Source organism: Pagrus pagrus, assembly GCF_965226575.1.
Source record: "Pagrus pagrus genome assembly, chromosome: 22".
Lineage (NCBI taxonomy): Eukaryota > Metazoa > Chordata > Actinopteri > Spariformes > Sparidae > Pagrus > Pagrus pagrus.
In genome coordinates, this window is record NC_140204.1 from 21,001,877 (window position 1) to 21,073,603 (window position 71,727).

Sequence of the window (71,727 nt, forward strand, 5' to 3'; positions counted from 1 at the left end):
TATTAGTGTATGAATCTGGACTGTGTGTTTAAGCTTCTGATGTGTATAAGAACACAACTGTCGGCGAGTCGGGAGTTTAAAGTAATAACTTAAGATTATCAGCTGTTCCTCATGCACAAATGTGCATGTTAATGTAGAGACACTACATTTCTGCTGCTGGAGGATCGCTGCAGGTAATGTCATTAATATTTTCCTCGTGTTTCAGTCCTCTGATCCCACCCGTTATTGATCAGGATGATACTTTTTATGTCCCAATCCGCCTGATCCACAGAGTGAGATCAGCACACCCACACAGGGATGCGTAGCAGCGCTCCTCCTCCTCCTTTCTGGAGGTTCACAGCAAAACTGTGTAGCATCATTCTCCTAAACAACTGAAGTAGATGGGGACTTGTTTTAAAAAGTAAAAAGAAATAACAGAAAATAAACATGTGCTAAACGCTTTAGCATGTACCCCATCTGAAGTGGGTGCACAAGCTTGACTGCGAAGTCAAGCTTGTGCACAATTTTCCATCGGCATGAGGGTGAAAAGATGACTGAATGTTATTTTTGGGTGAACTTATCCTTTAAAGTTCTCTATTCGTAAGGTCACTTTTGCTTCTTGTTCATCTGTGACTTTGCCATTTAACTTCCTAGTTACTTCTTAACACTCTCCCTCCCTCCATCTTTTGCTCCGTCACTCGCACACACACACACACACACACACACACACACACACACTCTCTCTCCTTCTCCTTACCCATCTCAGAGCTGTGTCCCTGTTGTTTCATCTCCCTGCTGACCTTTGCCAGTCTGCACCTCATTAGGAACCACAGGCACAGTGGAGTGAGGTTCAGACAGGCACACACTCTATGTGTGTGTATGCAGTTGTTTGTGTTGACGAGTGAATCCTCATTAATTCGAACAGCTGTGCCCCCGTCCTCAGATGACACCTCGAAAAACATTCAGGGCAGTAAACATGAATACACATGCAAATATGTTTTCTCACTTATACACACACACACACACACACACACACGCTAGCACATCATCCAGATCTCATTATCGCAGTGTGGCTCTGACCTAAAGGGGGGATTATTTCCTCTTTTTCTTCTTCTCCTTTTTTAAATTTTTAATAATTAACATGTGAGCTAAAACACAGATCATAACTAACCTTAATCAGTTAGATTTTTTTTTTTTCTTAAGTTAACTTTTCAACCTAACCCTCTCCTTACCCTGTGGTAATACTGCTGGCGCTGCTGTTGCAAAAAGACAGCGTTAGCAACATGGCTACCGCTAACGGCCTGTCCAAAGCGAAACACAACTTTACGAATCTGACCTAGAAACCCCGCTCTCACTGATATGAAAAAGCACAGTAAACACTTGGTTGTATTTATAAGTGGCCAGGTTTTGTTTCTTACTAACATTGTAGAGAGAATGCCATGGACCGTCTCCAGCTGGTATCAGCAGGGTAGCAGATTTTGACATGTGACCGCTGATCTCCACTGAGTGAATGCCCATCCGGAGCCAATCTATACATGGATGGCGTAATTTTTTTTGCAGCCATTATACTATGCAATCAGTGCGTACTTCAGAATGATAAGTTAAAGCAACAAAGTTGTCCACTGCCAGTTTAACCATCCAGGCATGACTTCCTGCTACAACCACGCGTTTATGGCGTCAGGAATCAACAGGTGTTCCCTTTCTTGGCAGCACCTAGAATGGCTGACTCAGACTTAAAATAAGATGACTTGATATTGGGTGAGGGATGACTTCAGAGTTCTCTGAAGACCTGTATTTACAGACGCTGAGTACATTTCTGTTACCACATCTTCCTAGCATTTATATGTAATTCTGTCTTTTCTTAGAAGTTTGACCTCAGGCTATAATGTCTAACTCCAAAACAATTATAGTCATGAGCCCCTTTCACGCTGCCTTTTCAGGGTGGGAATCTTGCGCTGACATTTTGCCTCGCTGTCTGTGTAAAAGTTAAAGAGGCAGAATGGGCAGTGACATTACAAAAAAAGAGGAGACAGATAGGAGAAATAACCAGAGAATCATGCAGGTTTATAAACAAACACTTACTGTCGTTAAGTCAAACCTACTATATGTGGAAGTCAAATGAGAGCAAACAATTGTTGCTGTCTGCTCAAAATGTTCATTAAAGATTACAGACAGAGTTGCGATCAAAAATGATTCCAACATTCCAGTTTGACCTCCAAGTAAAGTGGTTGAGACAATCGAGCTAAACTGTTGGTTTGTTTACAACCTGTCTGATGTTCTGACTGCCAGTGGTTATAGTGATGTCAGCACATTCCCAAATCTCCACAATTATTATTGGAATATTAGTAATTACCAAAATTCAATTATTACCAGAATTCTGATGTTGTGGTCTCAATCTCAAGTCTCTCGATGCTGACTTGATGCAGGTAGCCTTAAATGACCAGTGATCCCCACAGTTATACTAGCTTGACCACACTCATCATGAAAGTTATGTCTTCAGTTTTCACACGCGTCCTCCAAGATAAACAGTTTGGAATGCGATCATAAATCCAGCAGTCTAATGAGGCAGTCCCTGACCACTGGAGCTAACTTGCTCTGCTATGCAGACAAAAAAAACATTGGTATTTTAACTGACATGAGGTTAAGTCAATAAAGACAAAGTTACTTAGCCTCACCTGGTAACATTTGCCTCATGCTCAGTGTTGGTTTTAGTCAGCTATAACAAGCTGTTCTCTCTGCCGCTCTGTAGAACTGAGCCTTGATTACAGTCAATCAGTGAGCTGCAGATGGCGTTAACACACATACACACTGAGTGATGCTGATTGGAGCCCCAGGCTGCAGTCAGATCTCATTTACCTCTCTGTAAACAGATGGAGTCCATTAACTTGTGACTACTACTCTTTTGCCATACCTCTCCCTATTTCAAACTTAATTTTACTTTGTTCTCCTCTTGGCTTGCCTCCACACACACCTTCCTCTCACTTACTCGTCTTTCTAGCTGTTTCTTGCATGCTTTTGTTTTTCCTTGTTTCTTCAAGCTGTCACAAGTGTTGTTCCTTCCTTGCCTTATTGTGTGTATGCTTAGTCTATTTCTTTTCCAGTCATTCCTCCTCCTCCATGGAAGAATGTCCCAGCCTTGTTAAAATGTCACGACTGAAATACAAACTGACGCAGGTATAAACCAGAGAGGTTAAGTAGAGCAACAGAGAAGCATTGTGATTTCACATACACCCATCTGAGATGGAGTCGTGTCAAAATAAGGGAAGTCCAAAGGGGATTTGACAGTTTCGCTGACAAAGAAAATGTGAAATCTTGATTTGCAAATAGCATTCTGTGCAACAATGTGTTCTCCCTGCTGTGATAACTTCATAGAAAATGACTTTCCAATTTTTGATTCCAATGAAATATGTTTCGAATTAAAAGTGTTAATATTTTAGAAGTCTTTGATACGCTGTCTTTATGTCATGTTCGCAGTTTTTCAAAGTTCATTGAATTTTCTGCTGTAGCTTACTTGTGTGAATTCTCTCTGATGCAGATTGCAGAGCTGGTAGCAACTGAGTTCTTCGAGCAGGGGGATAAGGAGAGACGCGAGCTGAACATTGAGCCCAGTGTAAGTGCTGTGTGTTATTGGAATGTGTTCCTCAGGGACCCGTTTTGTGTCCTATTTTCTAATCTCATGTGCTGTCACTGTGTCTTCAAATGTGTTTTGACTTAAACCAGGACACAAGTCAGTTGTTTGTACTTGGTTACTTGGCCAGAATTTGGACTTTTCCAGCCTCCCTAACTCTGTATTTTTTCATTCTGAATGATATAATGAATCATGTCTCAGACACAGTCACAGAGCAACTAACCAATTATCATGGTTTTATCTGGCTTCATTTCTTTAATGGGCCCTTGTGTGGTCTCCTCAGAAAACAATAAATCTTCTGCCCCACTTTCTAGTAGGATCTTTTTTTAATTGCTGCAGTGAGTGCAGCTTTATGTGCTACATGTTTTCTAAAATTATTTTCTTAGTTATTAAATAATCATTTGGGCTTGCTACAAGATATGTCTCTGTTTAGGGCTAAAACAAGCAACTGATTTATCACTGTTTGATTGAAAGAAAATTAAATTACCAAGCAAAAATGTCAGTGGTACCAGACGACATTTGCTAGTTCCACCTTCTCTAATTTGCTGCTTTTGCTGAAAAGTCTTTAGAGTTTGGCCTTTTGGTCGGACAAATCAAGCAGTTTGAATAAGTCACTATGTGATGTGACATTTCATGGACTAGACAGTTGATTGAGAAAATAATCAGCAAATTATTTGATGATGAAAACATTTGTCAGTTGGACCCTCTATCTCCAATCTTGTTTAAGTAATGAATCTGATGCCCCCGAGATCATGTGGTAGTGTCCTTTTTATCATTTAGTAGCTTTGAGAGGCTGCTGTCAATAGCTGTGGCTCCCTGCAAGGAACTTTATATTCTGTAAAAGAAACTGAAGACAATGAGAACATTTGTAATTTGGCAGCATTGGAATACACTTTGAGTACACTTTTGCACCTTTTTCATTTGGCTTACGTGTCATTTTTTTCTTCAGGACCTGATGAATCGTGAGAAAAGAGATAAGATTCCCAGCATGCAGGTGTCCTTCATTGATGCCATCTGCACACAGTTATATGAGGTAATGCAACCAACTTAACACAGCTGTTTCTGTCCCTAGAAACAACTATGCCAAATGAAAATCTGTAAGAAAGCATCTTGCCACTGATGAACATGTATCCTATTATTTCTCACTTGCTGGAAAGATGCTGCCAGCCTGTCTCACATTGTGAATAAATGTGTGGAAATATCAAACAATATGTTAGATGCAGGAAAATTGCGTTTAAGAACAACGTTCACTGAATTGTCCTTGTTAAATAAACCTTTTCTTTGTCACTGTCGCAGACCTTGGCTGGCATGTCGGAGCATTGCTCTCCGTTGTTGGAAGGATGTCAGACAAACCGGCAGCATTGGAAGCGTTTGGCAGAGGAGTGTGAGAAGGGACTGGTTAACGGCTTGGTGTGATCCCATCACCAGCTTTGTTTTCCACCAACACAATTTTCCGGGGATAACCCCGTGCAACCTGGGCTCACAAAATATAATGAAATTGGCATGATACCGTAAAGGACAGAAAACATGTTTTATGCACAGAAAGTGTGTATAAAATTCCTTCCTGGCAAGAAAAGAGTATGTTGCAAAAAGAAAGAAAAAAATAAAACTCTGTCTTTCAACACTTAAATAATAATAACAACTGACAACATCAGTCTTCTTGCAACTCCATCCTATCTGTAATAACAAGGTTGTACTCACCAAGTTAATTGCTCAGATCCTGGAACGTGGCAGCATCACTGAACAGGACTAACCTTCTGGCTACTTTGAACGCGTAACATGGGTGGACAGTTTGCGAATTGGCTGCTGCAACGCTTGCAGGATAATTAGTTAGACTAACTACACCAGGCGTGAGGCAGTGCATAAGCCACGGAGAGACACTCTACAAACATAAAAAGTCTACCTGTTTGTATTTTACATGATGTGTGCCCAACCTTTTACACAGAAATGGGTCATTTCTTTTTTTAAATTTAAACTCCTGTTGTACAGGTAATGCTGAATGGCAGAGTTTGTATTATTATATACTTCCTGTCACCTGCTTTCTTTGACAATAGCTGATCAGAGAGATTGAAATAGCAGACAGAATGCAGGGAAATTATAAAAGTAAATAATAAAAGAAATGTTGAGCAATAACCAATGACCTAACATGCATATTGGCTACATGGCTTCCAACTTGGGGTCTTGATCCACTTGATCCAGTTATTTTTCCAGTGTCGGCTGGCAGTTGGTCAGTAACTTAACTCATTACAAACTCTGTGAATAAGTCGAAGTGTTACAACACAGTCCAAATCTAAAGACACGAACGCTCAATGTCTTGTTTTGGTTGTGACTCGCACCAACACTGTATGCACGTTTAGCCAGTGGAAAGATTCGTTCCGTCAACGGTCCGAATATGTTAGGCTATCTGTTCAATGTACAAAGCTTAAGAGTAAGGGTAGCAGTCAGGCTTTAGACTACTTAGACACAGCGCTGGTTTGAACTTAATGCTAACATAAGTATGCTAACAGGTTCACAATGACAATGCTAGCATGCTGATGTTTAGGGTATAGTGGTGAGGTACTACATGTTCCGGTATTCACCATTTTAGTTTTGTGTTGTGCTCTAAACACAAAGTAATACATTTTGAATAGTGCGCCAACAATATGTTCGTAAAAACAAACAGCCAGTGTAGTTACTAAATTTTGGTTTATAGTTTAATGCCTTGTTTCATCTTTTGTATTGTCCTTTTGAACCAGCAGTGGTCGCCGTGTTCCCAGATCTCAGCAACACCTTTAGTGAGTACACAACAGATAGAAATGATGGCCAAATTGTTACATTATCTGTCATGTGCAGTTTCACGTTCATAACACCTAATCCTTGTTTCAGAGGTCGTGCTCAATCCGCCACGCTTTCTGAAACTTGTCTTCCTGTCGCCACCGTTCTTTCATGGCTTTCACTCACCAGAGATAACAACAGTCACCACTAAGCTATATTTATTACCATAGCCATTTTTTATTTTTTCACAGAGTGACTTTCATCTTGAAGTGTCACCTACACTATCTCTCTCACACACACTGAATGGTAAGACATAGATCTCTGAGGATCAGCACCATTACAGTGGGATACAGATATTGTACTTGCACTGTCTTTACAGTGACAAAATAATCTGATAGTCTTAAATATGTGTTTGTTCACAGCACACATGCTACAAGGGTTTGAGTATTTTGTGAGTCATTTTTTTCACTCATTGTCTTAACTATTGCATATTTATTTTTGTTTTGTATATTTATTAGAGTTTCTATATTATAAGGTCATCGTTTCATCAAGAGCACACAATTCTTTATATTGGAAATGTAGTTTTCATACTTAATAAATAATCCCATCTCTGCTTTTTGAAGGAGCTCTCTTAGTTACAACTCTTCAGATGACATTTGAAATGTACTGTATTGTGTTTGATTTCTTCTTTTTTTTTTTATGTATAAGAGCCAAAGACTAGGCCGGCAATTTCAAATGGAAATGGGTCTAGATTTTTCCACTGCCTTGTTGTGATAAATAGGACCAATTCACTACTAAAAGAAAAATCTTTATTTGTCCGTATGCTTTTCCCCTACAAGAGGTTGTTTTTTACATCCCATTTTTATAACTGAATGGAGTAAAGTTTGTGTTGAATTGAAAAAGACCGTGTCATGATTCATTTTTTTGGTGTCACTTGTATTTCAGCCAACAAAAAACCTAATGGTGCTTTCATATTAAGGACATGGGCCTAAACCTGAGTGCACTTGACCCTGAGGTCCAGTGTGAAAGTCACTGCACCAGAACACGGAAGTGGACTACCATGACTGTTATACATTATTATGAATCCCATGCCAGGCTGCCCTGCCGCTGCTCCACCACTAGGCCTGTCCGTACTACCTAATGAGCCCAGAGACACTGCAGCTGTGACAGACAGTCGTGGTGCTGTGTTCAGCTGAGCAACTACAGCTACAGTCCGCTGCTTGTGTCTGTTTTAAGCAATCACAAGAAAATCAACCCATTAACATCAGACAGCCACTGAACATACAATAATAATAATAATAATAATAATACAATTAAAAAAATAATAACATCAGCATCAGTTTTGCTGACATAGATTTTTACAGTCCTGGTAGTCCACTGGACAAGAGGGGGGGAACTTGGTGGGACCCACACCCACGGCTGAGTGCCTGTCCTCCTGTGTCCACACCTTCCTGGATGACCTGGTAGTTAGCTGTACAATCAGCGAGAGGGAGGGTGCTCAGTGGGCCACAATTAATTTAATGTTTAATCAAACTACGAAAGACACAAGAATAGCTACCTAGTGTGCTTTTTCATATTCAGTGGCTGTCTGGGTTGCGCTTGTGTTTTTCTCACGGTTGTTTAAAACAAACAGCCAGTGGCAGAGCTGATGTAGCGGACAGTGTGCCGAAGTTGTCCCTTTAAACACACCATCATGACTGCCTGTCACAGCTGCAGTGTCTCTGGGCTTATTAGGTAGAGTGGACAGGCAGAGTGGCGTAGCAGCAGCAGGGCAGCCCGCCAGCAGCCTGCCTGTCTGCAATCTTTAAAGATCAAATCTATCAATCACGCAGAGCAGAAAGCACTGTACTTCTGTGAAAGCTGTACTTCTGTGTAATGGTTAAAACGTACTAGTGTATTACAATTCCACTGACACACTGCCAAACATTTCAGGCCACAGAGCAGTGGTTTCCAACCTACTGGTCAGGACCCGAGAAGAGGTCCCTTGATAAATCTGAGGGGTCACCACCACCTCCAGATGATTAAAGAGATACGAAAGAAAAACATATCTGTAATACAAAGTTATTATTGTTTTATCAGATGAATGAAACTATTGGAGAAACAAAATTACTGCAGGGTTGAACTGATCTCAACACATTAGTGATTGGTAATTGGTACATTTTGATGCTAGTTCTAATACCATATGTGAGTTTCAGACCAGCAAACTCAAACAGTGGGATGAAAAAGGTAACAGTGCTGAGAAAGGGTCAATGTTGAAAAAAAATAGTGTAAGATAATAGATTCTTGTTGGCACATGATGATGTGTTGTCAATTTTTGATTCACAAATAGCTGCTGGATGCATTAGCTTTAGAAAAACTGAACAAATGAGCTCACCAATAACTGTACTGTGTACACACATACACACACACACAACCCACAGTCTCTCATAGTAGAGCTGCTAGCTGAGCTACAACACAAGTACCCACGCAGTGACTCTCCCAAACTGTCAGATTGACAGTAGCCTCCCGTGGCCGGTTAGTTCTGACTACCAGCTCTACATTTCTATCCATGCTACACTGAGCACTGGTCCGTCTCCCACGTGTCCCCTGACCCTCTGGACAAGGTTATCTTACTGAAGCATGTGAAGTTACAGCAACTGAGAACAGCTTCATCAGAAACACACTTAGAGTTTCTATGCCCAAACTTTTTCCCTTGGAGGGCCAAAACTGAAACTAAACAGTGGACGACATGCCAAAAGTAAAAGCTTTTGTATTATACAGTATTATTCAAATTCAAAATGGTACTATTCACCTTAGAGTTAACCAAATAGAGTTGAGTAGTTATGAGTCCTAAAACAGTTTTTTGAATGAGTTTTTGGTTATAAGCCTGAAATAAGGTCTGTGGTCACTATAGATATTCACACGTTTTGTTCTATGACATAAAATACATCATTAAATGTCCCTCAACTGAATTATAAAGCTCTTACTTGTCTTAAAAACAGCCGATGCTAACAAGTGATTAAATGAGACTTCAGAAGTTGTCGGGGAGATTAAACGTCATCAAGCAGAACACAGAGACTGATCTACTCACTAGTCCGTCTTTACAGGCCGACTTCAGTTGCAAATTATTCTAACTCTAACTTTACAACTTGTAGATTAATCAATTTATAGAAAACATGTATAGTAATTGTGTAGTAAGATGCTTAGTGGTGGTGATGTTTCAGTCATGCAACCGCAATGTAATCTGTTTATAGCCTAACATTAGCTTTTAACTTCTGACGATTTGATTTATGCTTTGAAAATCACAAAAGTGGTGTTCATCTGTGAAGATTATCCAAAATCCAATTCAAAAAACCCTTGGCTTTTGTCGAGGGAGCCAGGGCAATGCTAACTTACGGGTTAGCCTACAAAAAATCCGTACACCACTCTATATGGAGCCAGAGACGAGCACAGCCACTTTTTGTGCAAGTCTTCCTGTCAAGCACTTCTGCCTACTGACTAGCTATTAGCTATCTCACTTTTCACCACCACAACTGTGCGAAATCACATGCTAACCTACTGCCTATTACATACTCAATCATTATGTACTGCATACTGCCAACTGAATAAACAATTAAACATTTTATTACCAGCAGACCATTCACACTTAAGTATAATAAAGCATATGTCTTCTCTGCATCACAGGACTGTTGCTACAAATGAAAAACCAACATTATCTCAGTCACTAAATGTCATATTTCCCAGTATACTTTTAAGGCAAACAAGAGAAAAGGTGGGACCCTGTGAAGGCTATTGTTTGTGGTTCACTTTTGATTTAAAGTGAATTACGGTGCCTTGGAGGCAACTCCTAGTGAGAAGAGCCAGATGGAGGTGGAGGATGAGGGATGAGCCAAGTACTCGGCCGAAACATGTCATACGAGTAAAATGAGTCGATATCCTCACTCGTGATGAAAGACAATCATCAGCTATGTCTACATCATTCTGTGCAAACTACATGCTCCACAGGGATTAACAACAGCCCCACTCTGCTCTCCTCTTGCTTCTACAGCTGGTAACTTCTCCTTCCCCTGCTTGTTACTTTAGCTCAGTAACTTGGAGAACTTGGCTCGCCCCTTTTCAGACTTTATTCTTTTTGTTTATCAGGTAACAAGGCTGATGGGTTGCCATATTTTTGCAGGTGCTTGGTCGCTGGGTGGAGGTTTCACTTTCTTTTGCATGCTATTTTGCTGTGTCTACCTAACCACTGTGGAGCACTGTGGACTCACTCTCCTGCCTCCTGTCCCCCTCCCCTGTACCAATAATGTTTTCTGTCTAATTACAATTTAAATAGATATATTTTGTAATAAAATTAGTATTTTTTTTACCTGGTTCATTGGAATTTTTAACAAATTCTGGCTCTTAAAATTTTAATTAATATTCTGCTTTTGGAACTGGAAACTCACGTCTCTGCTCCCATTTTTGCTGAATTTGTGTTCTGATGGATTTTTTATTCTCTGGATCCCAGAGTGGCATTGTCAGGTCTTCACGGGCTGAGGTTTCTCTCTATATACGCCAGTGGCATAACTATAGCAACTTAAGACCAATCCATATCTATTTCAGGCTTTAATCAACCAACCAAATCAAACCACTTCCAGCTTCAGCCCTGCTCATTTTGAGTACGAATACAGATTATTTGGTTGGCTGAACAGATACAGATAATGGTGTACTCACTTATCTCTACTATTTACGCTATCTTATAAAGTTAACTTTAATAATGGAAAATAAACAGAATAAATGTCATACAGTAGGCAGAAATATTGCTGAAGTTGTCCACTGCATTGGCTGCAGTGGTCTGTGTGACTGAGGGGAAAGAGGGATCTGTAAACTAAGGGGGCCCAAGAGGGTCAAACCAAATGCGAAAGCTACAAAAAAAGATTAGCAGAGAGGCGGTTTTCAGATTCAATTAGATTGGTAAAATAATAGAATAGAAGCCTCATTTTTCAGTGCGATGTAAAATTTACAGATGTAGTGTGTGGCAGAACGTCTTGCTCTACATTTTGGCGTCCACGTTAACAGGTTAGAGCAGCCACACTGGCTGCGAGTCATGCTCCTCATGCTGTGTCAAGAGAGGCTGCAGCGACGCTCAAACGAAAGATTTGGAGTCTGGCCTGTTTTTACAGAGACACGTGCGTGGTTCTTTGCAAGAATAGACCTGTAAACAGTCATATTGGCATCATTCCAGCGTTTCACTACAGATTTAATGTCTGTCTCTGTAGAAAATGTAGCAGACAGAAAGGAAATACACTCAACAGGTGAAGAGCAATTTTTTTCCTGTACACTCTTTTTCTTTCCCTCTTGCACCTTCTCACTCTTTCAGCAGGGGTAAAGGAAAATCCCATCATCATTTATTGATAATTATCAAAGGCAAACTATGTGCAGTGATAGGGCAGGCAGGAGCCATGCTGCATCAGGGACACACGTGAGTGAGCAGCAACAGAAGCTGACCCTTCTGGGCCACCGTAGTAAGCCGACCAAGCAAAGCAGTTAGTCAGCTGGCTAGTTAGCTACACCCACAGATACTTATGGAGCTACTCAACTCCAAAAAGTATTTATGAGATGAAACAATACATTGTAAATAAAACTCCAGTATGGTGCCTTAACAGCCTGCAAGGCATCGAAGTGCCACCCACAAATCTCAGATAATTGCTTATTGGTCAAATGAAAAACCACTTGGAGACAGAAAGCTCACTATATAGTCCTCTATATAGAACTCCCTAGGTTGGGGGTAGGCAGCCTTCGGCTCTGGAGCCACATGTGGCAGCTCCCTCTGACTTTGACATGAAAATGGATGATTATTTCTATACACACTGTAGGCATTCATCGATTGTGAAAACACGTATCTTACACACAGAATAGTATCTGTTCTCATAAGTTGTGATTTTGTCAGTGAATTGAATAAGGGTGTGTTTTATGCTCAAGCTGAGGAAAGAAAAAAAACAAGAGCATTACCTCACATTGAGATAGACTTTAGTCAAAATGACATTGAAACTAGCCAGATATTTTTCTTTTAATTATTTATTATTCCTTTACTGTTTTTAATGGTAGGCTGCAGATTTATGTTTTATTCATACTTCATTCATTTTCACAAACACAGAGGACTCAAGTCGCCTGCACAGTTCTGTATTGATAATCCATTTCACATAGGCCTTCACACGTCAGTGGATACTTTCGTCACCTCACAAGTGTTGCAAGTGTTCAGTTTTGTGTTTTGTTGGTCATAACCTATTCCAATAAAAAATAGCATTTAATAACTTTTGCACCAACACATCATTTTATTGTACTGGAAATGCCAAGTACATTATGAGAGAAGATAGCTCACAGCAGAGTAACCACATGTGAAAATATTAATTAACGCTCATTAGGGACGATTGATAATCTTGTAAGCTAAACCGTCAGCTAAGTAAATGATGTGTCCCATTTGAGTGTGATGCATATTATTTATGTCTTCTGTATAAAATGTCAGTGTGTACACTGTAAACCCAAACAGAATCGCCCCGAACCAACCAGTGACTTATGTTGCACTGCCACCAACTGGTCAACGGTCATAAAAATCACCTAAAGAAAGATTTGTGAAAGACATTTATTTGACATTTCATAAAAGTTTAACATATAAAGCACTAGCTACTAAAACAGAGACTGACAGTTTGAGACAAAGGGGGACAATAAGAAAGAATAGAAAGAATAGAAAAAGACACACTTCCTAGTAGACAAATCACTGCTTATGAGAAATATTTACACCAGTATAGCCCAAACAGGCTGCTGCCACATCCTTCTGAAAGAGACTGGAAAACAAAAGCAGGGGAACACTGAATACTCAGTGTACATAACAAAGGACAGAGATAGTGAGGTAGGACCGAGCAGCGTAAAATTTCTCTAAGGGGCAGCTGTTGGTGCCATGTAGAGCTCCCAGGGTGGTGGGTTTAGAGGTTTACACCGAGTCGGTCCTCTTGTACGCCACCATGCTGTTCACCTTGTGGATAGAGGTGGTGAAGGAGCGTAGACGAACCTCCTCTGATTGGTCGATGATCTGCGGCCCAGACTCTTCCCACTTTTCAGGAACCACCATGTCTTTGTCTGTGTAGACGAGGAGGTCAAATGCACCTGCAGAGGAGTGGGCAACTAATTGGTCAATGAAAACTATACATGTACATGACCCATAACTGAAACTGAGTGAAAAACCAGATTGCTGGTAGAAAGAAAGAGAAAACTGTGTGGTTACTCACATGGTGTCTCGAGAAGCGGCAGGAAAGTAACTGTGGCTGTTATCTGTCTGATAACAGAGCGGATCTCATCCTGAATGGTCTTAATAGACTTGTCTCTGGGAGCACTGGGGAAACACATGAGAACCCAGTTAACATGCAACATCTAAACTACTGTGGGAGGTAATGTCCAAGGGAGATTCGTCAGGTCATAATGGCCATGAACATGTGTTCCTAATCAGCTGTACATGAATAAAATGGCAGATGAACCGATGCAAGGGTTCCTTCAGAGCTCCATCTGAACTAGTGTGGTGCTCTCTTTTTGCAAGACTCTACCCGAGGACAACATAAACTCTGTGTTATAATCAGCTGAGTGATGACTTGGTAAATGTTACCACAATGTGGTGGTGTTGCAATAATTTGATCTAACTTTAATACTGCATAAATCACAGACAAAACAGGAATTGTTCAACTACTGGTTTTAACTTTTTATAATGAAAAAGCCAAATCACCGCAATCAAGTGAACTTGGTTCTGTGGCAACAAGTCTAGAGCTGAAACGATAAGTCGATTAGTTGTATAGTAATACATTTGTTCCCAACGATTTCGGTAATCGATAAATCGGTCTGAGTAATTTTAAGAAGTGAAAGTCTAAATTATCTGAATCCAGCTTCTTAAATTTGAATATTTTCTGTTTCTTAACTTAAATATCTATGGGTTGTATAGGTTGTATATATTCTCTGTTTCTTTCTAGTCAACAAACTCAATAAAAGACCAAAATCAACAATGTGTTAGTCTGTCTCTCACTCACTTCCTTTTTCTGTATGCATCTCTCTGCTCTGAACCCATCGGTTTCATCTAAACATGTAAATCTTTAGGGTCACAAATTTATAGTTTTCAATCAACATTACTCAAACGTGAGTGTGTGTTCATGTAATTAAGAACAGAACAGTGGAGCTCTAAGGCTTTAAAACCTCACAAAATATTTGTTCAACTAGACTATACTAACCAACTATACTAGATCAATTCATTGTTGGTTTGACTCTGCACACAGGAATGAGGAGTAGATAATTAAATATCACCAGACTTAAACAGTGTGTGTGACCCTGGCAGATGGCTCATTGCTGCCACCTGCAGTTTTCTGATTGGACTGAGGCTTCATTAACACATCAAGATTGCTTTAGAAATTGTTACAAACCCATAAAAATTCATTATCAGTCATCACCTAAACTTAAAGCAAAGTAGTCTCAGACGTGTCAAGTAGACGGTAGAGTATCTGACCTGCTCTCCTTGGCCGACTTGTCGCACTCGATGTCAAACTGCCATCTCTCCAGCACCTCATTAGTTTCCAGACATGTGATCACCAACACCAGCTTCTGTACCGTGCACTCAAACAGCCACTCTGCACCACAAAGAACAAACACATTCACTGACTTGGACCCTGGCACGTAATAGTCTGAATGGGTTCCAATACAGTACCAGTCTTCTTCAGACAGTACAATACAGAATTATGACAACTATAAATACGTAGATTTATTTGTTAAGTCAACTTGGGTCAGTTAAGAGCTAGGGACTCCTGTTCTTCTAACTACATTTGCTCATGAAAAGATACAATAAAATGTGGCCAATATTACAGTTATACTGGTATGCACCTGGTCACACATGCATTTTCACAATGTTAAAGTAATAACAAATTCAAGCATGCCTTTATTACAAGATGAAGATAGTTACAATTTCAAGTAGGGCTGAAACAGCTGTTTAATTGATTAGCAGGGGGACAGAAAATTGGCAACTACTTTGATGATTAATGTGAGAATTTGTTCCTTTACCTGGTCTTAAATTATAATGAACTGAATATATCTTTGGCTTTTGGACAGCTGGTTGGACAACTCAAGCTATCTGAAGTATGGTTGCACGTTACGGACCTGTTGCTCATGGCCAATTACATTTAGAAACTGATAATTTCACATTTTTGTATTTTAAAAAGAAGTCCCTAACCTGTAGTTTATGCACACCTGAGGGTAACAAAGGATTTAATAAGCAAAGGCGCATGATTTAATATTCCATTGCTCTAAAAAGATTTGCATTGTTAAAACTGGTACTTTTTTTCCTCCTCACCGAACCCTTGTCTCTCTTTCTTCTGTTTATTGGGGGATTGCAAATGAAAGTTTTTGGATGCTTTATAATCAAAAAAATATCTTCATAGTGTCAGGTGTGGTTATTTACAAATGTAATGTAGCAAGAGATTTCTCTCCTTTACTGTGCCAATACTCTGTCAACTTGTGCCATGTTTCGCAAGTAGACATCCAATTTCAAATGGGAGCAGCGAGCGAGACTAGAGCGTAACCCGTGCGTTGCATTAGCATGTCGAGCTAAGTGTAAGTAATGAATGATATAAAGCAATAATATGGCTTTCGGTGTCACGTTTGGCAGGACAGGTCAGATTCAGTTAGTTTGGGTCTTGAAGACACAGATATGAACAAGGCTCAATTAAGATTCTCTGTTGTTGTCTCCACAAAGTCAAACAAGACTTGCAGTGAAAATTATTGTGGAAAGCACAAATGGGAGTCATTCGAGGGAAAAGGAAACAATTAATCGGAGTTACCTTTGAGTTGAGACACGACGTTGGTGAGGTAGTTCTTCAGTTTGGGATCAGTGGAAAGCTGAAGGCTCATGTCATAGTGGGTGACTCTGCTGAATGTCTCTGGAGGATAGATGCCGCGCTGGTACAGGATGCTGTTGATGCCAAATGCTGCGGTGGAGAGAGTGAATCGAATGGTTCAGCCAAGATGAAAATTTAGTTATCAGAATGAGTGTGTGTGTACATATATAAATAAAATATACATATAAAATGTGCAATTTAAAAACCAAAATGTAATGGAAGTAATGAAAATATACTTTACTACTCATTTACAAATAACCAAAGGCAAATTTAGGTACGGTCTAACTAGATGAGTGAAGACAAACCTACAGATATATATGTTTTACAGATAAATATACATATCTACGGCTAAACATGTAAGTTCCATTAAGTTACCAGTTTTCTGTTTATTGTATTGTTTTCAGTTTTAAAGTGTCGGCCGCCTTAGCTTTTGGATTTAAAATAATGGAGCATCGTCACAGCTGCTGTACATCTGCTTTAAATTTAGTTAAGTTTAGTTTAGCTACCGAATCTCACCCACAAACCGACTACGTAGAAAATCTGCCAACCTTACCAGCAAAAGGTACGACTGATAGATGGCGACTAACATCTTTCCCAAAACGTTACAGTCTTGTGCTAAATTCGGCATATATAAAAACACACCCAAGAACACAAGCCATGTACAATATTAACTGACAACTGAAAGCTCTTTCCTGTTAGTTTGTTACGCTCGACGTCTTCCCTATGGTGGGTGAGTGACGGGCGTTATACCCGACTGTGAACACGTTCTACCTTAAAACTTCAAATTTTAACAAAACAAAATGACTTTGGTTGGTTTTGTGCTCAAATGAAGAGCGGACTGTAAGTATTTCCGACCCAAATGCTTCATTTCCATCATTATTTCGCTACTTGTGTCACATTGAGCGTAGTTGCGTAGCACCACACAGGGCCTGTAGCATGTTAGCCGTGCGTGTCGACAGCGCTCAACACGACCTGCTGAAAAAACACACACCATAAATTAAGATACTCACAGAAGAACTCGGCCACCAGCTCCGCGCTTCCCTTCAGAGTAATTCCTTTCAGTGTGCTGGTCATTTTCAGACAGCTTTGATTAAATTCTCTACGATGAACCTCAGCTGTGTCTCGACTTCCCGCTTGAAGTTTGAATTCGGCTTCCGTCACCACCGCACAATCTTGCGCATGCGTGAAAGGTTTCGTCGCACTGTTGATGACGTGATGTTGCACTTACAGATTTCTGACGATAGATGGCAGAAACGCTCAGTGTATGTCATGCATACATTTCCAAATCTTATTTATTATTCCCTGTTTTTTGTTTTTCCCCTTTTTGTCTTTCAATGCATGATGGGTAAAAACATTCCCCTGATCTACATAGGCCCAGAATATGGGGTGCCGAATGTAAAAATTCAGTCACACTTTTCTAGCTGATATATTTTGAATATTTAGCTCATTTCCTCACATTTGAGGTACAAATTAAATACTGTGCATCGGGTGGCAGACAGCATTGAATTGAATTGAATTGAATTGAATTGAATTGAATTAACTTTATTAATCCCGAAGGAGGGAAATGTGTTGGTCCCAGCAGCACACAACAATAAAAAGCAAATACACAATGGCTCCCGTGCCTTCTGCCGTGTTGTTGGCTGCATCGACGGGACGCACATCAGGATAAAGCCACCTGCAGCAAACAAGGACGATTACCTGAACAGGTGTCCTGCATACAAAGTTCTAACTCATAACTCATTATGTCTCAGTCTAAACTGTACAGTCAAAAATACAGAAAGGAGTGGGAATCAAACTTTGAATTCAAAGGTTGCTTGAAGCCGTTTATTGGAGATGATACACGGGCATACTGCCTGTATTGTAAGGCTGATTTCTACGCCAAATTGAGTGATGTAAAAAAACACAAGGAAACTCAAAAACATACTCAAAAGGCAAAGCCTGACAACAGTTCCACCCAAACAAGCTGCCATTTATGGTTAAACACACACATTGGAGAAGTAGAGCTGACCTTTGTACTAACCCCACCACTTTAAGTACTGTTAAGGCCTGGAGGCTCATCCGTACCATAGAGGACTTTCTGCCTGGCTGCCAGAACCAGGGCTTTGAGGCTTGGGTAGACAAGGAGATAAGGAAGTTAGGAGATCTCTGTGTTTTCAGCAGCTACAGCAGCGATATGAAGTACAGAAGGGGGGATTTTTTAGGATGCTCTTGTGGTTTGAACCGGATATTTTAATCTGACCCAAAAGCTGACACCAAGCAGGGAGATAGTTGAATGACTTTATTGTTGAAGCTGAGTAGGCAGGTAGTGGAAGATGCTCTGGCTCGGGCTCAGACAGGTGGCACAGCAGGTGGCTCGGCTGGCGTGGAGAGACTCGGGCTCCGGCAGGTGGAAGTGCTGGTGGCTCGGTAGGTGAGAGAAGGTGGAGACTCACAGTGGTGTGGGCTGAGGTAGAAGTGGAGGCTCGGGAGGATATAACACAGGGGATCCACAGCAGAGTGCAGGCAGGTCCCAGAGGTGCTGGAGGCTGGGTGACTGTTCAAAATATTCAACTGTTTTGAAGCTCCATTTATTGTCAGGTGGCACGTTTCCTGTTGCAGCAGTTAAAAGCCTCACATATTCATCATACCAGTGCATCTGGATCAATAAGTTAGTTTCCATCCAATTTTCTGAGCATAAATAAACACATCCCCACTATATGAAACCATAACAAATATTCAGCATGTTTGTTCATATAATCATAGTATTGACACAGACTAAAGGTTCATTTATGTGAATTTTTCCAGAACCTCTTCCTACCTCTGTCCCTCATCCTTCACCTGAGTGTCCTCAGGATCTGCTTCATCAGCAACAATCAGCTGCTTGTTGGGGTGCGCTGGGTGGGTGGGGGGCCAACAGTAAGGTCAGCCAGGGGCCCAAAGCCTCACATGAACTTCAGTATGACAGACCCGTAGTAAGGCAAGGCAAGTTTATTTGTATAGCGCAATTCAGACACAAGGCAACTCAAAGTGCTTTACAGGCGCATAAAAGCATTTAAAATACATTAAAACAAAACATTAAAACAAGTTAAGAAATAGACATTAAAACAAAACATTGAAACAAGTTAAGAAATAGGCAAGTAGGCTAAAATAGAATAGATTTCCTACGCACAATAATAGAAAACAAAAGTCACAGAGAAAATAAAAGTTACAGTGCAGTTCAAAGCCTTAAAATTCCTTCGGTGAAAAGCAGTGGCAAACAGAAAGGTCTTACACTATACGAAAGCTGCAGTAAACAGTAATGTCTTCAGCCCTGATTTAAATGAGCTGACAGTTTGTGCACGTCTCAGGTATTCAGGGAGTTTGTTCCACAGATGAGGACCATGGAAGCTAAATGCAGCTTCACCCTGCTTGGTTCTGACCCTGGGGACACTGAGTAGACCTGCCCCTGATGACCTGAGGGCTCTGGATGGTTCATATCCCACCAGCAGCTCTGACATGTATTTAGGTCCAAGACCATTTAGTGATTTGTAGACCAGTAACAGGATTTTAAACTCTATCCTTTGGCTCACAGGGAGCCAGTGCAGGGATTTAAGGACAGGTGTGATATGGTCCATTTTCCTGCTGTTGGTCAGGACTCTGGCAGCAGCATTCTGGATGAGCTGCAGCTGCCTGATTGATTTTTTACTGAGACCTGTAAAGACACCATTACAATAATCTAACCTACTAAGAATAAATGCATGAACTAGTTTTTCCATGTCTTGTTTAGACAGAAGTCCTTTGATTCATGCAATGTTTTTGAGATGATAATAGGCTGATTTAGTGATAGTCTTTATGTGGCTGTTAAAATTCAGGTCTGAGTCCTGAACTACACCCAGATTTCTGGCTTGGTCAGTGGTTTTTAGTGTAATTGAGTGAAGTTGGCCACTGACCTCAAGCCTTGCGTTTTTGGGACCAAAAACAATGACTTCTGTCTTTTCAGCATTGAGCTGAAGAAAGTTCTGGCCCATCCACTGAGTGACTTGTTGGATGCATTCACTCAGTGACTGTAATGGACTGTAGTCATATGTCATATAGTAGATACAGAACAATAATAAATGATGTGTATGGTACAGGCTGCAGTAATGTTTGCTCTCTGGCTTGTTCCACTGAACTGCAGCCCAACTGTTCCTTTACATGCAGTTCTCTGTTGAGCCCACCTGATGGCGCTATAGTAGCGATATGATGTGCAAGAATGAACACAGAAAAAGTTCAGCAGGAGAGAGAAATAATAATATGACTTATTAAATATATGAGTATTGTTTGTATGCATCAGTATTGTAAATGAAAGGCTAGAAAGTCCAACATGTAGAGGCTCACAGAGGCCAGCTCATGTTCTAACATCTGTAGGCCTGGGGATGCTTCATCACCTTATAAGGGCCTCTTATAGGACACCTGACATGTTTCTTTATGTGAAGTTCTCCACAGGTTCATATCAGCCTGATCTCTGGACTCCTTTGTCGGGACTTCACCATTCTGGTTGGATCTATGTTCTCCAGGTGAGATGTGGGCTGCTGGGCAGGGGAACCTGAACGTTCCACGGTTGCCATGGTTTGTCTCCAGGTGCATCATTCGGTCCGGATCAACATTGGGACAGAACCGAGCCTTCTTACGGTCTGACATTTTCAGGAAAGTTCACTTTTTCCACGAAAAAAGGATTTACTGGAGACTTATTACACCTGAACCTTCTTCACACCTTCTGTCACTGACCAGAGGAGTTTAGTCCAGAAAACAGTGAGATTTATAAATCTGTCAAACCCTGTTGATTCTCATGTATTTCAACATTAGACTTAAGCTAGCAGTTATTGCTAATATTGGCAATATTTTAATTAGTGTTAATGAATCTAATGGGACTGAGGTTGATGTGACCATGGTTGAATAAGGAAACCAAAAGCTGCTTCTTTGGTCTGACTGATGAAAAAAATCAGCTTGTTTTCTTTTATTCTAAATATTTGGGATATTTGTGTTTTAAAAACATTTTTTTGAAAACTGAAAAACTTTAATTTATACTTCATTTTAAAACGTGATTTGATCTTGTCCTGACCTACACAGACAATCATCAGCAGAGAGCTGCAGAGGACTGCAAAAGGACACTTGTTTTCCAGAAAAGGTGAAAGTGCCTGTGGTGCTGATAAGACTCACTGTTTCATTTATTCATTAAGGCTCAATCATGGTGCAGTAGGAGGTTTGCAGGTTTGTCAGCAATCAGCCAGAGAATTTAAAATTGGCATATTGTTGAATGGAGTCTGGTGCAGATGTCCCTTTCTAAAGGTCTCTGTAGGAGTGGAAGATTTAGCTTTCAGACTCTCAGCGGGACAAACTGGGATTAGATATCAGTGGTTCAGTGAAAGTAGCTACAGTAAGTACATTTACTCAAGTACAGTAGTGAAGGACACATTTGAGGTACTTGAATATGTGTATTTGCTGCTACTTTATACTTCTACTCCTCCACAGTTCAGAGGCAGATCACTGACTTTTTACTGAACTACCTTTATTTGACAGCTTGTGATCAACAAATCAATGATGCTGTTATATTGTAGATTAAGATCAAAATGTATTTATCCCTGAGGAGAAATTCACAGGTTACCCTGCAGATTCATTAGATAAAGTTGTTATTCCAAGTGATCACACATCAATGCATCAATGGAGATTTGTTCTGAAATATGCCATTCTGCATAAAGAGTACTTTTACTTTTGATATTTAAAGTATATTTGGATGCTAGTACTTTTACATTAGTACACATGTAATGCATTGATTGTACAGAGTATTTCTACACTGTGGTGTTGTGTATTTTCTGAGCTATACTCCACTTGTGTCAGAAATAACTCAGGCTGCTGAACATAATTCATGTTATATTTTCATCATTTCAGCTTCACACAGCAACTCATGTGTGAGGTTTAGACATTTAATCTGACTGACAATATTATATTATGACCTTATACACTCTAATCCTTCATAGGTTCATATATTATTACTCTAAAATGATTTATTTAATAAGGGATAAGTCAGGTCAGTAATAACACTGAGCTGATTGCAAATATTTATTCACTAATTAGTTTTAACGAGCTGATTCTGACTGAAGTTACAGAGTTTGACAATAACATCACAGTTGTATTCTGTACACTTCAGCTTTATATGTGCTGACTCATGGGTGTGTTCATTGGCTTGATGTTGTGTTTTCAGATGGGTCACCGTTACGTGTGGACCTCTGTCCTCATCCGGGACCCCAACCGGCCCGGCATCCCACGGCTCGTCCTCCACAGGGTCCCGCCGCCGGCCTCCCCCAGTGGCTCCACACCTGGTTCCAGCACCGGCTCCCCAACGAGGTCAGGTCGTTCCTCCGCTAGCTCTGCTTCTAGCTCTGTCGCTAGCTCCTCCTCTAGCTCTTCCTCTCGCTCCTCTCTCACTCCTCTCTCGCTCCTCCTCTCGCTCTTCCTCTCGCTCCTCCTCTCGCTCTTCCTCTCACTCCTCTCTCACTCCTCTCTCGCTCCTCCTCTCGCTCTTCCTCTCGCTCTTCCTCTCGCTCCTCTCTCACTCCTCTCTCACTCCTCCTCTCGCTCCTCCTCTCGCTCTTCCTCTCGCTCCTCTCTCACTCCTCTCTCGCTCCTCCTCTCGCTCTTCCTCTCACTCCTCCTCTCACTCTTCCTCTCGCTCCTCCTCTCACTCTTACTCTAGTTCCTCCTCTCAATCTTCCTCTAGCTCCTCCTCTCGCTCTTCTTCCTCCCTGCCTGGCACTTCCTTAGCCTCTTTGCTGGGGACCAGTGTGGTGTCAAATCACCCGACCAAAATCCCGGCGAGCTCCTCTATTTTACCCCAGGCACCGTGTAAGCCTCAGCAGCCACGCAGCGGCCCTGAGCCAACATGGGTGAAGAACCTGAGGCTTCTGATGACCTCAAAGAAAGCATCAGAGCCTGAAGTTACGCCTCCAGGCACTTCCTTGGCTTCTTTCCCCCGGACATTGGCTCAGGCACCCAGAAAAAACAAGTGGTTCAAAAGAAGCTCAGAACCTGAAGGTGAGCCTGTTGGTGAGCCTCCAGGTAAGCGCTTCTGTCCATCGGACTAAATTCAATTGAGTTCTTTTTCTCATTGAATCCAACTAAAAACAATGAGAATTGTATTTGTTTGAATTGAATTTCTTTGATTGGCTGAACCGACTTTTTAAGTGTATTTGTTAAGGAACAAAGGGAAGGAGAAACAAGGAAAGCATGTTCTTTCAATGTATTTGAGTTGCCTTGTATTTAATTCCTCACAGCCCATTACAGGGTGTGAAGAGACAAGGAAAGCACTTTCTTTGCATTTATTTGGGTTGCCTTGTCTTCACCTTCTTTGAATTGAATTTATTTGAATCAATGTTGTGTTGTTGTTGCGTGGCGACGTGTTGCGTAGCGCCGACTGGATTTCAGGAGCACGCTCTGATGAGAATCGTGTCCTTGTCGCTGCACCATGACTCAGGCAGGGCGTCTGCACATGGGGGGGATCTGGGGGGGATAGCGTGAACCTCCAACGTGTTTCGACCTCCCAGTGAAGCTCATCTGTGCAGAGAATTAATAGGATGACCACACCATGTCGGGGGGTTCATATGTATGTCGTTGTCCAGCCTTAGCCAAGAAGAGTCTGCAGTGACCAGGACCTCGGTGCAGGGGTTCAGGGGGGTGAACAAACAAGGAAAGCACTTTCTTTGCATTTATTTGGGTTGCCTTGTTTTCACCGTCTTTCAATCTAATTTATTTGAATCAATTGAACCAAATGTTTTTGAATTTATTTGGATGGCATTGCCTCAACTGGATTTAAGGACCACGCTCTTGTGAGAATCGCGTCCTGTAATATATAGGCCTATCAAGCCCCCGTTACAAATTCAAACCCAGTCGAGAGAATACATGTTGCCATTGTATGTTTCTGCAAACCATGGATATGTGGAACTTCACGTTTCATATGGTGAAATTGTACATTTCATAGGCGAGGTTTAGGTTCAGAAATCAGTTGGTAAGAATTGGGAAGAGATCTTGTTTTGGCTTAAAGTTCATTAAATGTCATGACATGTTGACAATATCTAGTTTTGGTGCTACAAACACAACTTGAACATGTCCTGACATCTCATTTAAAATCTGCAGCTTTGTTGGCACAAAGATCGCTTGAAATTGTCCAAATCTCTCTAAAGTGACTGGTTGAAACAGGAAGTGAACAGTGTCCTCTTGCTTGGCAGCGCCGCCGTCTGGCCCAGGCGTCAGCTCGTACTGAACATTTAATGTGATTGTTATGTTGCGCGTTATGGAAATGTCGGTGATACAATTAAACCTGCAAATCGAACGTATCCGCGGTTTGCACAAAGTCACTCTCTGCACCTTAAAGCATTTTAATGTGCTTGAACTGATAGTGGAGCTCTGCTTTGTACTGTGGCAGGGTTTCTCAGGTTAGATCAAGAGAGAAACGTAAAGCCAGTAACAGTTATGAGATCATTGCTTTAACTTACAGGTCATTAGTAGGACAGCGACATCAACACACACCTGCTGGGTCAGCACTTTGAATGGAGACACTGACCTTCTGATCTGTGATAATTGAACAGTCCATGATTGCCAGCCCGTTCACCTCTGGCTGTCCTGCTCTCAGTGTGCCACACTGCACTACAGTATGTAAATGCTTTTCATCAGCTATCTTGTATTGGACACTAATCTATGCAGTGTGAGTATTGACTTCATAAAGTGGAGACGGAGGTGAAACTACCGCTAGTCTTCTCCAATCAAAAGGTTTGTTTTCCCCAAAAAGTCGACCCATTCCTGAAAGGCTGTCTGTTTAGGGTCATTCCAAGTCAGGGCCGGACTGGGAGACTTTTTCAGGCCAGGAGTCAGTCATGTAACCAGGCCACCCTGGCCTTGCCCACACACTCACGTTCACACCCACACCTACATGCAGGGGAAATGAATGTATTGCTGATCTGTTCATACTGTATACAGAAATCCAAAGGGAATCAAAGATTATGTTTTGGGAATGCAAATCATTTTCATAGCCTTTCACTTGAGATTATTTGTGTTGTTTGATAAAGATTATTTATATTTGATGAATGGACTCGTCTGTTTTTCTTTGTATTTTTAAACACCAGCACTGGGCCTTCATTCTAGTAGTAGGTATCTGGATTATTGTGAATTTCCTGGTTATTTGGCTCATATTGATACTGTCGTCTTTAAAATACAGCATGCATTGAAATTAAGGACAAAAAAGCTTTATTGTGCACAAAATCTTACACATCAAAACTCCTCATCAGGTCCGGGGGAAGAGAGCAGGTTGAGAACATCTACTGCTGCACGAGACAAACACAAAAACAGACGGGGGGTAAGACAAGTTATATGTGCTGTTATAAGTAAATGCAGTGATGTGTGTGCATGGATGTGTGTGTTTCACCTTGGCTTTCTGCTTCTGGACAGGCAGGCGGAGTTTAAACTCTGCTGGGAGCTCGTCCTCAGAGTAGAGTCTGTCTGTGAAATACACTCTCCTTAGTCGACAGTTAGCGTGGATCTGAGAGGAAAACAGCAGGTCAGACATTAGCAACTGAAAGAGAATACAGAGTTGTAGCTGGTTTCTAATCTGTCTCTGTGCACTGACCTGTACACGCAGCGTCTCAGCGTATTTGGTTCCATAGGCCCTCTTTGTGAAGTCCGACAGGTCGAACTGAAGCTGGTTCCAGCCGTCGTCCAGCTTCAGTGGCTTGGTGCTGAGCAACGGATCCACAACGGATCCACTCGCGTCGTGCTTCGTCGTACTCAACCGAAACCGCCGGTGAACATTTGTATCATCTAACACCTGAAAGTTTAAAGATGGGAGAATATGTCCACTTTACTTGTTTATACCACCAAAACATGGAACAGGTCGGTATCTGTGAGAGTGAATATACCCTACCTCGACTTCAAAGGTGAAATCCTTCTTCACATTCTTGATGATCATCCCAAGAATGGGAAGCTTGATGCCCAGTGTCTTCTTGGGGTCTGCAGGACATGTTAAGTAGGTGGTACTACAGAGAAGAGAAGAGATGAGGGTGCTTTAATGAGTTGCCCTGAGCTGAAGAATCAGTTAAACAGACACAAACTCACCAGACGTTTGCCCCCTCGAGCTCCACACCTGGGAGCGGATGTCATCGTCTGTGACCCTCTGGATGTGACCATGCCTCGCCTGTGTACGCACAGAAAATTATGTATATAAAGGCTGCGCAGTCAATGGAAATATAGTTAGTTAGCTTTAGCACGACCAGCTAAGGAAGCTTGATAAACTTCATAGCATCCACTTTGAATCGCTGCTTACCTTTTCATCCCATATCTGAAGCCGTTTGCTGCCAATGCTGCAGAAAATAGACATGAATCCGCGATGAAGTGTGTTTTTAAACATCTTCTCTCAGTTTCTGCTTCTGGACAGGCAGGCGGTGTTTAAACTCTGCTGCGAGCTCGTCCTCAGAGTAGAGTCTGTCTTAGAAAAACACTCTCCTAACTCGACAGTTAGCGTGGATCTGAGAGGAAAACGGCAGGTCAGACATTAGCAACTGAAAGAGAATACAGTCAGAGTTGTAGCTGGTTTTTAATCTGTCTCTGTGCACTGACCTGTACACGCAGCGTCTCAGCGTATTTGGTTCCATAGGCCCTCTTTGTGAAGTCCGACAGGTCGAACTGAAGCTGGTTCCAGCCGTCGTCCAGCTTCAGTGGCTTGGTGCAGAGCAACGGATCCACAACGGATCCACTCGCGTCGCGCTTCTGTAGGTACTCAACCGAAACCGCCGGTGAACATTTGTATCATCTAACACCTGAAAGTTTAAAGATGGGAGAATATGTCCACTTTACTTGTTTATACCACCAAAACATGGAACAGGTCGGTATCTGTGAGAGTGAATATACCCTACCTCGACTTCAAAGGTGAAATCCTTCTTCATGTTCTTGACGATCGTCCCAAGAATGGGAAGACTGATGCCCAGTGTCTTCTTGGGGTCTTCAGGACAGGTTAAGTAGGTGGTACTACAGAGAAGAGAAGAGATGAGGGTGCTTTAAGGAGTTGCCCTGAGCTGAAGAATCAGTTAAACAGACACAAACTCAACAGACGTTTGCCCCCTCGAGCTCCACACCTGGGAGCGGATGTCATCGTCTGTGACCCTCTGGATGTGACCATGCCTCGCCTGTGTACACACAGAAAATTATGTATATAAAGGCTGCGCAGTCAATGGAAATATAGTTAGTTAGCTTTAGCACGACATAGCTTTCATGTTTGGGCTGGGATACATAACAGCAAGTCAGCAACAGACAGCAAAATTCAACAACACTAGTGCTCAATAGAATAATGCTGTAGTGCCAAGACAGCTATTATTACAAATGAGAGCCATTTATGTCAAATGGCAGTGCCTGGTGGTGTTCATATGTCTGCAACTTGTTGCATGTTGTTGCTCTACTGTACAAATGATTCTGTACCTTCTGCCAACTGCTCTGCACTGTCTTCTCCTGAAGCACCAGCAGGACTGATGTCATCACCATCACCACCTTTGAATAGCAAACATATGCTTACAGTGTTTTTCCATACACTATAGTTCATACACACTAAGAAATCAAAGTACGGGATTGTACCTAAAAGAGTACAAATGCTTTGTCGCTCCAGTGGCACCCTATCACGGTACAAGCACTGTACCTTTAAAATTAGTACATTTTTGTACCTGCTTGTTTGTACCTCTAAAGAAACATTTCTGCACCCCTAGTGACAAAAATGTACTGATTAGAAAGGTACAGTGCTTGTACCGTGATAGGGTACCACTGGAGCGACATGCAATTTTGTACCTTTATGAGGCAAAAACATACCTTTAAATTGAGACAAAAGACTTGACAATCATTCAGATTCAGATCAATTTATTCAAACATTGTTGTTATTATTTACATCTTGTAACAAAATCAATATTTTACATGTAAACTATTTTCAGTTCATTTTCATAAACCACTTTTAAAATTTCATTAACCACTTTTGAATTTCTTTAATCACATAACCACAAAATGTGACATTCCAGGTATAAAGCACACACCATTAACCAAACTCATCTTTAGAACTGTAATATAAATTCAGTATGAAACAACATGCGGGACGTGTTTAAATTGTTTAAGAGCTTAAGCAAAAAAACTGAAGGCATCAGGCCCAATGAGCCGCTCATAAATCAGTCCTAAATGCAAAACACTCAAGCAGTTCAACACATCCATGTATCCTGACACTTCATGCAGACTTGTTTTCATATTTATTTTTGTCCCTCTTTGCAACAATGACTATAGTATGGAGAGAATTGTGTTCCTTTATTATTCAATCAAATAGAATAGATTTGAAACAAAAAAAAAGATTTGAGAGCAAAAGAGAGTAAGTGGCAATCAAATGTTTTTTTTGAGATCGAAACAAAACAGGTTGCAATTGAAAAATAAAATACGAGAGAGCATATTTCTTCAACTTCAATCAAAACTCAAAACCATGTTGCTTATAAATCAGTCCTCTTTGCTTTCAAGTTAAAAACCTTTGCTTGCAGATCAGTCCTCTTTGGTTGCAAATTCTAAAGTTTTGCTTGTGAATTCAACTGCACATGATGGGCGGGGCCTACGCTGGTGGATGAGGTTAGAGTTTCTATTGGCTGGTTTGACCTGGCTCCAGCGCCAGCTACGCCTTCCGCATTACACCCACTTCCCCCTTGTGCTGTGCTGCTTGGAGGTAAGTTGATAGCCTGTTGCTCTTGAAACGTTTCCCATAAGTAATGAATTGCGCTATATATCGTTGGCTACAGCCTGCCGTACATTCACAACAACAACAACAACAACAAGTAATGAATTATAATGCCCTGCTGCTGCAAGCACACTGATTAGCAGCATCATGGTTGTCTCTGCTAGTCACGGCCTGAGCAGAGTAGCCTAATGAGTGAGTGAATTACAGGGAGGCGTATACAACGTAGGGCTGTGATTTAAACATTTAGTGTTGCATGGTACTCGCGGTGCCAAAACGTCACGGCTCCTACACAACAGTACTACCGTGGATTACTAAACTACCGCTGAACGCGGTGCCAGTTTCCACTGTGTAGCGGGCTGCTGCTACTGCTCCTGGCTCCATTCTCACTACAGCTGTTCTAATGTCAACAAACACACGTGGCGAATAATTTAACAAATTCACGCACATATTTCTAACCAGCCACTCTGCTCAGGCCGTGACTAGCAGAGACAACCATGATGCTGCTAATCAGTGTGCTTGCAGCAGCAGGGCATTATAATTCATTACTTGTTGTTGTTGTTGTTGTTGTGAATGTACGGCAGGCTGTAGCTAATGATATATAGCGCAATTCATTACTTATGGGAAACGTTTCAAGAGCAACAGGCTATCAACTTACCTCCAAGTGGAACTTAGATCAGGCCCAAAAAATCAAGCCCGACCCTACCTGAGCCTGTGTACGTTGTGTCCAAGCCCGGCCCGGCCCGACACATTAACTGTAATTATGAACCCGAGCCCGATTTAAACCCGACAGTTTTTTAATACGTGGCGTAACAGTCAGAGTTATTCAATGTAGCCTCCTTTTGTTTAGTGGGTAATGTAACCTGTACGATGAAGAAGAGCAGGTGTATTTTTGTCTTTATTTTGTAAAGTGTTGGTGCAAGAACCTCGGCCTGGATCGTTTGCGTATGTCTGTAAAATTAGTGCCGTAGAGACCTGGCATGGTGTGGTCAGTATTATGAATAAAAGTGCCCCACATGTTGCCTGCCGTCTCTTGAGTAACCGGAGACACCGCACTAAAGTGGACAATCACCTTCCCCTTCACCAGCCCACGTTACAGTGGGCTGTTATAACTGACGCTCTCAACCATAGATATATATATAAAGGCTAGATGTCTTACGGCGGAGTCTAGAACGTCCTCACAGGTCGGCCATCTTGGTACAGGTTAGCTTTCCGGCTGTTTCTGTGTAACCTGAGGTAAAGTCAGTGATCTGCACAAACGCTAATACTCTTATCTCCCTGAAACCTTGACGGATTTACAAACAGTTTGGTTTCTTACAAATATCATTAACGTGGTTATAATTCTGGATGCTTGAACATGTTGAAATCGCATCTTTTCTCTTCGAAGAAACCCTCAGTTTTAGTTTGAAGGAGTTTTAGCTCGTCTTCTGGGTTTATAATGGGTGTGTATTGCGTGAGCTAGAGTGCGTGACATCATCACTAGAGTGGAGAGCAGCTGCAAAAACTTTAGAAAAAACTCTCTTCATCTTGATTTGGGTCCCACAGCTTTTACTTCACATAGACAATATATACATAGAAATGTAGGAAATCTTGTTGGCTTTCAGATGATGGTCTTATCTCAGATGTAGGACTTATACTTTTGGCTGTAGAAGCCCTCGAGCGACAAGCACTCCAGCAACTCCCCCATAAGCCGCAGTGTTAACTTTGAGCCTAAATTTCTGGAGTGGAGCAGACGGTACCGGTTTTGTCTCTCGCTCTGGCTCCCTCATTTTTCACTCTACAGAAATAAAAAAACACACCACAGGTTCAGCAATGTCTCCTGTTGCTCACTGTATACATATTTTGGCCATAACCATTACACTTTTGTCTAGACCTGCAGGTGTTTGGGAGGTGTTTTCTCATTCATCCTTATGGGGAATTTTTCAAATTTCATTTTACTACTGCTTCAGCATACGTTCAGCTATAGAAACCGTTCAACTATCAACATGTTCAGCTTTTTAAGCTCTTTCAGCCTTGAACTGTTCAGCTTTTTAGCTTTTCAAATATTACGCTTTTTCAAAAATAATAGTAATATGGAAGCAAGTGTGAAAATCCTCAAATCCTCTTCAAAACTCATCCACTTTCAACCTCTTCTTGTGTTAAAATATTTTCATTCAAAATTGGAAATATGGACTTCTATGGTTATTCGTCTCAATTATTCATAAGTATGCAGTGTCATAAATATATCTCTGTACAGGGTGGGGATTTCAACATGCAGCATTTCTTGATGTATAGCCTATTTGTAAAGGGAAATATTGTAGTCTACCTATTTTAGAACGTTATTCTATTTTTTAGAACATAACATAATTATTCATAAGTATGCAGTGTCATAACTACATCTTTGACGTTTATAACAAACCAAACCGTTTGAAAATTGAGCAAGTTATGGTTATTTAAAAAGTACATGTTTCATTACCAACACGTTATGGGTGAGCGAGCTACCTGTACCAAGATGGCCGACCTGTGCGGACGTTCGACTCCGTTGGCCAGCAATGTGGACGAGACATCTAGCTTTTATATATATCTATGCTCTCAACTACAACTCCGAGTTGTTTGAACTACAGAAGTCTGTTTACAATTATCTTAATGAATAATGAAACAAGGACGAAGCATGTACACTGCGTTGTTTGTTTCTTCAGAACGGAATGGATCGCAAATGAATAAAGGCACGGCCGGAGGACAGTGGTGGGAAATAAGTCCGGGCTCGGGCTTGGGCAGAATCTAAACTCTACCTCCAAGCAGCACAGCACAAGGGGGAAGTGGGTGTAATGCGGAAGGCGTAGCTGGCGCTGGAGCCAGTTCAAACCAGCCAATAGAAACTCTTATCTCATCCACCAGCGTAGGCCCCGCCCATCAAGTGCAGTTGAATTTGCAAGCAAACAGGACTGAAGGTTTTTAACTTGAAAGCAAAGAGGACTGATTTATAAGCAACATGGTTTTGAGTTTTGATTGAAATTGAAGAAATATGCTCTCTCATATTTTTTTTTCAACTGCAACCTGTTTTGTTTCGATCTCAAACAAAAAAAAAAAAAAATTTGATTGCCACTTACTCTCTTTTGCTCTCAAATCTCTTTTTTGGTTTCAAATCTATTCTATTTGATTGAATAATAAAGGAACAAAATTCTCTCCATACTATGGCCTTACTTGATGATCAGTGTACAAATTTGTATTTATCAATATAAATTAAACCACAAATAAATAATCTGGACAGGATACTAGAATCCATTAAAGTGTAAAGGGGGATAAAAACTCTCACTCCTAATACTTGTACAACACTAACGCCAGGTTCAGATAGGACGCGGAAGCGCCCCGATCGGCTGCGAAGCGCAGAGGAGCGGAGTCATTTTCGTTTCGGCGCCCATGTTATCCGATGGCGTCGTTCAGATAGCAAGCGCCGTGGCGCTCTGCCCTGCTGCCGGCGCGCGCCGTGCAGCGATCGTTTCGGCGTCTGGTCTAATTTTTTCGCGTGCCGCGGCTGAATGTGTCAAGCCGGGCAGGAAGTCAAACAAAGCAACAACGAGAAATCCTGTCAATTTTCAAAATGAAACACTTTTCAAAATAAAACTATTTTCGATAATTAAACACCCCGATTGACAGAAAACTACTCATTACCATGAAGTGGACATACATGTACAGTCGTCAGAAAAACATGGCGTTGTGATTTTATGCGGTTATTTGCTTTCCTATGGTGAAAAAACAGCTCCAAGTGTGACGACAGAACAGCTGAGGAGCAGAGCCGTTTGCCGACCGGCGCGTGTCCGGTGTGAACAGAAGGGCTGCGGCTCGCGCGAGAATTTCCGAGCGCGGCGCTTCGGCGTCCTGTCTGAACCTGGTGTAAGACTTGGCTTGCAAGCATTCATACTAAATGCCTCAATCCAACATGCAAATTATCATCAACTGTATATGTGTCAAGTGACATGTGGTCCAACTCATCTCTGGGTTTGAGCAAAATCCAGTCACAGTCTACTTTTACAAGATGTGCGTGAAAATGCATGTCAAAGGACAATGGAAGCAAAATTTTACTGCAGAGCACCCACATGGTATCAATGTTAAGAATGTATTTCAGGTGCGGTGGGTATGCAATGTTGAAAACAAAATACATACTGAAGGCTGTTATGAAGGCTTCATCAAGGCCTGCACACTGGCACACATCTACTCTATCTACTTTGACCACACTGAAAAAAAGGGGTGCACTCCCCAAGTCTGCAGGGGCTCTGTACGTGAGCAGGAAAAAACAGTGGAGAAAAGTGGAGAAAAAAGGGGCTGCCTGCTAGAGTTGAGCCGGATACTCGGCTGAAACGATTATCCGGTACGGATAAAGCACTTTTGCCGAGTGCGAGTATTATACGAGTTATACGAGTCAATATCTGTGCTCGGATTGGATGAAAATCCTCATTGGGGAGCTGACTGTGTCTGCGTTCTGTGATAAGCTACAGCGCCCCTCCCCCTGCACACATGCAGATGTGTTGTTGCGTCCGCTCTGCTCACTCAGGTTCGCGGGTCGTTTTCCGTTAATGTTTAGGGTTTCTTCAGCTTCAGGTTGTTATTACTTAGGTTGGTTCTTACTTATGAACCAGTAGAGTTCTGGTAAACGTGGGTTCGTTCAGACGGGATGCCGACTCGCGTTGCGTCTCTGCCTGTCGGAGATTTTTTTTCTTTTTCTTTTTTTAACCGTCATCTGGCTGCCTGGCTCTAACCAGTTTTTTTTTTTTTACTTCACGCACGGTGTCTGACACTTTCTTGCTGTATTTCGTGAAAAAAATAAAGCTAGTAGTGGTATAAATATTGGAAATCAAGCTACACACACACACACACATACACACACACACACACACACACCTGGTGTGGAAAAAGAAAAAAAAAACCCAAAAAATATTTTTTTTTAAAAATCACACTGATCATAAAAAAAATTTAAGTTAAAAGAAGAAAGTTATTGTTGAGTATGAAAACTCTTGTTCATTACATTTTACTTGATAATTGCAACCGCATGTGTTGTATTCATTGTTGCAAAACTTGTTCTGTAAATAGTTCGTTTGCTATCGTGATCAAAACCATTGATCTGAAGCTCAATGCTGATGCTGTCCTGCAAATAGTTTTCTAATCAGCAATAAATAACAATTTCTGATCAACCCATATCAATTGCATGCTTAAAATAACATACCGGTTAAAGCCTCGCTCATTTCAAGACAACCCGACCCACTTCCTGGTTAAATCCCGCCCACTTCCGGGTTAGGCCCCGCCCACTCTGAGTACAGATACAGGCCGTTTCTCAATATGCGTTCTTCTCTGTACTTCTGTTCTTGTGGACTTGAGAAACGTCATCAGCGCCGGACCAAGTACTGTTCCAATTCAAAGTTCGCATCTGGCCAAGTGCGGTCGAATACCCCGGATGTGTTCTTGCCCTGCCCATTTCATCGAGGATGCATCGGTGGAGACTTGTGTGGACTTTTGGAAGTTACGTATCCCAGAATGCATTTCGTGATAGCAATGGCCGAGGAGCGGACTCACAACTGTAAGTTACAAGTTTTAAACGTTTGATTTAGGGTCAGGGAATGTAAGTTTTAATTTTTTGTACGAGAATGTAATTGTTATAACAGCAAATTAGTGCTGTGGTCGATTCATTACTGCCGCACGTAGTTTTTGCTTCGACGTTTTCGGTGGTAGCCACCCGCTAACAGCTATTGTACTCCGCTAGCTGCTAGCAAATTGGCCCGGGTGCTTAGCATTACTGCTACCCCGCAGATTACAGCCGTGTCCCGGCGTGACCCTCTGAAATCAGCCGCCCGCTGGTTCTGTATCGTTGTAGTGGTAAAACATGACCGTTCACTTTGCATTTAATGAGTAAGTGTCTGAAACGAAATACTTTAGGGTTTTTGATACCGGATAAATTGGTCTGTCTGGGGTGCGAGGGTTTTATTTAAGTTTTATATTTCATTTAACATGAAGCACTTGTCGCCGACCAAAACGTGTAACGTTATCCGCTCATACTCCCTGTTGTTCCCTATTAGCTTGACTACTTAAACACATCAGAAGTGTAAAAATGTACGGTATTGTGTATTAAATCTGTCGACCGTAATTTCATTCAAGGGACAGCTGAGGAGACCCGGGCCCTGATCGAATGGCTCTCGGAGAACGAGGCCCTTTTTACAGGGCGTAAAAACTCTGCCAGGACGGGATGGGAGTGAGTATATTATTATTTTCATCACAGCCTGTATATCTGGGGAAGGGTTCGACTTTGCCGGTCCTAAACCATATTATGGAGAAGTATGCAATTTAATGTATTTATGTATTTTCCAAGGGACTTTGTTAGAATCTGTGGCCTTCCCATCACTGCCAAACAGGCAAAAAAAAAATGGAACAACCTGAAGGACAAGTATAAGGTACCAATTATATCTTTGCATTTAAAATGGTGATGGAAAGCTCTGTTGGATTTTTCTGTTTTTTGAAAAAAATACTTGATTTTAATTTCTCATGTCATAAATTAAACCAAACAAAGACTTTCAGTGTCACAATGTAATGATTAATAACTTATTTATAGGAGTTAAAAGACCCGCCAACTGGGAAAGGGGTAGAGGCCGGGACCACCTGGCAGTGGTACAGCCTCATGGACGCTGCACTCCAGGGGCAGCATGCCATCAACCCGCCCCTGGTTGTGGCCAGTGCCACGCCAGGTGGCGTGGTCAGCAGCACCCCGGCCTCTACCTCTGCAGAGGAAGATGAAATGAGAGAGGAATGAGAGGAAAGCAGGACAGGATGAAAGAGGAAGAGGGAGAATGAACTGTTGGACTTTTTAAAAAGACAAGCTGAGAGAGAGGATGAGAGAGAGAGAGAGGCCTTGGTGAGGGAGGAGGAGAGGGAGAGGGCAGCAGCTGATAGGGCCGAGAGGTACCTCTCATTGTTTGAGAGGCTTGTAAATAAGTTTTAGTTGTAATATTTATTTATTTTTTGTTCGGTGTTCTTGTGTTATTAAATTTTGGAATGTTTAAAATGTGTTTGAGGCAATTCATATTTAAGCGATACTGTACATATTCAATATGTGTAATTATTTACATTTATCCAAAAAAGAACATTGGATAGACAACATACTGTATATACTTTTATTTACAGTTGTGTTTAAATTAGAATGAACCAAAAAAACAAAATCAATTACATTGAAAAGAAAAAATATTATTTACAGTGATTTCATTGAATTAAAATTTGGGCTAACCAGAAAAAAATATAATATAAAAAAAATACATACTACATATGTACATACAACATATTTACACCTATACAATCTATATTCATCTGATTTACACAATATACACATTGACATCTAACCATATTTACATATTAACACACTCCCAAGTGAACATGACTACATCTAGAGAGTGCGAGTGAATATTTACTCTCTAGATGTAGTCATTGTTCACCCAGACATGCAGGCAGGTCCCGAGGAGCAGCGAGCTGGGCAGCCAGACGTCCCCGGACCTCCCTCCCTGCCAGGCCCCTTTCATCCCCCTCTCCATTTCCTGGGTCAGCCTCGCCGCCGGGGACCTCCACCATCTCGTCCTCCTCCTGCTCCACCTCCTCCACCAGGATGTCCTCAGCTACAACACATATGTTGTGGAGGATGCAGCAGGCACCAACCACCTTTGGGGCAAACACGGGCCGGATCTCAAGGGCCCTCAGGAAGATTGAGCGCCACCCTGTCTTGAGGATCCCAAAGGTGCACTCAATGACGTTCCTTGCCCTTGCATGGTGCCTGTTGAAACGGGCTTCAACTTGGGCTATTCTCCCAGCAGAAAGTATCCAGCTGGTGGATACAGGGCCTGGTGGTACAAGGGTGACCTCCGGAGGACCAGTGCATCATGCACTGACCCTGGCTGACCTACATAAATGTCCAGGAAAGAGCCTTTGGCATCACACATTCCCTGGAGGATAATGGAGGGGAAGAGCTTTCTATTTATGTAGCTTTTTTTTTGTGGCTCTGCAGGAGGAACAATCTTGATATGGCACCCGTCGATGGCACCAGCAGCAGCCTGAAATGCCTCATGCCCGGCAAGCAGCGCAAAGCCAGCCCCCACCTCTGCCATCTGCTCAGCCCTGGGGAAGTGGATCACTCTAGGCAGGATGGTCATCATTTCCTCCACAACCATGTGCACAATCCTGCACACAGTGGCTAGTGGTACAGAGAAGACGTTGGAGGTGACCCGGTACGACGCTCCACAGGCGAGCCAGTAGAGCGTCACCAGCACCTCCAGCTCATGGCTCCATCCATGGCTCTTCTCCCGGGGCAACATCTGGAGCAGCATGGTGATGCTGTCCCTGGAGAGCCTGAATGCCGGCTTCACCTCAGCCCCAGAAAAGAATGTGGCAAAGATAGGCACCTGGTCATTCAGCTGTGCATACATATGCACAGGGCCTTGGTCCTATATCAGAGGAAATATTTGAGTTATTAGTTATTTATTATTACATTGTATGTAATCATCTATTTATTATTATGAAGTCTGTTTTTAATCATGTATTTATTATAGTGAATTCCCTTTTTTAATCATCTATTTATTATGAATTCTGTATTTGAGCTATTTGTCATTATGGTTTTGTATTTAATATTTATTGAATATGTATTTATTAAATTGTGTTGAATGCCAAATGTCAATCAAATGTCTTAAAGACATTTATATGAAGTTTGCTTAGCTCCATATTCAGTTGCTGTATTTCCCGTTTGAAAACCATGACAAAAAGCTGGCCAAGATCTTTCAGACTGAATATCAATATCTTCATGTTTGAGTGATAAGACAGAGGACAGGTAAGTGTGTAGGGCCTAGGCTGAGGGTTGAGTAGTAAAAGTAGTTGAGTTAATTTGACAGGGACCACATACAATTAACAAACTGTTAGACTTGAAATTGTATGCATTATATAGTTAAGTGACCAAACCTATAGGTGTTGTAGTTAAACATAACACTTTTCAAAAAGGTTATGTCATTTTTTAAAATTGGGACTAAATAAAATATCATGATTACACAAACTAACCATTCCAGAGAGACATGCCAGGATGGCACGCCTCCTCTCCGTCCGTCGCCGAATGCCGGCTCTCCTCCGGCGGATGCTCCTCCTCAAACAGTCCGCTTCCTCTTCCTTGTACATCGCCCCGGCGATTAAAGTAGCGACCAACTGCGCCATATGTCGTCAATTTGACAACAACCACAACAATATTAACAATAACAGTATGAATAACAATATAAATAGACAATTTGCGCTTCAATTGCCGCTGCATCACTGCTCTGTCCACTACAATAAAACCCACAATATTTCTGAAATTCTATAATCATATTTGTATAAAAAGAAAACACTATTATATCTGCACATAATATATAATAAAATATACAAATGAAACGGAGTTGTTTTTTTATTGGGTTTATTTTAATTTTAATCAGAAAATAACCGGAAGTTGAAGTGCCGAAACCAGCAAAGACGATGACGTCATCAAGTACGTTCCTGTTCCAATTGCAGAAAGACCGTTCTCCCGTTCTCCCATCCTTCCGTCCCCCGGGAGTTCGTTCTTCCAACTGAACTCCGCAAGTCCAGACTCCCGGAGTTCACAAGTTCGAACTTGGCGTACTGGGTATTGAGAAACGGCTACAGATACAGATAATTCATATGGTTAACAGATACAGATACAGATACAGATAGTGCTGTACTCGCTCATCCCTACTGCCTACCCAAGTCTGCAGGGACTCAATGAGGGAGTGCATGCAAAGGGAAAAAAAAAAAAAAGATCAACGCCGACACCATAGACATATATACGTAGACGCCTCGTTGACTGACGCTGCCTATTGGAGCAGACGTATCAGCGCGGCCGCCATCTTGGCTGGGTCTCCAATGCGACCCCAGTGCATTTACTTCTACTGAGGAAGGTGTAAACCCGACTGAATTAATCACAACTCCACGATTTTTTACCCGATTTTCACACGGTTTTGTTTGTTACAAACGGCAGAGATTCAGTTATGATACAGGACGCTGTCACACATTAAAAATACATGCTTTCATGCTGAAAGACTTTGTATTATGCTCTTTAACAAAGACATATGGTATGGCATACTGAAAAAATGTATAAATCAATTCATTTTATATTTTAATAAAGAAACAAGTTTGATTGTTCATTTGAATTTATTTTCTCTCTCTCTCTCTCTCTCTCTCTCTCACACACACACACATTGATTTCAGAGAGTGAAAAACAAAGAAAGGTCCACTGGTAGAAAGGACAAGAAAGGTCCACTGGTAGGCTCTCTTCAGCTTTCCTTTAAGTTTTTGTACTGCTTGTCACTACAGGCTAAAATATAAGAAACGTAATACTTAAAAACAACTTCATCAAAAATCCCACAGTGTATTGTAATACACAATACATCACTAATTCCTAAACATGCAGAAAGAACTAACGGTAAAAAAAAAAAAACAACAAACAACCATGTTTAGCAAAGTGTGATATTAACTTTTGTTTTACATATGATTCATAGACATCTCTGTTAGCATGTAGAGTAAAAATACACCTACTCTGAGAAGGTGAGATGGGAAGTTGAAGACAGATGGGGTCGCACCATCTCTAAGCCTGACAATCTGACCCGTCCTGTCAAAATCATCAGGCTTGAAGTGCTCACTACAGAGCTTTGACGACTCGGTCGCAACAAAATCCTCCCGTTTTATAGCAACTTCCCATTGCCTCCTCAAGCCTGTATCACTGGGAAACCTTCAAAGTGTGAAGAAACAACAAAACAAAACAGCAAGAGACAATGAGAGAGAGTACCAGTTCCTGCTGTAATAACGTTACACGTCAGTGACGTTAGTTACGATGACAACATGTTATAAATGGTAAAATAGCTTGTGAAGGTAATCCCACGTGATCTGGTGTCAGTACTACGCCGGTTATTGCAACCGTAAGCTGCACAAAATACCGCCATAGTTGCTCGCTCTCCGTTGACTCCAATTGACTCTGGTACTAGCCGAGAGTGAGGAGACCCATCCAATATGGCGGTGACGCTGGGTTACGTTCCAGCAGTCACTTGACCAAACTCACTCTGAAATAAGAGAAACGAGAAATAACATGCAGTTAGCTCACATTAACTTACATTGCCTGAGTTAGGCTCGCTAAAGTTAATTACCGACAGTCTTCTGGACAGAAATGTTACTTACCCCTAAATTTCCTTGCTTCCTCTTCATTTATTTGTACTCCAGCTTCAGTTATTTTTTGAATTAGCTCTCTGTGGACAAGCTTGATAGCGGAGAAGTGGCCGACGTGTCCGCCTCCCGCCGTCTCAAGTTCTACTGCATTGTGGGAATCCACTCCAGAGGCCAAGGATTCTGGGACACCGATCCCTGTTGGTCTTTCGAAGTAATGACAGGAGGGTTAGCTAGCTAGCTAACTGTCTCAATAGCTATTATTATGCAGTAAAATTGGATTTTGCACTAAAACATGACCAATCAAAATAACCAATCAAAACACTCACCCGAATGAAAGCGTCTGGGTGAATGTCTATTGATCTATGTCTCTACCAGCTGGTTAACTAGAGTGCTAGAGACAGCCAGTTAGCCAGCCAGTTGGCTAGCTGGCTCTAATTAGCATATGAATAGCAGCGAAACCACGCCTGGCCAGAGGATGTGTGGCCTGGCTTGAATTTCCTCACTCAGGATTGGATGAAACCACTACTTTTAAACACGAAAAATCACTCGTGATTGGTTGGCAGATCTGTCACTATTGGTCACCCTGGGTCATTATAAATTTAAACCCCACCCATGTATATGGTTGCGTCCGAAATTCCATACTATACACTACATACTTAATATGTGTACTATCGTTCAACATACTTTTGAGTGAATAACAGTAGTATGCATCTTTTCCGACGCACTGCTTAGTGCGGAAGTGACGCACTTCCTGAGACCCTTGCCGGTCGGATTGGAGACGCGTAATCGTGGTAACCCGTGCAAACCTCACCTCTACCGGCAATCTGCATTCCTACTTTAATACGCCTAATACTAATAATAATTGATATGCATCCAATAATAAATGCGAACCGCAGGCGAACTCGTTCTGTGATTCGCAGGCATCTTCGTCACCAGATAATCATGGCATTTCTGGAAAAGGTAAGCAACTGACTTTAACATTAAACTGGCATTTGGCCATTTAAATGTATAGTTGAGTAACTGATGCAGGCTAATGAAATTAATCCTGAAATGTCCTACTTGTACTTTTTGAGCCAGCTTGTGTTTAAGTGAAAAGATTGTTAACAAAATGATAAGTTAAGAAACATGTTTTATGCTTTTGTGTAAAATGACAAACATACACAGTTTCTTTTAATCCTTTAATTTCTCATATTTTAGAATGTGAGCACCATGACGTACTGCCAGCTGAACACAACAGTGCCTATCATACGGCAGTATTTGGATGACACAGTTGACCTGCGCCCCAACCTGCGTCTGTCGATTGCTGCCTTAACTGCTGCCCTTCACTTTGATGTAGCCCATGGCTGGGCTAAGGACATTGAAGTGCTGGTATTTGTCTACTGGTTGGCTCATGCTGCATCATATAGGGTTGTCTCCACTGCCTTTGACATCCCAAGGTCCACAATACACGATATCGTGCACAGGACAAGCAGGGCAGTCATCGGGATCCTGGGGCGAACAATCCACTTCCCGAGAGGTGACCAGCTGGAAGAAGTGGGGGCTGGATTCAGTCACCTGGCTGGATGTCTCCCATTCAGTGTCGTGGTTGGGGCAATTGATGGCTGCCACGTAAGAATAAAGCCACCAGCTGCCGATGCCCAGTGTTATTTCAACAGGAAGCTGTTTCCATCTATACAGCTGCAGGCCATCTGTGACCATCGAGGCAGATTCCTGGACATCTTCGTTGGCTTCCCTGGCTCAGTGCATGACGCCCGTGTCCTGAAAAACAGCCCAGTATATGTGAGGCAGCTCTACCCACCAGAGGGGAAGTGCATTTTAGGAGATGGAGAATACCCCTGTCTGGCTGCCCCTATGCGTCTGGTCACACCATACCGTGAGCCCGTGCAGAACCCTGCACAGGCTCGGTTCAACCGGAAGCACTCAAGGGCACGGTGCATCATCGAACGGGCGTTTGGAATGATGAAGACCCGTTGGCGCTCCATTTTCTTTAAGGCCCTTGAAGTGAGTCCCACATTTGCTGCAGAGGTTGTTGCCTGTTGTGCCATTCTTCACAACATCTGTTTGGACAACGGTGACATTGTTGAGGAAGTCATCATGGAGCCCGCTGACGATGACCATGGCGTTCCTGGCTCTGCTGAAATAACATCTGGGGACACATTAAGCAAGTACTAACGGCTGCGACACGGGTTGGACGGTCCAGCCCCGCCCACATTGGGTCCAGCCCCGCCCACATCCAGTATCTTAATCGTGCTTCGTTCAGGACAGTGGGGATTTCGGACTTGTATGAAACTTGCTGCATTTACGACACCTGCGAACTGTAGGACTTCGTAATTTTAGAAAAAATAAATTATAATGTCTATTTATTTTTCAACAGTTTTTGCCATCCCTATATCTACAACAATACTTTGACATAAAAAATAAATTTAACTTAAAGCTGGGGTCTGTAAGTTGGAAAAACTGTCAAGCCCAGGCCAGATTTGAAAGTATCCAGCCAGTAAACTCAGCTCAGGCCTCTCTCCAAATCAACTCCCCGCAAACCATGAACGCGCACGTCCGACAACTGCCGAATACCACTGACGGAGTCCGAGTCCTCACAAGCAGTGAGGAGGAGAGTACCAGTGCATCGTTTTCATCACAACATCTAATGACAAGTAGCTACCTCATGTCTCATTCACCTGTAAGTAAACACCTAATATTATCATATTAAACGGAAACAACCAACATAGCCATTGCTATCACTGATAGCTGTCAAGCAAGCTTTGTTAGCATTCAGACATCGTTTTTAAAGTGTGTTTTGATGTTGAAACTCAGTGCTGGTTAGCTAGCAGCAGCTGGCTATGGTAACATTAGATGTGGCAAAGCCAAAACATCAAGATTAGTGGTGGGCCTGCTACATCATAATTTTTTCCTGATAAACACCACCTACAACTATTTGTGTTTGTACAGTATATTGACCAGGCATGTAACTTGGACACACAATAATCAGAATCACATTTTTTGCCAAGTAGCTTTTCAGCATTTGAATTTGTGTTTTGGTGCATAACAATAAACACAGTAAGTAGAAACATGTAAAGAAAGATAAAGGGCTGGTACTTAATATTATAACAACTGGGACATCTGTAAAGTTTTGTCCAGGAATGTCTAAAGTATTGACCATTGAAAGTGTATATGTTCACAGTATGCTGAGGACAGTCGAGCTCTGTTCCATAAAAATATCTAATCATGTTGCTCATCTGTTGCTTTACAGGCCAGAAATCAAGGACTATGTTTGGAGAAATCACATCAAGTGCTGAACTCTGCCTAACACCTATTTATTTGCTGTTCTGTATTTACTCCTTGTTTTGCATTATCTCTAACTTGTTTGAATAAAGTCTTGAAAATGATAAATGCCTTTTCTTTACACTTCCAGCATACACTATTTTTTGTTTAGATTCTTTAGTGTGCACTTTTTGTTCTCAGATGTTGAACTACTGTTAAAAATATGTTTATTTTTTGTGTATTTATTATTGAACAGGTTTATTCATTTGCACATATTGTTATATTGTTTGGATTATCATTGTTTAAATAAATGTGCAATTCTATGGACATGAGGTCTTTTCTCCTGGGGATGGGGTGCTATCAGTAAAGCTTGCCGAGGGCACCAAATGGTCTAGGACCGCCCCTGGTCATCTATAAAACTAAATGGAAAATCTATAACTAGATCAGCCAAAAAAAGAGAAATGCATTTACATTTTGTAATATACATAGGCCTACATCATTATTTGCCTCTCTACTTGCTCTCTATATCACTATTACTACAATGACTCCTTTTCATCTTCAAGTGGACGTCATGGAGGTAATAAAAGCACACACAGGTCCAGTAACAGGTATTGTTTACTAGTAGTACTGCATACATGTACACAGAGAACTTCCACTCAGCCCTTGAGAGGGCAAACCATGAGGAATACCTATTAGCAAAGTACAACAGACCGCTGTAATCAAGTAAGAGACTCATATTTTCATAATTTAGCAGGTAGTCCAACTTCCTCTCTGACTTTCCTCCAAGCACTCTTCTTTATTGTCCGGTCTCTGTATGCGTGTACAGCGGTATGGTGGTACAGAGCTCGGGGAGCAGACCCAGCTCAGAAGGACACAACAAGCGAGAAAAGCCAGCTTCTATTGTTGTGCTAACTGGGGCTAATGCTCCGTGCTCGGGGGGCCTGGACCTTCTGGGCGGGGCTGGACCTTCAAGGCGGGGCTGGACCGTCCACCTTCCCGCAGGCTGCAGCCATTACCTTCTCACATTAAGGGCCACATTGTGTGCAGCTGTTTCAGCACCTGAGGTTGCAGTACCTGCCCTACAAGAGCATGATTATTGACATTCTAGTAGCAACATTATTGTGTGTGTACATATATATATATATATATTTATTTATTTAGTACAGTACATTTTTTTATTGTAATGTGAAATCATTTATTAGTTACTACTTTACTATATTGTTATATAAATTGTAATATACTATAATATAACATGATATAATATAACATAACATAATAGAACATAATATGATATAATATAATATAATGCTGCACGGCCTCAGAAGCAGGAGAGCGAGCCCTCTAATTATTATATGATTATTCTCATTCATTTAATTGAACTGTTTTGTCTGTTTACAATTACTACATTATACTTGTTAATATTGTCAATATTATATTAGTTAACATTGTTATTATAACTACTGCTACTACTTTATTATTATATTTATTTATTAAACTTTACTGGTTACTTGTAATTGTTGTGTAGAAGATAGTTCTCTTTACACTCACTAAATATTCTTAATTTGCAGTTTAACCAAAAAGACCATTAAATTAAAAGAAGTATGTTACTACAGAGGAGAAAACTTAAACATATGCTCAAATACAAGATCCACTACATGCCAAACATTGTACCTAAATAGCCTGAAAGGTAAAGGGAAATGTATTAATTACAAGCAGTTATTTACTAAGGTAAGAAGGTGTAATCAATTAAGTTCAAGATTATTGGTGAATTTAAAACATCTTTAATAAATATCTACAATATACAGAATAATGACAAAAAACTATACACAAAAACTATAATCAAATTTTGAACTGATTAAACTACTGTATTATTGATTTCTAATTAAAAGTTCCATCAATTTTAGGAAACGCTCCTCTCTCTTTTGTCTCCCTCTCTCTTCTTTCCTCTCTTTCGATTTTCTCCCTCTCTCTGCTTTCCTCTCTTTCGATTTTCTCCCTCTCTCATCTTTCCTCTCTCTCAATTTTCTCCATCTCTCGTCTTTCTTCTCTTTGTTCCGCCTCTCTCAGCTGTCTAGCTTCTCTCTCTTGTGCCTCTCTTTCTCGCTCTTCCTGTCTCTCCTCAACCTCCCTCAAGTACTCCAGGACATCTGCCCTACTCCGCTTCCTCACCGGAGTGTCTTTCTCCTGCCTGCTCTCGGTGTTGGAGGGTGGTGAGGACACAGCAGCATCTGGACTGGCTGAGGCAATAAGGACAGGTGGTGTAATAGACGGCCTGCCGCCTATTGCCCCATCCATGGCATCATACCACTTCCATGATGCTGCTGTAGCCTCACCACTCTGGGTACTAATCCCTGACTGGGGACATTTCAAGTCCTACAAAACATGACAGCAAAAATATCAACCATTAAAATGAGCTTTTCTAGAACTTACTGTTGTGACAACTATTTGACCAACTTACTTTATATTTTTGTTTCAGGTTTTCCCACTTCTTCTTGACCCAGGCAGGGCTCAGCACTCCCTGCAGGCCAGATTCTTTTACAAATGTTCTAAAGCAAACAGATGCAAACGTTTTATGGTGTTTAATCAAGAATACACATTAATGAGCAGGGTGCCTGTAGGGTCCACCAAGTCAAATTTAAGACCTTTTATGACCATTTACACTGCAATTTATGTCCTACTTAATGCATATAAGGGTCAACTTACTCAAAACCTTTCATCGCCGCATTACGTCTGCCTGTAAAAAGGCTGTCGTTGGCTGCTCGCCAGTGGATGAGCTTCTTTGTCAGCTCATCTGTCCCTGGGGAATCAATCAAATAAATTTAGCAATAAGCAAAGGAAGAGAGCGATAACCTACTAACGTTAAATCATTTGGGCAAGTTAGTAACGTCCCCTATCCCCTCTCATTTCATTTAACGTTAACACATAACGTTACTAACGTTTCTAACGGTAGCCGTTTAATTAACGTTAGCTCCTTAATTAACGTTAGCTCCTTAATTAACTCGGTTAACATTACAACCGCAACAATGTCATCATAAGTGAAACCTTATACTTAAAGTATCATACATATATCTTACACTTAAATTGAAGCGTTATAAGCGTTTCAGAGCTGGTGGTTTGGTCGCTGTCTGCCATTGTCCGTTTTGTTGTTGTTGTCGTCACAGCTGCATTGCATTGTGGGATATTTTGGCCGCCGTAGTGTCCACTGCTTGCATACTGTAATATTTACCGGAAATAGTATGCACCTCGCGTACTATTGGGTTCATACTAAGGTTTCGGACATACTAAAACATCTCACATACTGTTTTAGCATACTCAATAGCATGTTAGTATGGAATTTCGGACACAGCCAGAGTGTTCCGTTGAAAGGACTACAAAAATGGCCGAACAGGAAATGGGAACTCACGTTCATTCGACTACAAAAATGGCCGACACGTGACTTGGAGAAGTCACGCGTGGATACGAATTCAAAGGGACAATAGATTTTGCTGAATCATATGTCTGGAATTCCAAAAATGGTGCACGTGAATACGTCACCTAAAGCTAGTCAATTGAACGAACGCGCGAGATTTGAACAACGGCAATGGTTACACCACCGTTAGACTCGTGTGCACTTTGATTGCACAGGAGATGAATTTGTAGGGAAAGTGACCTACGGTCCCACAAAAGGTGGACGTGCTACCACGAGGCTTCTGTCTCTTAAGTCATAAAAGGGAGATATCACGAGACACACATATCTTATGTTATAGCGAGGTCATCAACCATAAGTCTCCAACAGGTCGCTCACAAGATTATGTGTGTGCATGTGTAACCCCTAATGTGTATACATGTACATGTGGGTTAGTTAAAGAGAGGGGGAGAGAGAGAGAGAGACAAAGACAAAGGACCAACGCCCTTAGCGGCGGCTAGGCTAACACTCCCGCTCCACAGCGTGGAGGGGCTCAAATCAGCTCGTAATGAGCGAAAAGTGAAAGCAAACATGTTTTATCACGTAAAACAAACAGCAATAAAAAGAGGGACACGGCGGTCCACAAACTCACAAACAATAATGTAGCTCACAAGCATGCAATGCACGCTAACTTATAGTATCTGCCCAGACACTAATTAAGCCTCGCTTGTAGTCGTGTCTTCCTTAATCCAGCTCGTTTCCTCGGCGTGGATTAAAGGCGGGTTGCAGTTTCTGCGTTGGCTGTTAAAACAGCGTGGTCGACGGGCAATAAGAAAACGGGCAGAAGCGGCCGTTTCCTTGAGGAAAAATTAAAGTATCCTCCTTCTGCAGGCAGGTAAAGAGAGGCTGGTTGCATATAGGATAATTAATAAGTCTTTATTAAATGGTCAAACTGACCTCATGACAATTGTATTTTATATGATGGTACATAGTGTCTGTTTGTCTTCATGTATAAATATATCTCACACGAAAAGACATGAGTATGATATTACAATAAATATGAAATGTACTAATTATACTAAAATATAACAAACATTATATTTTAAAAAATGATATAGCATGATGGCAGATGCTAACATTTATTTTTTTGTTGATAGACTTGTAAATAATTTAGATTCACATATAATTTCATTCATATTTAAAACAACAAAAAATTAATAAGGCCGTACATATTTTCAAATATGTAAAAGTAGGTGTATTTGCAGTTCAAGATATAATGTTGTGATTTCCACAAAGCATATTATAATATATTGATTCATATTATACTATGTTTATGAATGTATGAAAATAATAATGTACTGATTTGTTTTTCTTTAGCGGCTGGACTAAAGTACACGGTGGTAAATCTGTCATATGTTAGACATGTTGTAATAACTTTAAAAAGTATTTCATGTGAACCTTAATCTATATTTGATTATAAAATATATGTTAACTTAATATTTAATAAGCTGTTGAATTCTGCAAAACTTTCATAATTATATCATACTATTTCATTTTGTTTTGTCATGTTTTTTAACATGTGTGAATTTTCCTGCAGGGATCAGCAAAGTTTTACCTTCTTTATATTAAATTACATCTTTATTCCAATAGACTCATGGAAACATTGTGTATTAAGTTTAAATATTTATGAGCAATTTGTGTAAACATTAAAATGGCAGCGCGTACTAAACTTGAGGGTAAATATGTCCTTTATTATAATATGTCTTTTATCATGATACACATGAAGATTTTCCATGGTATGAAAATATGATGTTATATTATTAGTAGTAATAGTCATAATAATGATGAATGTGCACATTGAAAGAAAGAAGTGCTGAACACATCATGTTGTTTGTCCACATATAACATATGATGACATGACGTGATGAGTGTGTTTGATGTGCAGGTGAATCCAGTCTATGTGTTGGACTTTGTGCTGTATTGATGAGTAGTTTAGTGATCAGAGTCCATGTAGTTTCCAGGATCACACTGAATGCAGTGCAGTGCTGTAAGCTGCTGTTGACTGTGTCAATGTGTGTCTGTGCTGCTTGTTGCTGCTGTCAAATTCAGAGCAGGTAGTGAAGCCCGTGGCGAGCGTGTACCCAGCAGCATCCAGAGCCCACCTGGAGGGGAACAGCTCCCTGCTGTGTGTGGCCTCAGCCATGGTTCCTCCTCTGGTCCGGTTCTCCTGGAACAGACGAAAGGAGAATGAGGAGGAGTGGCACCCTGCTGAGGGAGAGCAGCTGGAGCTCAGAGAGTCGGGACGCACCGCCGCCATCTTGCTGGTTGACGGGGACGCTCTCTATACATATAAATACCGCTGCTCCGTCCAGCACGAGGGGGGCACAGTGGAGGCCCAAACAGAACAAGGTAATGAAGGCTTGGTGACTGTGTTCAGCAGTGATTCAGCTTCATGTGGAGACGCTGTCAAAGAGAGCAGAGGAGCAGAGGACTGACATTTCTTTTGGACTCCTCTTCTGTTTCAGAGGTTGCAGCTCAGGGCGGCTCTTGGCATAGGCCATATAGGCGGTCGCCTCGAGCACCACATGCTGGAGGGGTGCCAATAATTTGCATCAGTCATGTTCTGCATTGACAGAAAGAAAGAAAGAAAGAAAGAAAGAAAGTCATTTGACTCTGGTCTGCACTTGGGGTGCCGTCTCACGTGAGCACTGACTACTGACTGTGCTGCACATTGAAAGTGAGGGATGAGTTACCGATGTGGATCTCAGGTCAGAGAGAGAGAGTGACAGGCCTGATAATAAAGCTATGTTAGCTGCTAAGGATGTTTATGAATCATCTGAATGTCAAGCCTGTTAACTTATCTGGTCAGCTGCTGCTGCTGTTTCCTGTTCCTCCTCCTACCTAGGATGTTTGACCACTATGGACAAATAATTACACATCTTGTTTGGCATGTGTAACTATTTAATTGAAGTGCGACCTCTTTTCCTTTCCCTAATGCATCATCACAAGTAGTAATGTGTTATGTTGACCCACTGGTACAAGTAGCAGTGTGCAGGCTGCAGCAGTTGTTTGTCCTTCTCTGTCTGCTGCAGCTACATGTTTTTGTTGTACAGTAATAATCAGGCTAATCGACTCTATAACTGTCCAGATGCCCTCAGGACATTGTTGCAGAAGCCTCCAGCAGCTGCTGGAGAAGGGCCTTCTGATCTGCCATCTACCCCACTCACTGAAGCATCAGAGAATTATAAAACATGTGGTCTCTGTAACACTGCTGTGTTATTATTATTTTTATTGTTGTTTTTATTATTACTGAATGTTACAGTTAAACCTTGTTACTAATTGAATACAGGTCTTAGCCAAATGAAATAAAGCTTATTTGTACAGTGCCTACTTTATATGAGGCAGAATGACACAACAGACTTAATGCAGTGGTGTAACAGTATGGATGTACTGTATGTTTGAATACAGCTGCAGGTCAGACACCAAGCAGCAGCACCACATCCAGCAAACCACCCACCTCCAGCGAAATGCAGCCTGAAGCAGGTGAGTTCTTCAAATACAAAGACCATCACTGACCATAGCACCATTCTGAAGAAATTTACACTGTCTGTCTGTGTGTGTGTCTGTCTGTGTGTCTGTCAGTGTCCTTCCAGTCTCAGTGCAGGGTGAAGCTGCTCTGTGTGCTCTACACAGTGTTGATAGTGAAGAGTCTGGTGTACTGCTGTGGACTCTCTCTGCTGATGAGCCTCTGAAACAAGGGACCGTCCACCAACTGCACACATGCTGACTGACTGTTTTCTGCTCGCCTTTTCTCAACATCAGATCTCATCAGTTCATCTCATTGATCACTTCGATCAGCAGTCACAAATACCTATTTTCATGTTTTGTGGTTGGTTGTAAAATGTGTCTTTTTATGCACAGGTTAGATACAGTCATCCTACATATATAAATACAGATATACACATATATCTATGTATAAGTATAATACATAGTATAAATTCTGTGGTATAGTGTTTTTTTCATCCTCTAGTTTATTTCCACTTTGAATTGTGACTTGTATAATAATAGAAAATGAAGCTGAATCATTAGCTGTCTGCTAGATATTTGATTGTTTTAGTATTTTTCTCTCCTTGTCTTTCTTTTTAATACATTATGCAGAGTGTGGCAGCTTTGTTAAATTCTCTTAGTGTAACATTCTCAATAAAGTGAAAAATCACAGTGTGTTTTAGAAACAGCCTTGTTTTTATGGATTTCAGTTTGGCTTCAGAGCAACAGTCAGAAACAGAATCAACTTCATGGGCCATGTATGTTGACGCCTACAAGTCATTTGACTCTGGTTGTAGGTAGCTCTCAATATACTTTCACACAGCAGCAAGAACAAATGTACAGGAAGATGTGAATATAAGCATACAGCTAAACAAGGACAACAAAGCTAAAGAAAGAGAAGCAAACAGAAACATATAGCTATTATATACAAGTCAGCAGGTGAGGCTGTGCCACCAGGTTCAGTGCTAAGCCCCTTTTATAATTGTGTCAGTGTGGATGTAAAACTCTACGCTGATGACACTGTTGTTTACACACATGAACAAACAGCAGAGCGAGCTGCTTTGAAGCTCCAGCTGCTATAAAATGATCACACAGCAGCTTCATCAGTCCATCTTCCAAGTTGGAGTCAGGCTGCAGAAACAGTCAGTAAACTGTCACCTTTACAGAATCAATCAAACAGTATCAACAGGTCTGCTTTTATTTCAGCTTCTCAGCTCCCAGGTTTGTCTCCCAGGTGAATAAGACAGGTGAAAGCTGAGACAGTGAGTACTGAGCACTGAAATCAAACTGAAGTCCCTGTAATTATTCTTTAACTGGAGTCCGTGGTTGTAACTGTCATTGTGTTGTTCATGTGAACAAGTGCAGCTAACGGTGAGAAGGCTGCAGAGCAGAAACCCACACAGCCCGTCTGCTGCAGGAAGGAAGTGCTGGTTGGCTCTCAACAGTTTTTGATGAGTCCTAATAACCGCTGAGAACAGATTCATATCTGCTGCTGTACACACTCATCAACTCCTCTCCCTCTCTGGTCTGGTTTGTCTTTTCTCTTGTTGTCTGGAAGCCGTTTTTCCACTGAGCCCTCCACCCACACAAAGTTGAACTGAGCCCAGAGACCAACAGTGACCCCCACCTGGAGCTCACGTCCATGGACTTTATTTATGGTGATTTTAGCCATCAGAGGTTCACTTTACAGTTCACACTTGGTGTTGATGAGAGCCAACAAGTCCTCATAGAAAACTGACAAAAGGCTTCTTTGTCAGCGGCCTCCAAAACAACACATCTGAGTGTTTTCTGATCTGATGCCTCAGTGGTTCATGTCTGGTGAGGATGTGTCTGTTACACTATCTGGTTGGAGGAGCTCGTTCATGCAAACACATTCTTGTTCATGTTCAGCAACTCAAAGAGCTTTTTGATCAAATAGTCCAAGAAGTGAGGAGCTCCAGGAGCTAGACTCAGGAACTAAATCAGGAGCTTTAGTCTGTTCCTGTCAGCATTTTCACAGCACAAACAACTGTCAAATAAAGGCTTTAAACACCGAAGCTGTGCTGTGATGTCATTTTTTTGCACTCACTTATTACTGATGCATTTCATGAGTCAGTTTTCCTGTTTCTTACAGTCGAGCACACTGAGAGAGGTCAACCTAACAAACACAGACATAAAAGAAATGAGACTGAAGACTAAGATCAACTCCACTGTTCAACTTGAGAACAAAATTCACTGACTTCTTGACATCTTGAATGTGCTGAGATGGTTCAAGTATGATGTTGTTCTGTTATAATGTTTGTCTTTATTGTTTATCAGGTCAAATGCGTTTACTAGCGTATAATAGGAACAACAATAATGCCAGTAATACTCCTCATTCACTGCTGTGTTTTTTATCCACTAGATGTCACTGTGGGTTTGTTGTCAGTAAAATACGAGGTCCGAGCGTCATCATGTCGTCATGGCGACCGTCATCAGCGTGGTGGTGTTTCTCTGTGATGTTTAATGTCAGCACCAGCAGCAAACACAGAAATCCAGGATGTGATCAACTCCTTCCAGTGGTTCTGGTGCTCCTTCCAGGGAACAGCACCAGAACCACTGCTTCACATATGAGGAGCACAGCTGGACTTCAACTCTTCTGAAGCCTCTGCTGGCTTCGTCTTTACAAACTAACCCTCTGAACTTATCTGACGTTCTGCTGGAGATCCCAAAGTTTACAAAAATACCAAATGTGTCAGGCTGGATTTTGGGGAAATGTGTGTAAAATGATGCAGCAGACATGTTGAAATGTTCCATTTGATGGAGTCTTGGCTTTGAATCTTTCACTCAGTGAAACATCATGTAGCTTTAATGAAGAGACTGAACAACAGGAGACACAATAAAGATGTGACACTGTGTGTGGAAAAGGTTTGATGTGTCATAGAAATGAAATGATTGCGTGAAATGACAGAAATGTAAGGGGACGTTTAAGGCTTCAAATCACAGTGGAGGAGTTTTGTGGATTTGTACTTTAGTCTTTTCATCACAGCTGTTCAACAACAGATAACAGTCTGTGCTACTAAATTCACCACCAACCTGAATGTTTTTGTGCTCACATCAATTTTTGTTTCTATTTCTATTACACAGCAGCTTCAGCCGAGCCGTCGATCGGCAGCGGCGGCCTTATCTGTGCGCCGCAGGGGCTGATGGGAGCTCTGAGGACCTGTTAGAAACCACGTGGCCCTCGTCTGATCTGGCAGCTCGTCCTCGTTTGGCCTCAGCTGCGTCAGAGCGCCACTTCTCCCCAGGTTCACCAGAGGAAACACCACTGCACAACATGCTTCTCCTCCCAGCTGCTGCTCTGTGCTGTCTGTGTTCAGGTGAGTGTTTCCAGCCAATCAGGAGCCAACAAAGTCCACCTGGAACAAACACTGTCACACTGACCTTCATCTATCTGTCTGCTTCTCTACAGCGCTGGTTGCCATGGCAGCACAGCTAGGTCAGGACGACTTAACATTGACCAGGAGAGTTGATGGAGACGTCATCTTCAGCTGTCAAACTGACCAGTGTTACAGCGGCTACCCATATGTATACTGGTACCAGAAGAAAGACACAGAAACATTCACATGGATTCTAGTTATTGAGTTGAGTGATTGTCGCATAGCTGACACATTTGATCATCCTCAGAAAGATGATTTCTCAGCTGTGAACAATCAGAACGGCTGTGAGTTGAAGATCCAGAAAGTTAAACTCCTTCATTCAGCCACCTATTACTGCTCCTGTTTTGTTCCCCACAGTGAGAAATGATCCGAGCAGCCTGAACAAAAACCAACAGATGAACAGATGTCAAACAGTGTTTGTGACAGGAAGAGAGCAGTAAACCACAGCCCAGGTTCACATATTTCACCTCCATCTCAGCCACAGTCACAAACACACTGAACTGAGGGATTTATTTCATATTATATTTATTTATATTCTGATCAGATATTCCAGCAGGTTTATTGTTGTTTCACACAGTGAGGAAAAAGGACACTGTGAGCCTCGGTGCTCACAGGAAGGGCAGGAAGGAGGCAACAGCATGGGATGAAGGTGATGACAGTTTTATTTACCAGCCGGCAGACAACGTGGCTCACAATCATAGACAAACACAAAGGAACAGCCGTCGCGGCTGAGGGTAGCGACTGCCTGCCGTCTGCTGTCGTCGTTGGGTGCTCGGTCCTCTCCCAGGACCCAGCCTACTGCAAGAGCCCAGAACCAGGTTACAAGCGTGCTTATATAGGTGATTGATTACCTGATTCTGTCCAGCTGTCTGAGCACCGGCTGAGCCACTCCTCCCTCTCCTCCAGCAGCCGGCGCCTCAACCACACCCCACTGCCACAGACACAAACACAAACACAATGATAAAATAAATAGGAAAATAATTCAATGACAAACTCAAACATAATCCAGATGAATCAGTGAAACAACAAACATACTTCAGAATATTTCAATAAAATGATCTCAAACATAATCAAATGTTTACAGTCCAACGTCCTGCTGCTGAATAAAGTCCATCTGTCCCTCACAACACTAATGTCTCTGAATTAAAACACTTCCAGCAGCACTTGTTGTTTAACACCTTTCAGCAGATTTCACCACATCATTTCACTTTATTACATTTTAAAAGACAAATCTTGGACACATGTCAGCTCAGGACTTTGTCCTTCTAGCAGCGGCTTATTAGGACGCTCGTCTTGTTGGACACATTTCCATCTGTTTCCTGTGGATGTTTCTGCTCCCCAGAGGATGAACCCTAACATTTATGGTGACCTCCTGACCTTTCCTCTAGCGCCACCATCAGGACAAAAGTGTCTCCAGACCGACACTTCGGCATCTGGAAAGTTAATGACTTGATTTTGAATCAACGGACTGAAAACTTTAAAGAATGAAACTCTTTGTAACATTTAAAGCTGCACAAATCAAGATTTTATATGAACAGAGGCTGAAATGACTTTGTGTCATCAAGGGCCGACAACAAACAAACAAACATGGTCACAAAGGTCACATGTTTAAGAAGTGTTTCACTGCTCTTGTTGAAGAGGTAGAAAAGATACAACTCCCAGAATGCACTGGGCTGCACTGGACCAATAAAATCACTGCGAGGTGGGCGGGGCTTGGTTTTGGCTCGTCCGTTCTGAAACAGGAAACAAAATGGTGTCAGGCTGGTAACAAAGGATCTGGTACTAAAATGTGTTTGTGAAAACATTTGAGGTGAGAAACAGTCGATGCAGGAACAGAATCTGTGTTTAGATTTGATCGGCATCGCCTCGTTTGACAGATCGACAGAGAGACTCAATCCACTTCTGTACTCTTCGAGTCCAGAGAGGCCAGACGGACAAACATGTACAAGTCAATGGTAGTTTGAACAATATGTATTAAAGTTGGGGTCGGTAAGAGCCACACCTTCTAAGGTGTGTTATGAAATAGGTGTTGGCTTACTGAATACCAAACTTGAGACCTATTGTTAATATATGAATAAATCAGAAAGCACTGATTTCAAGAATGTAGCCTACTCTCCACAGGTTGTCCGGTAAGAACAGGAATGATGTTGATGGGTTAATGAATCCAATTCACGCACACTCTCATTGAGATGCCACTCATTTATTGATGAATCAACTCTTCTGTTGATATTGTGGTTACTACAATAAAGAAATAAACAGAAATGTGCATATTAATCATATGCAATATTAATAATAAACATAAACAGACTGGCATAAATTACACAATGCAATAATAAGGCTATGTAATGATAAACAGTAAAAAGATGAATTAATGAGAAGATTTGAGTGTTTATAACTTTAAGGGACTTTAAGATACTGTCAACAAAAAGCAGCCTCTTAGCTCAGAAAGGCCCACATCCACCTCACTGGCATAGTGTGCACAGAGGGCGAGACAAATAAATGCGTGATGATCCCTTAATGGACGCACAGGCACGCTCACTACACTGTCGTGACATAACTAATAAACACCTGAAACCACAGCGATACACCATTAATCAACATAACAATATTATCAGGGATCATATACATCAATTGGAACACTTCTCACCGTGCAGCAGAGGTCTCTGATTGGTTCAGCGCGTCCTGACATTAACTGTTCATGTGCGCTCCATGCGCGTTCGCATGACCATGCAAAAGGTAACATGCTCTAGGACTCTGCATGTGAACTGTGAATGGGCTGATGAGGGATGATATGTTAGAAATTGGCAATGATGGGCTAACTTTCTGAACATGTGTGCTTTATGCTAACGTTAGCTGCTACAGGAGTGCGTTGGGAACTTTGGCTGCACTTTCTCTGCCGTTCTTGTGCAACTAGCTCGCTAACAGCTTTAGCAAAACATCACCTCGCCCTGTGGAAGACTCCGGTCCAGGGGTGGAGCTTCGGGAGGGGCTGCGGGCCCGGGTGAGGGCAGGTACCTGGGGGAGTCGGGGGAGCCGGGCTCCTCCCCCGGCTCCAGACTTGGGAGGGCGGGCCTGTCCCACGGCTTGGGCCCGGACGAGCTCAGATCATGCAAACAGTTTTTTTCTAAACACCACTATCAAGAAAGCTGGACGTATGTGGGCTTATATAGGTTGCCCCAGTCAGGATTAGTCATGGTTGCTAAAAACTTTACAAGACCGACTTTAGTGATGTAGTAGGTGTAAAATATTGAATAAAATGTCGTGCTGTTTGACTGGCTTTATTTTCACTCTCACATTTCACTTTATGACGTGCAAATTTACAAGTGGATCGCCGATATTGTCTCCAAGTGTATTGTATTGTAACTGTTACACCAAGCTGCCCGGCGGCTTAGTGAGCACTACAGTCGGGACATCGGCCCCAGCTTCCCTGGCCAGTTGCTTTGTTTTAGATCCTCTTTCAGGGACCAGATACCAAAGCAAAAGTCTGTTGCGGATCTGGCAAAAATGCTCCTTGTCAACCACCCAGCAGTAACTTCTACATTCAGTAAGGTTTGCACCGCCCTCCTTTTATTTTTGACTCTTCCCGTCACCGTTGCAACCTCTGAGCGCTCATTCTCCAAGTTAAAACTCATTAAAAACCACTTGAGGAGCACACCGGGACAGGAGAGACTGAGTGGACTTGCCATGTTGTCCATAGAGAATGAGAGAGCAAAGAAAATGGACATACAGAGCATCGTGGACGAGTTCGCGGAGCGCAAGGCTCGTCGTATGCACTTCAAATAGTGGTGAGTAGGCCTATAGTACTTCATATTGAAATTGTGTTTGTACATGAACATGTGTGCCAGTTTTACTTACTTTATAGCTATTGCTATAGGCTAGTAGCCTACTGTGCTCTCATTAGTTGAAATAATTAAAGTCGGTGTCAAAATGATGTGGTCGCTATCCGTGGTGCTGAACTGCTTTGAATTTGTGTTGTTTTATTATTAGGGGCCATGTAGCCTGTTTTTGTTGTTCTCTTGGTTTGTTATACTTCATGTCTGTTGGATGGACTTCAAAATGACATAGTTGCTCTCCGTGGTGCTGAAGCTTGTAAGCCCCGCTGTTGCGGGAATGTGTATGTTGTAAAATGATGTTATGATGAGCTTTAGAATTTGGGTTTAAAAGGCCCGGTCATGTGCCCGTCCCCGGCCCGGCTATGATTTGTTCCGCTAGTGCTCCAGTCATAGGCAGTGATGCAGAGTGCAAAGGTCAGAGTGCGAGCAGACAGACAGGTACATATGTAGACAGACAGGTAGCCTGTCCAATCATTTCATACGGGTCAAATAGAACCATTGGACGGGCTTATTAGAGTCCTGCAGCAGCCACAGATACTGGATTTATTTTCTGTTATTTGTCAAAGCGTTTGATTTATTGATTGCTGTCGGGATGTTCACAGATTTTCTATAAATGTAACAAAAACTGCTTCTAGAATAACTGAGCGACCCGAGTTTGAACAGAGAGAATTCAGAATCCTGTCAAACTGACAGAATGGCAGGATTCAGAGGAAAAATGACCAATGACAAATGTCCAGAGAGAGTCAGAGAAAACTTCTTCAAGCAAAGGTCCAGAAGATCATCATCTGTAACCTGCGTTATAGCAACAATATGTAGAAATGTGTATTTTGTGCGATTTGCCAACACAACTGTGTAAATACAAATTCCAGGTTTCTGTAACAGTTTGTCAGATGTAATGAAACGTTACGTTTTAACTACAAACAAAACACTCAGGCCTTTTTTGCCGTGTGGCACTCAAAGTTTGAACAAGTGCTTCACACAACACAGCTCTGCGTCTGTCTGCAGACTTTTATTTAGTGAAGCTGTCTCTGACCACTAAAAGCCAGTCTGAGACTCTGTCTTTAGTCTTTTGTCTCTCGCTCGTCCACTGTCTCTGTCTCTGCTCTTAATTTCCTGTCAGCGTCCTCTTCTGTCTCTTCACCTTTGTCATGATGTCCATGGAGGCTGCTGAGCCCGGTTCTGTTGCCCGTTCCGGCCCCGGACCTAAAACCCTCCTCCTCCTGGCGGTCTGAAGCTGCTGTGACAGCGGTGTAAACACCAACACTCCCCGGCGGTGCTCCGAGCAGAGTCAGCTAGCAGAGCTAAGTCGTAGCTAACATTAGCATCAGGTGGAGGCAGAGCAGCCGGAGGACATCAGAGGGAAAACCAGAAAACATTTTCTCCATAAATTATGATCCAGTTGGACTAAAGTCACTGATATGGTGCTGTGTGTGATGTGCTGCTGTAAAGAGTTACACACTGTGATGCTACCCGCTCACCACAGTTACATCATGCAGAGACAAGTGATAGGAGGGCGGAGTGGCTGAGACAGAGACACCATTCACTCTGTTACAAATCACAGGAACATTACAATGATTTTGTAACCCACTCCTTCTGCACCCACTGCCTCCCTCTACACCCCCTGGGATTCTGCGCTGTGTTTCTGATGTGTGCTATCAAAGCAGGTTCTGGATTGTGGTTCTGACCTGATAGAACTTTATTGGCTCACAATAACAACTCTTGTCTGTGCTGCTGAACACCACAGTGGCTCCTGGCTCCAGAACCTGACAGGGTAGTGCAAAGTCAGCTTTAAATGGAAAAATACATTCAAGTACAAACAAAAACAAAAACTCTGAAAACAATTCAAATATTTTAAAATAAAGATTTCTGTGAATGTAAATTGAACTCTAGCATGCTAACCAGCTAGCTCTCATATTATTTCAGCTGGGACATGTTGACATGTATGTGAAGGCAGGTTTGCTCCTGATAAGTCAACAAAATAAACTCACAAAATGTGCAGATAGAAAATATTTTGACACCTTTTTTCCTCACAAACAGAAAAACACAACTGTACACCTTCTGAATTCAAGTTTCTGTCACACTGATGTTCTTAGTGGAGAGTAGAGGAGCCAGATGCAGACACGGGACACACAGAAAGTTACAATCAACACAAATTAACTTCACGAGGAACAAAACAAGGCAGAAGAGTCGAGGTCTCAGGCAGATCGTCTGGAGGCTGGTGAGGAGGGGAAAGAGACCTCAGGTGGGCTGCCTCGAGGCAGGACACATGTGGAGCTGTAGACCTCAGGACAATGGACAGAGCAGGTCTGGAGGGTGAAGGCCTGGACGCTGGCCACACAGATGGAGCCACACTGGAGGCTGGGCTGGAAAACAACCAGACTGGTGGAGCCGCTCTGCAGGACGACCCTGAAGGCCCGTGGTGCTGGTGGAGCAGCTCTAGAGGACTGGTGCGACCGGTGGTAAAGGAGGGATCTCTACAGGGGCGGCCGGCCAATAGAGGTCGAGAGAGCGTTGCCCTGCTTGAGCCACAAAAAAAGAAAATAATAAATGTATTTTATTATCATCATCTTCAGTATTATAATTTTCTTCATGAATGATTAAACTCTGCAAGCTTTTACAACAGTGTGTCCTGTTTCTGAACACCTTATCAAACCAGTTGCAGCAGCAAGCCATGTCTGTCCCTTTAGGGAGATTTCAGCCTGGTTGAAAATCGTCCAGACGCTCTGATCAACTTCCATTCTGAAGCTTTTAGGCTCAGCAATGCACCTCTATGGCTTCCTGGAGGCTTCACTAACATGTTTTCCAGGATGGTCCTCTTTCCAACCTGGAATGTTTTTCTTCTGACTTTGTTGATTTCATTTGCTTCATCAGCTCTTATTGTGGAAACAACATGGCCACTACACAGAAGATGTGATGAATTTTATTGCTGAGATGGTTTCAACAACACGTTGTCAGAGGTTTCAACTAAAATATTGCTCTTTGGTTGGAGGCTCATGTCTCTGATTATTCTGACACCACGGTCAAGTCAACATGGCTAACGTTACCACAACTCAGAGGAGGAAATCCATCATGTTGTTCAGAGAAATACGGCTCAGTCGTCATAGTTATCAGGATGAACTGGCAATTAAACAATTACAACACTGCATTTATATCTCCTCAAGAGTCTGAATACACCTTCTGGTGCTACTTGGACACGTCATCAGTGAAGGACCCAGGGTCAGGGTGTTTCGGGTCTTTAATCTTCATACACCCTCGCCCGGGCGACCCAGCCAGGGGTGATCAGTCCCTGGCTTCTGTCCAAGTGGCATGTTGCTCCACGGATTCCCCCTACGGATCTGCAGCCATCTCCAGGCCCTCTCTGCGGCCTCAAGGATGTTCCTGATGGCACTCTTGGATTGCAGTCCTTTCACTCCCAGAAGTTTGAGAGTTTGCGGAAGTGAGTAGCCAGCGAAGCCTCGGCACCCGACCTCTACTGGCTGGCAGTGGGTTTTCCAACCGTTGTACCGGCACTCTGCGTGAGCTCTGCGTACTTGGCCCTCTTCCGCTTGTTGGCCTCTTCAATCCGGTCTTCCCAGGAGACAGTCAGTTCCAGGATGACCACTTGCTTGGAGGACTCTGATGTTAGTACCATGTCTGGGCAGAGAGCAGTGGTTGTGATGTTCTCTGGGAACTTGAGCTGTCTTCCGAGGTTGACTTGAAGCTGCCAATCACGAGCGGTAGAGAGGAGCCCCCCTGTAGAGCTAGGCTGGTGATGTTGTGCCTTTTGCCCCGCTCTAATGAAGGTGATTGACTGTTTCGGGGCTGCCTGTGTCCTGCTGTGCTGGATCGCCCTTGCAGATGGAGTCCGCCAAAGCTCTTAGCACTTGGTCGTGGCACCAGCGGCACGCCCCTCCCCTAGCGCTTTCGAGCAACTGCTTAGGATGTGCTCCAAGGTGCCCCTCTTCTGACACAGCTTTCACTCGGGAGTGTCTACTAGGCCCCAGGTGTGCAGGTTGGCCGGGCTTGGTAGGACGTCATAAACTGATTGGACAAGAAACTTGATGGTTCTGCTTTCCAGAGCTCTGCCCAGGTGATCTTGTGAGGACCTGCATGCTCCCACCTGTTCCATGCTCCTTGTTTGGACATGCTGACCATCTTGCTGTAGCGTTCTTCCTTCACCTCTGCTCATATCTCGTCCTGGATCAGTTGGCGCTTCTCCTTTCCACAGGCTAGATCGTAACGTGGCTTGGGGAAGCAACCGAGACCTGCTCGTCCCATTGCCACAGAGCCCACCAGCATTTTATGCCTCAGTCGCGCTTCGGCTTTAGTGACGGCTTCTTGCGCCTGCCACTTCCTCCCAGTCTTCACAAGGATTCCTGCTGACGTGACTTTGGCGTCTGTGGAGTCCCTGTACATCAACACCTCTCTGGAGCGGGTGACTTTAAACTCCTCTGTTAGGCCACTGAAAGGGAGGTGCAGCTTGGTGGAATGGCCGTAAAGGGCGATGCTGCTCAAGGACCGAGGGAGCCCAAGCCATCTCCTGGGGATTGGCTGATGGACTTCTCCAGAGCCTCTACCGTTGTTATTGGTACTTCGTAGACTAACAGGGGCCAGAGTATTCTTGGCAGGAGTCCATCCTGGTAGATCCAGGCTTTGAATTATCCTGGGAGGCCAGATTTGTCGATTGCTGTGAGCCAGGTGGTCAGGTCGCTCTTAGTTTGTTGTATGGCGGCTGAGTCCTTCAGGGAGCTGTCAAAGATCTTGCCCAGGCTCTTGATCGGTTTTTCGGTCATTGATGGGATTCTGGTCTCTCCAAGTGCAAAGCAGGACTGGTCACACGCTTTACCCTTTTTCAGGACCAGAGACCTGGACTTGGCGGGTTTGAAGCTCATCCTTGCCCTGAGCCGTTGAAGGAGCCCCTGAAGGAGCCACCTGCACCCTGGAACAGACGCTGACATCCGTTCCAACAGTTGAACTGTAAATAGTTTTATTAATTGCACATTATCAGGCCGAGCGCCACTGTCCTTCATTTGGCTCTAAGATGTAGTTATCTTTACATCTAAAGGTGTCTGGAGGGTGAACTCATGAATGGTGACCCATCTGTTGATGATCACTGTGTAATGTTCATCCAAACTGTACAAATAGTTCACTGCAACATGACAATATCAGCTGCCTTCATTTACCTAAGTCACCTCAGACATCATCACAACAGTTGCCCCCCTGAGAGGTTTGTCAGGAGCTGCCACTGGAGCTGGTGGAGCTGTCAGAGTCAGGAAAACAAGAGGTTACAGAACCACAGCCACAGGAGACTGATTCAGCACAGGAACTGGAGACAGCTGCAGCTCAGCTCAGACAGGTTGCTGCAGAACAGGAACAGAGGACTGCTGCAAGGCAGAGCAGGAGGCCGGCAGCTGGAGGTCTGGACGGGTATCAGGAGAGACTGCTGGTCCGGCTCTGGAGCAAGTCTGCTGACCCGCTGACAAGGAAGCGGGAACAGGTGTCGACTGGGCTGCCACCTGAGGACCAGGAACTGGTGGACCTGCTGGTGGAGCTAGATAAAATGTCAAAAATCAACAAAGTCAATGAATGAAGTTCATCCTCTGGGGACCAAGAATGTCTGTAGAAAATGTCATGTCAGTCCATCCATCCATCCTTTGGTCCAGGTCCAATCCATGTGGACTAAAGTAGTGGAGCGACAGACATTAGCATCCATAGAGCAACACTGCTAGTGTGTCTAAAAAGACAATAAAAGAAGAGACAGTCATGTTGATATGAACATTAGAGAAACACATCATGGAGCTGAAATATGATCCTGTTTTCATCATTTGGACTCGTTCACCTCAGCCGACACATTCAACAGCACACAGGTTTTTGTATTACTCTGTCTCGCTGTGGGAGGAGGTACATACTACTACCTGATCTTTGGCTCTGGAACTAAACTGGTTGTATCAGGTAAGAATAAAGCTTCATTTTCCTTCAGTTGTTTTATTGAACAAGTTGAAAATGTGTTTTTAATGAGTTTCTGCTGCTTCAGGCTTTACACGTTAGTTTGTTCATAAATAGTAGAGAATTCTTGCAGCCATGCAGCTATTGTTACATAAAAAGGTTCATAACTCCTGAAAGGATGTTTAAATCTCACTGCACAACTGAAGTTCTTCTTTATTTCTGCAGGAGATCAAACTGATTCATATAGAAAAAGTTTGATATTGACAATGTTACAAATATACAGTATTTGATCCTCTCAGTAATTCAGCACCATCTCTTGTTTTTATAAAACAACATCATATATGATATTAAACATCATTTAATATGTGTCAGGAAATGTATCTGAAAAACATAACTTTAAATATGTTGTATAGGATAATTAATACGTCTTAGATTAATAAATTATTAAATGGTCAAACTGACCTCATGACAATTGTATTTGATATGATGGTACATATGTCTTTTAGTGTGAGATATATTTATACATGAAGACAAACAGACACTGAATATGATATTATAATAAATATTTTTTATACTCATTATACTAAAATATAGCAAAGATTTTATTTAAAAAAATGACATAATGTGATATACAATGGCACATGAAAATGCGATTTTTTACACTGACTGACTTTTAAATAATTTATATATAATAATAAATATATTAATTAATAATTTCATGTGTAATATAAATGAAAAAAAGAATAATGTCAAATCTAATTTCAAATACTTAAAAGTAAATGTATTAACAGCGCGTGATGGTAAATATTGTGTATGACATACTGTTTTCAATAAAACATATTATATTATATTATATTATATTATATTGTCACATTTAATTTAATCATATGTGAAGTTCCTGGAAAGGATCAATACATTCTTACCTTTCTTCATATTATATTACAAAGCAGTCATTATTCATATTTGACATATCTGAACATATCATTGTAATTGTGTATAAATGTAAAAGTACTGAAAAAACATTATGATGTTATTGATGTACTGACTTGTTTTTCTTTAGCGGCTGGACTAAAGTACACAGTGGTAAATCTGTCATATGTTAGACATGTTGTAATAACTTTAAAAAGTATTTTTTGTGAAGGTAAATATATATTTTATTGTAAAATATACATTAACATAATATTTAAAGAAGCTTTGAATTTTGCAAAAGAACATTTTCATAATTATATCATATTTTATATCATTAAACCAACAAAGTTTTACCTTCTTTTATATTAAATTGCATATTTTTTCACATTAGTCATGTGAAAACATGTATTTGTAATTGTGTATTAAGTGTAAATATTTATGAAAAACATGAAATTCAAGAAGCATTTTTTAAAAACATTTATAACATGAGGTGGATTATGTAAACATTAAAATGGCAGCGCGTACTAAACTTGAGGGTAAATATGTCCTTTATTATAATATGTCTTTTATCATGATACACATGAAGATTTTCCATTGTATGAAAATATGATGTTATATTATTATTAGTAATAGTAATAATAATGATGAATGTGCACATTGAAAGAAAGAAGTGCTGAACACATCATGTTGTTTGTCCCCATATAACATATGATGACATGACATGATGAGTGTGTTTGATGTGCAGGTGAATCCAGTCTATGTGTTGGACTTTGTGCTGTATTGATGAGTAGTTTAGTGATCAGAGTCCATGTAGTTTCCAGGATCACACTGAATGCAGTGCAGTGCTGTAAGCTGCTGTTGACTGTGTCAATGTGTGTCTGTGCTGCTTGTTGCTGCTGTCAAACTTCAGGTGAGCAGGTAGTGAAGCCCGTGGTGAGCGTGTACCCAGCAGCATCCAGAGCCCACCTGGAGGGGAACAGCTCCCTGCTGTGTGTGGCCTCGGCCATGGTTCCTCCTCTGGTCCGGTTCTCCTGGAACAGACGAAAGGAGAATGAGGAGGAGTGGCTCCCTGCTGAGGGAGAGCAGCTGGAGCTCAGAGAGTCGGGACGCACCGCCGCCATCTTCCTCATTGATCAGGACTCTTTCTACACATATAAATACCGCTGCTCCGTCCAGCACGAGGGGGGCACAGTGGAGGCCCAAAGAGAACAAGGTAATGAAGGCTTGGTGACTGTGTTCAGCAGTGATTCAGCTTCATGTGGAGACGCTGTCAAAGAGAGCAGAGGAGCAGAGGACTGACATTTCTTTTGGACTCTTTTCTGTTTCAGAGGTTCCACCACGAGCTCTGGGGCCGTCTCAAGACCAGGTCAGGCTTCTCTGTGTGCTCTACACAGTGCTGATAGTGAAGAGTCTGGTGTACTGCTGTGGACTCTCTCTGCTGATGATCCTCTGAAACAAGGGACCGTCCACCAACTGCACACATGCTGACTGCCTGTTTTCTGCTCGCCTTTTCTTTTGACTTGTATAATAACAGAAAATGAAGCTGAATCATTATCTGTCTGCTAGATATTGGATCGTTTTAGTATTTTTCTCTCCTTGTCTTTCTTTTTAATACATTATGCAGAGTGTGGCAGCTTTGTTAAATTCTTTCAGTGTATCATTCTCAATAAAGTGAAAAATCACAGTGTGTTTTAGAAACAGCCTTGTTTTTATGGATTTCAGTTTGGCTTCAGAGCAACAGCCAGAAACAGAATCAACTTCATGGGCCATGTATGTTGACACCTACAAGTCATTTGACTCTGGTTGTGAGTAGCTCTCAATATACTTTCACACAGCAGCAAGAACAAATGTACAGGAAGATGTGAATATAAGCATACAGCTAAACAAGGACAACAAAGCTAAAGAAAGAGAAGCAAACAGAAACATATAGCTATTATATACAAGTCAGTAGGTGAGGCTGTGCCACCAGGTTCAGTGCTAAGCCCCTTTTATAATTGTGTCAGTGTGGATGTAAAACTCTACGCTGATGACACTGTTGTTTACACACATGAACAAACAGCAGAGCGAGCTGCTTTGAAGCTACAGCTGCTATAAAATGATCACACAGTAGCTTCATCAGTCCATTTTCCAAGTTGGGGTCAGGCTGCGGAAACTGTCAGTAAACTGCCACCTTTACAGAATCAATCAAACAGTATCAACAGATCTGCTTTTATTTCAGCTTCTCAGCTCCCAGGTTTGTCTCCCAGGTGAATAAGACAGGTGAAAGCTGAGACAGTGAGTACTGAGCGCTGAAATCAAACTGAAGGTCCTGGAATTATTCTTTAAACAGAGTCCGTGGTTGTAACTGTCATTGTGTTGTTCATGTGAACAAGTGCAGCTAACTGTGAGAAGGCTGCAGAGCAGAAACCCACACAGCCCGTCTGCTGCAGGAAGGAAGTGCTGGTTGGCTCTCAACAGTTTTTTATGAGTCCTAATAACCACTGAGAACAGATTCACATCTGCTGCTGTACACACTCATCAACTCCTCTCCCTCTCTGGTCTGGTTTGTCTTTTCTCTTGTTGTCTGGAAGCCGTTTTTCCACTGAGCCCTCCACCCACACAAAGTTGAACTGAGCCCAGAGACCAACAGTGACCCCCACCTGGAGCTCACGTCCTTGGACCTTATTTATGGTGATTTTAGCCATCAGAGGTTCACTTTACAGTTCACACTTGTTCACACACAGTGTTGATGAGAGCCAACAAGTCCTCATAGAAAACTGACAAAAGGCTTCTTTGTCAGCGGCCTCCAAAACAACACATCTGAGTGTTTTCTGATCTGACGCCTCAGCGGTTCATGTCTGGTGAGGATGTGTCTGTTACACTATCTGGTTGGAGGAGCTCGTTCATGCAAACACATTCTTGTTCATGTTCAGCAACTCAAAGAGCTTTTTGATCAAATAGTCCAAGAAGTGAGGAGCTCCAGGAGCTAGACTCAGGAACTAAATCAGGAGCTTTAGTCTGTTCCTGTCAGCATTTCACAGCACAAACAACTGTCAAATAAAGGCTTTAAGCAGCACCATGTGACAGTGTTTTTATGTGTCTCACTTTATTTCTGTTTCTATGTTTTTATGTGTTCATGAATAAATATGATATTAAGATCAAATATTTAGTTTGAATGACGAATAGTTTAACACATACACACAAATATAAAAATTTGAATTTACTTTCTGAGACAATAAATATATTTTATACTGAAATAAATGTTTTTCTTTATTGTTTATCAGGTCAAATGTGTTTACCAGCGTATAATAGGAACAACAATAATGCCAGTAATACTCCTCATTTACTGCTGTGTGTTTTGTATCCACTAGATGTCACTGTGGGTTTGTTGTCAGTAAAATAAGAGGTCGGAGCGTCATCGTGTCGTCATGGCGACCGTCATCAGCATCACCTGGATGTCCCTGCACTTCCTGCGAGCGACCACAGGGTGGTGGTGTTTCTCTGTGATGTTTAATGTCAGCACCAGCAGCAAACACAGAAATCCAGCATGTGATCAACTCCTTCCAGTGGTTCTGGTGCTCCTTCCAGGGAACAGCACCAGAACCACTGCTTCACATATGAGGAGCACAGCTGGACTTCAACTCTTCTGAAGCCTCTGCTGGCTTCGTCTTTACAAACTAACCCTCTGAACTTTATCTGACGTTCTGCTGGAGATCCCAAAGTTTACAAAGATACCAATTGTGTCAGGCTGGATTTTGGGGAAATGTGTGTAAAATGATGCAGCAGACATGTTGAAATGTTCCATTTGATGGAGTCTTGGCTTTGAATCTTTCACTCAGTGAAACATCATGTAGCTTTAATGAAGAGACTGAACAACAGGAGACACAATAAAGATGTGACACTGTGTGTGGAAAAGGTTTGATGTGTCATAGAAATGAAATGATTGCGTGAAATGACAGAAATGTAAGGGGACGTTTAAGGCTTCAAATCACAGTGGAGGAGTTTTGTGGATTTGTACTTTAGTCTTTTCATCACAGCTGTTCAACAACAGATAACAGTCTGTGCTACTAAATTCACCACCAACCTGAATGTGTTTGTGCTCACATCAATGTTTGTTTCTATTTCTATTACACGGCAGCTTCAGCCCAGCCGTCGATCGGCAGCGGCGGCCTTATCTGTGGGCCGCAGGGGCTGATGGGAGCTCTGAGGACCTGTTAGAAACCACGTGGCCCTCGTCTGATCTGGCAGCTCGTCCTCGTTTGGCCTCAGCTGCGTCAGAGCGCCACTTCTCCCCAGGTTCACCAGAGGAAACACCACTGCACAACATGCTTCTCCTCCCAGCTGCTGCTCTGTGCTGTCTGTGTTCAGGTGAGTGTTTCCAGCCAATCAGGAGCCAACAAAGTCCACCTGGAACAAACACTGTCACACTGACCTTCATCTATCTGTCTGCTTCTCTACAGCGCTGGTTGCCATGGCAGCACAGCTAGGTCAGGACGACTTAACATTGACCAGGAGAGTTGATGGAGACGTCATCTTCAGCTGTCAAACTGACCAGTGTTACAGCGGCTACCCATATGTATACTGGTACCAGAAGAAAGACACAGAAACATTCACATGGATTCTAGTTATTGAGTTGAGTGATTGTCGCATAGCTGACACATTTGATCATCCTCAGAAAGATGATTTCTCAGCTGTGAACAATCAGAACGGCTGTGAGTTGAAGATCCAGAAAGTTAAACTCCTTCATTCAGCCACCTATTACTGCTCCTGTTTTGTTCCCCACAGTGAGAAATGATCCGAGCAGCCTGAACAAAAACCAACAGATGAACAGATGTCAAACAGTGTTTGTGACAGGAAGAGAGCAGTAAACCACAGCCCAGGTTCACATATTTCACCTCCATCTCAGCCACAGTCACAAACACACTGAACTGAGGGATTTATTTCATATTATATTTATTTATATTCTGATCAGATATTCCAGCAGGTTTATTGTTGTTTCACACAGTGAGGAAAAAGGACACTGTGAGCCTCGGTGCTCACAGGAAGGGCAGGAAGGAGGCAACAGCATGGGATGAAGGTGATGACAGTTTTATTTACCAGCCGGCAGACAACGTGGCTCACAATCATAGACAAACACAAAGGAACAGCCGTCGCGGCTGAGGGTAGCGACTGCCTGCCGTCTGCTGTCGTCGTTGGGTGCTCGGTCCTCTCCCAGGACCCAGCCTACTGCAAGAGCCCAGAACCAGGTTACAAGCGTGCTTATATAGGTGATTGATTACCTGATTCTGTCCAGCTGTCTGAGCACCGGCTGAGCCACTCCTCCCTCTCCTCCAGCAGCCGGCGCCTCAACCACACCCCACTGCCACAGACACAAACACAAACACAATGATAAAATAAATAGGAAAATAATTCAATGACAAACTCAAACATAATCCAGATGAATCAGTGAAACAACAAACATACTTCAGAATATTTCAATAAAATGATCTCAAACATAATCAAATGTTTACAGTCCAACGTCCTGCTGCTGAATAAAGTCCATCTGTCCCTCACAACACTAATGTCTCTGAATTAAAACACTTCCAGCAGCACTTGTTGTTTAACACCTTTCAGCAGATTTCACCACATCATTTCACTTTATTACATTTTAAAAGACAAATCTTGGACACATGTCAGCTCAGGACTTTGTCCTTCTAGCAGCGGCTTATTAGGACGCTCGTCTTGTTGGACACATTTCCATCTGTTTCCTGTGGATGTTTCTGCTCCCCAGAGGATGAACCCTAACATTTATGGTGACCTCCTGACCTTTCCTCTAGCGCCACCATCAGGACAAAAGTGTCTCCAGACCGACACTTCGGCATCTGGAAAGTTAATGACTTGATTTTGAATCAACGGACTGAAAACTTTAAAGAATGAAACTCTTTGTAACATTTAAAGCTGCACAAATCAAGATTTTATATGAACAGAGGCTGAAATGACTTTGTGTCATCAAGGGCCGACAACAAACAAACAAACATGGTCACAAAGGTCACATGTTTAAGAAGTGTTTCACTGCTCTTGTTGAAGAGGTAGAAAAGATACAACTCCCAGAATGCACTGGGCTGCACTGGACCAATAAAATCACTGCGAGGTGGGCGGGGCTTGGTTTTGGCTCGTCCGTTCTGAAACAGGAAACAAAATGGTGTCAGGCTGGTAACAAAGGATCTGGTACTAAAATGTGTTTGTGAAAACATTTGAGGTGAGAAACAGTCGATGCAGGAACAGAATCTGTGTTTAGATTTGATCGGCATCGCCTCGTTTGACAGATCGACAGAGAGACTCAATCCACTTCTGTACTCTTCGAGTCCAGAGAGGCCAGACGGACAAACATGTACAAGTCAATGGTAGTTTGAACAATATGTATTAAAGTTGGGGTCGGTAAGAGCCACACCTTCTAAGGTGTGTTATGAAATAGGTGTTGGCTTACTGAATACCAAACTTGAGACCTATTGTTAATATATGAATAAATCAGAAAGCACTGATTTCAAGAATGTAGCCTACTCTCCACAGGTTGTCCGGTAAGAACAGGAATGATGTTGATGGGTTAATGAATCCAATTCACGCACACTCTCATTGAGATGCCACTCATTTATTGATGAATCAACTCTTCTGTTGATATTGTGGTTACTACAATAAAGAAATAAACAGAAATGTGCATATTAATCATATGCAATATTAATAATAAACATAAACAGACTGGCATAAATTACACAATGCAATAATAAGGCTATGTAATGATAAACAGTAAAAAGATGAATTAATGAGAAGATTTGAGTGTTTATAACTTTAAGGGACTTTAAGATACTGTCAACAAAAAGCAGCCTCTTAGCTCAGAAAGGCCCACATCCACCTCACTGGCATAGTGTGCACAGAGGGCGAGACAAATAAATGCGTGATGATCCCTTAATGGACGCACAGGCACGCTCACTACACTGTCGTGACATAACTAATAAACACCTGAAACCACAGCGATACACCATTAATCAACATAACAATATTATCAGGGATCATATACATCAATTGGAACACTTCTCACCGTGCAGCAGAGGTCTCTGATTGGTTCAGCGCGTCCTGACATTAACTGTTCATGTGCGCTCCATGCGCGTTCGCATGACCATGCAAAAGGTAACATGCTCTAGGACTCTGCATGTGAACTGTGAATGGGCTGATGAGGGATGATATGTTAGAAATTGGCAATGATGGGCTAACTTTCTGAACATGTGTGCTTTATGCTAACGTTAGCTGCTACAGGAGTGCGTTGGGAACTTTGGCTGCACTTTCTCTGCCGTT

General features: G+C 42.1%; 4 protein-coding genes, 1 long non-coding RNA gene and 1 pseudogene across 11 annotated transcripts in view; 3 read left to right on the forward strand and 3 right to left on the reverse strand.

The window, feature by feature from the left end:
• pde5ab (phosphodiesterase 5A, cGMP-specific, b) overlaps positions 1-7,257 on the forward strand; it is a 79,214-nt gene extending 71,957 nt beyond the window's left edge. For all 4 annotated transcript variants that reach the window (XM_084345037.1, XM_084345038.1, XM_084345035.1 and 1 more), the window contains exons 20-22: positions 3,515-3,589; positions 4,557-4,640; positions 4,904-7,257. In XM_084345037.1, coding sequence (XP_084201163.1) covers positions 3,515-3,589; positions 4,557-4,640; positions 4,904-5,023 — 279 coding nt within the window. In that variant the 3' untranslated portion in view covers positions 5,024-7,257. The remainder of the gene's footprint in view (positions 1-3,514; positions 3,590-4,556; positions 4,641-4,903) is intronic.
• Positions 7,258-12,940: 5,683 nt separating this feature from the next.
• Positions 12,941-17,412, reverse strand: mad2l1 (MAD2 mitotic arrest deficient-like 1 (yeast)). Its single transcript, XM_084343464.1, has 5 exons — positions 17,250-17,412; positions 16,183-16,329; positions 14,859-14,979; positions 13,603-13,706; positions 12,941-13,480 (listed from the first exon to the last, which is right to left on the reverse strand). Exons 1-5 carry the CDS (start codon positions 17,311-17,313, stop codon positions 13,308-13,310), a joined length of 609 nt encoding a protein of 202 aa, XP_084199590.1. The 5' UTR covers positions 17,314-17,412; the 3' UTR covers positions 12,941-13,307.
• Positions 17,413-19,231: 1,819 nt separating this feature from the next.
• LOC311252079 (uncharacterized protein) lies at positions 19,232-25,639 on the forward strand. Of its 3 annotated transcripts, XR_014621484.1 has the most exons (5): positions 19,232-20,753; positions 21,307-21,364; positions 22,439-22,581; positions 24,728-24,881; positions 25,515-25,639. XR_014621484.1 is itself a non-coding variant. In XM_084344910.1 (4 exons), the coding sequence occupies exons 1-4, from the start codon at positions 20,743-20,745 to the stop codon at positions 24,777-24,779; spliced, it is 264 nt and encodes an 87-aa protein (XP_084201036.1). In that variant the 5' UTR covers positions 19,232-20,742; the 3' UTR covers positions 24,780-25,277. The 3 variants fall into 3 exon arrangements, 1 of the variants encoding a protein (XP_084201036.1); XM_084344910.1 differs by lacking the exon at positions 25,515-25,639 and having other exon boundaries at positions 24,728-25,277; XR_014621485.1 differs by lacking the exons at positions 19,232-20,753; positions 25,515-25,639 and adding an exon at positions 20,760-20,988 and having other exon boundaries at positions 24,728-25,277.
• LOC311252078 (cilia- and flagella-associated protein 20-like) lies at positions 25,499-27,865 on the reverse strand (annotated as a pseudogene). The gene is made up of 8 exons (XR_014624937.1): positions 27,135-27,865; positions 26,839-27,038; positions 26,546-26,747; positions 26,338-26,416; positions 26,147-26,258; positions 25,853-26,050; positions 25,652-25,765; positions 25,499-25,550 (listed from the first exon to the last, which is right to left on the reverse strand). The product of XR_014624937.1 is annotated as a cilia- and flagella-associated protein 20-like (transcript).
• On the reverse strand, positions 26,709-27,756 carry LOC311251313 (cilia- and flagella-associated protein 20-like; the record flags this gene model as incomplete). The annotated part of the gene is made up of 5 exons (XM_084343694.1): positions 26,709-26,747; positions 26,839-26,940; positions 27,135-27,246; positions 27,331-27,404; positions 27,694-27,756. 5 exons carry the CDS (start codon positions 27,754-27,756, stop codon positions 26,709-26,711), a joined length of 390 nt encoding a protein of 129 aa, XP_084199820.1.
• Positions 27,866-33,916: 6,051 nt separating the features above from the next.
• On the forward strand, positions 33,917-35,997 carry LOC311251763. The gene is made up of 3 exons (XR_014621461.1): positions 33,917-35,186; positions 35,304-35,385; positions 35,544-35,997. It is a non-coding gene; the product is annotated as an uncharacterized lncRNA (long non-coding RNA).
• The last annotated feature ends 35,730 nt before the right edge of the window (positions 35,998-71,727 follow it).

What these genes read in the sequence shown, in the direction of transcription:
- mad2l1 (XM_084343464.1), bottom strand. Translation starts at nt 17,313, where the DNA reads ATGACCAGCACACTGAAAGGAATTACTCTGAAGGGAAGCGCGGAGCTG. An exon ending in CGTCGTGTCTCAACTCAAAG is followed by an intron (nt 14,980 to 16,182) that starts GTAACTCCGATT and finishes TTTGTGGTGCAG; the next exon opens with AGTGGCTGTTTGAGTGCACG. An exon ending in GCCGCTTCTCGAGACACCAT is followed by an intron (nt 13,481 to 13,602) that starts GTGAGTAACCAC and finishes ACTCCTCTGCAG; the next exon opens with GTGCATTTGACCTCCTCGTC.
- LOC311252079 (XM_084344910.1), top strand. An exon ending in ACACTTGTTTTCCAGAAAAG is followed by an intron (nt 21,365 to 22,438) that starts GTGAAAGTGCCT and finishes TTGTGTTTTCAG; the next exon opens with ATGGGTCACCGTTACGTGTG. An exon ending in AGCACCGGCTCCCCAACGAG is followed by an intron (nt 22,582 to 24,727) that starts GTCAGGTCGTTC and finishes TTTAACTTACAG; the next exon opens with GTCATTAGTAGGACAGCGAC.